This window comes from Morus notabilis, unplaced genomic scaffold (assembly GCF_000414095.1).
Source record: "Morus notabilis unplaced genomic scaffold, ASM41409v2 Scaffold416, whole genome shotgun sequence".
Classification (NCBI taxonomy): domain Eukaryota; kingdom Viridiplantae; phylum Streptophyta; class Magnoliopsida; order Rosales; family Moraceae; genus Morus; species Morus notabilis.
In genome coordinates, this window is record NW_010368049.1 from 1 (window position 1) to 55,494 (window position 55,494).

The following is a 55,494-nucleotide window of genomic DNA, read 5'->3' on the forward strand; positions in this document are numbered from 1 at the left end:
AAAGAGTGTTGAGGTTCAGATCGGGACGCTTGTCACTGCGCAAGCAGCACGTGACGAGGAATTGTTGTCGGGATGACTGATGGGAAAGAGAAGGTAAAAACGCACGTGCTTTTGAAGTTTGATTGACTTGGTGGATCCTTGTTTTTCCAAGGGCGCGCGTGAGACGCGTGTAGGAGGCAGGGAAGGTGAAAGTAACTTCTAGAATCTGGTGTCTCCTCTCAGTCCTCCCCCAGCCCACGATATTTATGAAACAAACAGCTCCATCTGATTTGTCATCTCCTACTGTTTGCTTTGAAGTTTACAAACTTTAAACTGGTCAAATCCTGTGGGCTGTCGTTTTTGCTTTTGTTTTCGACCAAGAAGGCTGTCGTTTACTGGTATTGATTAGAAGGAAAGCGACCGTGCCAATTCCAATTCTCGCCCTTTGAATCCCTCATTCGCAAAGAACCACGCCTCAATTTAAAAAAATAAAATTATTTATTTTATTTTTGCTAGAACAGGACCACGCACGCCTCAATAAACTTTTTCTAATTCGACATTAACTTGCTAATCTCCGTCTTTTCACAGATTCGAGTTAAGAATTCGAGTTTTGTTACAGTAAAAAATTTTTAAAAATAGTTATATTTAATTTTTTTGTTACAGTAAAAAATTCTCGCACAATATCATATCTCAACTCAAATTAAAAATTCAAATTAGAAAACTGAACGGATTCTAAGTTGCTATTAAACGTGATACAATTTATTATTATTCTTTGTATCAAATTTTATTGGCGGCTTCTATTCACACGCTCTATTTAATCAATTATATACATCTTTTTAAAATAAATTATATGGTTAGAGAAAAAACCTTTGTACGAAACGACCAAAAACAATAACTATAATAAACGTAATTATGTAATTAAATTTATTGGCTTTGATCTACGCTTCACAAGGGCTCCACCGCTGCTTCTTGGCACATGAGCTGCATCTTATGTATAATTAATCCTCTCTATCATCTTTTTAGAACTTGTTTAGTTCACTGATTCAAATTTTTAATTTGAATTGATATGTGACTTTATATGAGAGCTTCTTACTATAGCAAAAAAGTTAGATGTGACTGTTTCTGAGAGCCTTTTACTGTAACAAAACTCGAATCGGTGAAATGAACGAAACATTAATCTTATTCTTTCTAACTGTTTGGCTCTATGGTTATTACAACTTCAAAACTCGATAGCACTTGTGTAATGGCTTGATTCAGTAACAATTAAGATTCCAAGCTAGTTAGGAGCTTTTTAAAAAGAAAAATACTATAACAAAAAGTTTAAATTACAATTTAAATTAAATATATATATATGTGTGTGTTAACAGCATCTCAAACCAATCTTATCCCAAATACTCTAAAGATGTCTACTTATAAGGCCCTAGCTAAGAGCCCACTTCTTCTTACAATCATCCACTTTTGGAAGGAAAAATTTTATAAATTGCTCTTGAATTTTATTACTTATTTCAATATACCCCTAAATATTAAAATGTGTATGTTGTGCTTCTTAAATTTTATCACTTTTGTCAACATGCCTCATGTGGTTAACTCTGTTATAAACATCCCCTGAACTTCATCATTTGTATCAATATATCCCATGAACTTTAAAAATCTGTTGTGCCTTTTGAATTATAATATGTCTCCAATTTTTCCCCTTTCATCTTGATTCTATCATCTTTTAAATGAAAATTTTGACATGACTATTAAATTACTAATTATCTATGATATTTGAGGTTTATTGAATATATTTCCCTCTAAAAATGTTAGTTAGGCACTAATTCAAAAAAAAAAAAAAGTTGATTATAGGTAATAAAAAGAGAAAAAAAATGAGGAGCACACTGTGTAATGTAATGAATTTTTTTAGTTTTTTCATAATATTTAACCTAAATAGAAGTGCACGACATAAGATATGTTTATGCTTTATACATATATAGCATTTCTAAATATAAATATGTTCATGTCATTTATTTTATTGTATTTAAAAAAAAAAAAACTTCAACACAAACCTTAAGAAACCTATTAACTTAACAATTTTAAAGAAAAAATCTTAGAAACGTTTATGCTTTATACATATATAGTATTTTTAAATTTAAATACACTCAAGTCATTATTTTATTGTACTTTAAAAAAAATCAACACAAACATTAGAAAACTCATTAACTTAACAAACTTTAAAAAAAAAATCTTAAGAAAAAAAAGCAGGTAATATAAATTCAAGAAAAAATCTATTATCTACATTAAGAAACTTGTTAATTTAATAAACCTATTCCAATGAAAAAGAAAAAAAATTAAGAAATTAAAAAACCTATTTGCTCCTTGCCTTTTTCCCTTTTTATTACATCTAATTAACTAATATTCTGAGAATTGATACCTAACTAACATTCTTAGATGGAATGGTATTTAATAAACCCCAAATATCATAGTTAATTAGTAATTTAATAGTAATATCAACAGTTCTGTTCAAAAAAACTGATAGATTCAAGATGGAGGGGGAAAAGCTGGAGACATATCATAGTTCAGAGGACACAATAGGTACATTTTAAAGTTTAAGGATTATATTGACACAAGTGATAAAGTTCAGATGGAGTTTATAAGGATTTCCGTTAAAAAACTTAACATAGTTAATTACAGAGAACATGTTGACACAAGTGATGAAGTTCAGAGAGCATAACATGTACATTTTAAAGTCAATTGGTTAATGATTTCAAATGACCCAAAAAAATAATTTTTTAAAGCATATTGATATAAGTGGTAAAGTTAAGGAAGAATTTATAAAATTTATCTTTTTTAGAAGTACTCGGAGACAATAATTACGAAATAAAGAAATAAAAACAATGACTAAATGCTTATCTCACGCATGTGATGTGAAGTAAAATCGCAAAACAAATAAGCAAGGGTGAAAATATTAGTATAAGTGGAAATATCAATTCTCTAGTCTAACGAAAATTTCGGAGAAAATATCGATATAAGTGGAAATCTCAAAGAAAAATACGGAAATTACAAAAATTTGCATTAGAACATATTTCTAATACTTTATGATAGTATAAACATTAAAAATTACATAAATAAATAAGTTTTTGATTAAAAAAATCATCCATGTTAAAATTTTCAATACCAAAAGGAAATTTTATGAGACTCAAACGTAATCAAAATCTAATATTGATTCAAACAATATTGGTGTCATGACATATTATTTAAATAATGTTGAATATAGTTATGAACATGTCGCATATAAGTTTATTGTTTTTTCCCACTACATTTCTATAAATGAGAAATAGAGAGTGTTTTTCTTTTCACAACTCAAATCACAACTTAACTTTTTATGTGAGATGAAACACTCTAGCAAAAAAGTTGAAGTTGGATTTTTGTGAAAAAAAACACTGTAGCAATAGAGTTTGAGTTGTAAAAAGAACAAATTTAAAATTTTGTGAAAGAAAATATTATAATAAAAAAAAGAGCTGTGAAAAAAAAGCTTAAGAATTATCTCAATTGTTTGCCTCAGATGGTAATAGTATGCTCGAATGAGGATAATTGAAAATTTCATTTTCATTAAAGATTTTAAAATCATGATTATATGAATAACAAGCGTAAAAAGACCCATTAAAGAAGCTATTATAATTGAATCCCAAATTCTTCCATTATAAATTTATAAAAAGATTATCTTTATACGATATTAGCACTCTTGATATTCCTCGCTCAATGTACTATATACACTCACAGATGAATAGCTTTTTGCTTCATTCTCATGCTAATTTTTCCTCTTTTTGAAGAAAAAACTAAAAATACGAAACTATCAGGTCTATTACCTGAGGATAAAGATTATAGAGGTAAATATGATATTCAAAAAAGGGAAAAATAATTAAATGGCTGAAATTTTTTTGAATGAAAATTTTATAAATTTATTTAAAAATTTTACCTAAATTACACTATATGCTTTACCGATTAAGGATGAGCAGCATTTTATATGTGAGTGTGGGTACCCACATATATCCACCCTGAATAGATTGGGTATATGAGTTGTTAAATAGGAATGAAGGCGAGTATGAGGATTTATATTGTCCTCCAAAAAAGAGGCGGGGCGCATATGCATATATTTTTAAATTTTTTTTATACAAATATGTTATATATTATAATAGTACTTAAAAAATAAGGGATAAAAAAAGTATTTTACTAGTTTACCATCTTAAAAATACTAATAATTCCTAAATTTTTATTATAAATGGTAACTTTGTTTAACATAAGATCTTTAAGAGATAAACAAGTTAGAATAATATTGTCTTTATCGTTTTTTATTTATTATTTAGGTTTTGGATGGAGCTTTTAGAATTTAGTTTTATATATTTTGAGATTTGATTAGTTATTTTTAGAGCTTTAATTTTTTTTTGAAACCTTAGTTTATTTTCATGAGACATTAATGTTATGTTGAATTTTATATTTAATTTGATGTAATTTATTTAAGTGTTAATAGTATCGCAATATTTTTTATGAGAAAATGAGTAAGGTATAGAGAAAGCCTCTCTCGCAGGGATTTTCCAACTCAACCCAGATTCCGAAAACGCAAGGTATGAGGACAAAAGTGAAAACGAAGGCGGAGGTGGAAGATGTATAGTCGACCTCGTTCTGCCTGATGGTCATCCCTATTACCTCTATTGATATTTATACCGATATTTTCTCGATATTTTGTTGAAATCGTTTTTAGTGAAAAAAAATTGATACCGCAAAAATTTTAAATTTTCAATTGAAAATCTGGACGAAATCCTCAAAGATAAGGACTTGGGTCAAAACGACCAAATAAACAATAGAAAATTGCATTCTTCATATCACACTGCCTTTTTGATAATACTCTAATGTTTGTGACCTAGATATCAAAAAGGTACTATTTAATGGAGTATTTATCTCTTTTTTCAAATAACAACCAAGTAATTATCCTCTTCCAATTCCAAACGACCAGACTCCACTTGATGGGCTTGGGCTTGGGCTTGGTGGCTTCCACATGACAAGCCTGCACACTTGACACTTCCGCTGCTAGGGACACAAACGCCCTTTGCTAATGAGTTACGATACATGTGTTTCAAGGGTTCATCCGAATTATAGTTCTTAATTTTTTATAGTATTTTTTTAAAAAAAAATTTAAATTTTAAAAATTAGAATCATAAATCATGATTCTAAATTTATAAACCAATCGTCTCATTAATATTTGAAAAAGTTTCATGTTTACCATGGTTTTTTTTATATGTCTATTATTTGTGTCATTTTAAATAATTGATGTGTCGTTATACTTTTTGTTTTCTTTTAATTAATTGAATGACACTTATTAATTTTTAAGTATTATGACATAAATAATATTTTTTACCATCTATAATGATTTTTTTCCCTTAATAATTTTTGTCAATTACTTATCATCTAACTAACGACTGAGAATAATTTGAGTGCATTGAACCATATACATTATATATAATTTATATTATATTATATATATATATATATTAGGGTTTTGGCACATTTCCCTCTAACGTTGTCAGTAAATTGCCTCGTGAACTTTTAATTTTGATAAATTATCCCCTCAACTTATAAAATTGTTACAATGTGTCCCATTTTACTAAATTCATTAAATTTAAGGGATTAAAAGTTAAAAATTTGTGTTGCATTTAAATAGTGATGTTGAAATTTTTCGTTGAACATACCATTTCGACACTAATTTAACACAATTATTGTCACAATAAGGTATACTGAACACAAAGGGGTGATTTTTGTTTTTGCCTTTAAAACCTGTTATGTTTAGTTTTGTGCCTCTAAAATTTTCAACTTTTGGTGCATATCCTTGACTTTAATGAAAATTTCTGATTGTCCAAAAATACCCTTTCAAAAGAGAGCAAAAAAAACAAAAACAAAAAAAACAAAAAAGGGAATTAGGGGGAAGTCTCTCGTTCACGTTCACGTTCAAACTTGCTCATATGGTGGTGGTTCTCTTCTATTTTCACCTATTAATTCAGAGAGATTACTACCGGGTTTTGATCAACTAAACAGCCTAAAGTTGTGAAAATTTCTCCATTTTATTGATTTTAGGGAGATTCTACACCCAAAATCAAATCTTCAAGTCAGGAATTTTAAGTTATGTCAATATTTAATTTAACTTATTGTCTTACCTTAAATTATTGTTTAAAATATGGGTTTTTTGTGTTTTGTCATTCCCAGTATTACACCTAGAAAAATTAGACAATTTTCTTTATTTTGATATTAAATTAACAATTTTTAAGATTCAAAACCGGAGGTTGAAGATGAACCAGAGATCTCTATTGTATTCAGTAGAAATCTCCACCGCGCAGTAGAGGTTCACTATTGGTTGAGCAGTAGAGCTTCTACTGAAAACAACAGTAGAGCTCAAATGACAGTAGAGTTTCATTGTGAATCACAAAATAGAACTTTAGATGTTTGTTTTTATTTTTGATCTTTGGGGTTTATTTCTTGTTAGATTATTCATATTCAAAGAAAATTGAATTGTATAGATTAAACAGTAAAATGTTTTTAAAGATTTTGAAATTTTGATGGTAAATCTTTATTTATTTAGGCATGCTTTGAGAGCTTATGCTTATTGGTAAAGGTTTGACAATTTTGTTAGCAATGTGAATCACAAGTTATCAATGGTGAATGTCCTATAATTTTCATTAATTGAATTTTCTTTTAAATGGTTTAAACTCATTTTTAAACTCGCTACTTTATCTTATATCAATTGTCTCTCTCACTATGTAACGCATTTTTTTATTTTTTTCTTTAGGAAATGACTCAGATAACAATCACGATTTGTTACGGTGGAAAGTAGAAGAAAGAGAAAGGCTCACACCAATAGCTTAATGAGAATAATAATAAAGCATGTTGCTATTGTTATAGAAGAATAAACTTGAAAGATAAACTCTACTGCATGGTAGAGATGCTCTACCTCTGCCAAGCAGTAGATACCCATTAAACTCAACTCTATTGACCAGTCGAGATACTCTATTGACTAGTCAATAGAGTATATGATCTCTACAATATAGAGCTTTACTACTCAATTCTACCGTCTAATATACGATCTCTACTGTACAATAGAGAGCTTTAATACTCAAATTTACCGAACAATAGAGTACGTCTACTACACAGTCGAGTCCGTTATAAATTTAATTAATAAGGTATTTTAATTCATTTAAAAACATTTTGCATCTTAATTACTAGTACTTACATTTAAAATAAAAAAGTTATTTACTTTGTTTACCAAGTTAGAACTTTCAAAGTTTCACCTTAGTTGTTAGTGTCTTTATGGATAACTTTGATTAACATAGCTTAACAATGACCCCCTTAAGTTGTAACGCATTAAGTTAGTTTTTTTTTTAAAATGTAATTTCATCAATTTAGTGCAAATGATTAATGCGACTGTCACGACCCCAAGGATAAGGCTGTGATTATTGGGGTCTAATTTAAAATTTAACTTAATTAAACTGGTTTGTTTAATAAAAATCATAAAAATAAATACATAAATATCAATATAGTTTGCTCCGGAGATTCTCTTTTACAAATAATATTTAAAACAGTCCATAAAATTCAAGGAAAATAGTACAATTCTGGGACAATGTCGACCAATACAGTTTATATACAAAAATACAGTACATCTCAGAATTAAAACTGTAAATTCGAAACAAACGTACCGCTTCGAATCTCGCGCCTTCAATCCATTGACATCTACTTATCACGTTGTAAATATAAACCGTTAACTTTGGAGGGGGTTTAAAACATTGAAAACATAATAATAAAAGTGAGTGGAAGGCCCAGTAGGATATAATTTTATAAAACATTGTAAATAAAGATACTCAGGGTCCAAAGACATACACCTAGAACCGATCATCTTTTTTTTTGAACAAAAAAAGAAATCCTCACATAGTAGTGGTAAAATATCTCTATAATGAAATATGCAGAGCCATAACACCACTGAGCAAGAAGTGGATCTGTACGGGTTTCGGGACCTGCCCCCAAGGATATGATTCTCATATCCCAATCTCTGTGGCCATCATGCGTTTCTTAAAATATTACATTTTAAGAAATGATACTCTTTAAAATCCTATTTCCCAAATCATTGGAAACTCAATAGCATTATTCATGCTATTTCCTTTAAAATCATTTTTTTTCTTTAAACATGTTTTATTCCGAAAACATTTTCATTGACCAAAGTCATTTAAAATAAGGCTAACAAGGATATGGATAAGAATATCCTACCTCTTGGCAATTTAATCTACAGATAACTTCATGTTGCCCAACCGTCAATTCTTGAAGCTCCACGGATCGCTCTGAACCTCGACGAATCCATTTGATTCGTCTCGATCTACGTGCACAGTACGGGTAGACTTTTCAATGGAGTGGAATTGGCACAAACGGAGGTCACCATTGTGTTCAACACGTTGAAATGAGTTAGGATATGGTCTCAAATCTTCGATCGGACGTTGAGAACCTAAAGAACTGTGACTCGCCGGAATCCGGCCACCGGCGGTGGCGGCGGGGGTTGTCGGAGCACATTTTCGCAGCGGACTTAGGTCATCCCCCCTTAAATCGACCATTCTAAGTTCAATGGTGTAGTCAATTCACCAAATTTGGCATCTATCTACTCCGATCAAACCCAAAAACATCGGCAAAATCTGACGACTTGGTTCTCGATTCTCCGGCAATGGAACCTCAAAATTGGCTGAGGGCTTTTGTTACCCACTTCTTTCTGAGTGTTTTGACACCAAAATCATGGAGATCTAATGGTGGGCTCATCGGAACCACCCTCCACCCAAACGGCGGCGGCAGCGAGCTCTGATCTCCGGCAAACGGCGGCGGATTCGGGCAGCTGAGGGTTGCTTCTTGCTCTACGTCGTCCTTTGAGTTCAATGGCACTAGCGGTGTAAAAAACGGAGGCCAGAATAGTGCACAACAGAGAGGGGGCGCGGCGGCCGAAATGGGCGGCTCCTGCGACGGTGCTCAGGCAAGAATCGACGGGTGAGATGTCATGGGTTTTGTTCGTCTCGTCAAGCTGAGTGGATAGGGACCGGAATCACTCTGATCGGAGGTTGGACGACAAAGTTATGACGGCAAGAAGTTCCGGTAGTTTTCAGACATTTCACCGGCGATTGCGGTTGTTTCCGACGGAGATGGAAGTCGTGCGGCATGTCAACGACTTTAGCTCGTCGAGAGCTTTCCGATGGTGTGGGCGGTGTCGCAAAATGACACCGGAATCTCATCGGTAGTAGAAGGCCGACATGGAGACAGAGAGAGAGAGAGAGTAAACGTGGGAGAGAGTAGGAGAGAGAAAGGAGAAAAAAGAAAGAAAATGGGAAAAAAAGAAAATGGGTTTGAGCTTTCTGTACAAATTTAATAATTAGACTTCAAAGTCCAGTTTGAATAGAGTATAGGATAACCAATTATTCATGTTTTGAAAAATTAGTTACCAACACTTAAAACTGTTCGAGGGACAGCCGTGTCAATTTTAAAACAATCATTTTTAAAGGAGAATGGTCCTTTACATGATAATTATAATTGAGAATCTTTCACTAATCTCATATTAGTACACTAATCACCGGATTTGATTAATTAATCACAATTAATTTAACCGGATGTTACAATCCTACCCCCTTAAAGAAATTCCGTCCTCAGAATTGGAACAAATCATGGGTACCGGTTAAACTTGCGAAGACAACAACAATGCATTGTAAGGAAATGAATGGCATTAACGATTTCATCACTTTGCGACTCCTCATGATTTCTTGTATGATAACGGCTTCTCGTCCATCAACAGGGTGAATCCTCATCTCTATACATATATCTAAACTTTCAACATCTAACGAGAATGGTTATAGAATTATTGAACAATAATCATCACGACCATGATTCTTGCACAGTACTTAAAAGGTTTTAGATTCTCAACATCTAGCCAAGGACCTTAAACTAAGTACTTAGGGAGGTTCTCCACTTAATCAGATTCGAATTATCTAAAAGAATTATCCAATTCACTCAGTTCTTTAATTTCACATTTAGACTGATCTGACGCCCGTCACAGAAATACGTGTAAACCGTATTTCGTGTCTCCAAAGGGTAAAAAACCGGTTCCTAATGAAAATAGACATTCAGGGCTTTCCAACGAGCTATCACATGCCCTATTTCAAATATTCTAAGCCTTTCAAACACATCTTGCAAGAAATTGAAATTTTAAAACTTCAACATTTCAAGGCATTTTGAAAAGTTTCTAAGCGAAACTTTAACTATGCACATCTCGGCTTACAAAACTCCAAACAGAGTAATTCCAAGTGCTACACATCACTAATGATGCACACTAAATGGTAGCCTAAGTGTTTTAAGTGCAGTGATCTCAGTTCTAGAAGTTGGGGTTCAAATTCACACTTTTTGCGTTATGTTAAGAACGCAATTTTGACTTTTCTAACAGAAATAATCATAAAAATTTCCACATAGATCTAAAGGGTGTTATTCCAGTTTCTAAATAGAGTAGATACCTAGAGCTTCGAAACAAGCTATCATATGCCCAAATCTGAGCTCTATAAGTACCTCAAAAATAGTTTTTAAGAAATTAAAATTATGTTTTTTTTTTTTTCTGATTTTGACAGCTTTTGAGAAGTTTTTTGCATGAAACTTTCAATGCGCATAACTCGGGTTACAAAACTCTAAATGACGTGATTCAAACTCTCACATATCACTAATAACATGTTCTAAATGGTAGCAATGGTGGTTTGGTGCAGCTATACTATTTTAAAAAGTAAGGGTCTTAGTTTTTTATTTTATTAATTCTTAGAAAAGAACAGCTTTGACGAATGTTACGAAAATAATCATAAAATATTCTACACAGCCTCAAAAATTACAAAATCAACGTCTAATTGAGATAGACATGTAGGACTTTCTAAAACGCTATCATTATACCATACATCAAAACCGATCATCATTTTTTTTTAAAAGAAAATACTCATATAATAGTGGTAAAATATTTGTATAATGAAAATATGCAGACCCATAACATCACTAAGCAAGAAGTGGATATGTACGAGTTTCGGGATCTGCCCCCAAGGATATGATTCCCATATACCAATCTCTGTGGCCACCATGCGTTGTATCATTTCTTAAAATATTTCATTTTAAACATTTATTATTTTTCTTTAAACATGTTTTATTCCCAAAACATTTTCATTGGTCAAAATAATTTAAAATAAGGCTAACAAGGATATGGATAAGAATATCATACCTCTTGACAATTTAATTTACGGATAACTTCACGTTGCCCAACCGTCAATTCTTGAAGCTCCACGGCTCGTTCTGAATCTCAACGAATCCGTTTGAATTGCCTCGATATGCCTGCACGGTATCGGTAAACTTTTTAATGAAGTGGAATTGGCGCAACCGGAAGTCACCGTTGTGTTTAGCACGTCAAAACGACTCAGGATATGGTCTCAAATCTTCGATCGGACGCCAAGAACCTAAAGAACTGAGACTCGCCGGAATCCGGTCACCGGCGGCGGCGAGGGTTGGCGGAGCACATTTCCGCGGCGGACTTGGGTCCGTCCGCCCCTAAATCGACCATTCTAAGTTCAATGGTGCAGTTAATTTCATCAAATTCGGTCTCTATCTACTCCGATCAAACCCAAAAACGTCGGCAAAATCCGGCGACTTGGTTCTCGATTCTCCGTCAATGGAACCTCAAAATTGGCTGAGGGCTTTTGTTACCCACTTTCTTCTGAGTGTTTTGACACTAAAATCATGACGATCTAATGGTTGGATCATCGGAACCACCCTCCACCCAAACGGCGGCGGCAGCGAGCCCCGATCTCCGGCAAACGGAGGCGGATTCGGCCGGCTGAGGGTTGCTTCTTCCTCTACGTCGTCCTCTGAGTCCAATGGCACCGGTGGTGTCAAGAACGGAGGCCGGAATAATGCACAACGGAGAGGAGGCACGGCGGGCACAATGGGCGGCTCCTGCGACGGCGGTCGGGCGAGAATCGATGGGTGAGACGACATGGGTTTTGTTCGTCTCGCCGAGCTGAGTCCATAGGGATCGGAATCACTCCGATCGGAGGTCGGACGGCAAAGTTATGACGGCAAGAATTTCTGGTAGTTTTCGGACATTTCGCCGGCAATTGCGGCTGTTTCCGGCGGAGATGGAGGTTGTGCGGCATGTCAACAAGTCCATCTTGTCGAGAGCTTTTCGATGGTGTGGGCGGTGTCGTGAAACGACACCAGAATCTCATCGGTGGGAGGTGGCCGGCGTGGAGAGAGAGAGTAGGAGAGAAAAAGGAAAAAAAGGAAAAAAAAAGAAAGAAAAAAGTTAAAAAAAAAGGAAAATGGGTTTGAGCTTTATGTATAAATTTGATAATTAGACTTTAAAGTTTAATTTAAATAGAGTCTATGATGATCTATTATTCATATTTTGAAAAATTAATTACTAACACTTAAAACTGTTCAAGAGACAACCGTGTTAATTTCAAAACAATCATTTTTAAAAAAGAATGGTCTTTTACATGATACTTATAACTGAGAATCTTTCACTAATATCAGATTAATTAACACTAATCACTAAATTTGATTAATTAATCACAATTAATTTAACTGGATGCTACATCGACCAATTAATTAGCAATATTATGCAAGAAAAATTAAATTTAACTAAGTTTTTTAACTAAAAAAAGCAAGTGAAAATTCACTCTACTGTCCAGTCGAGATACTCTACTGACAGTAGAGAGAGTTTTACTATTCAAATATACCGAACAATATAGTACGTCTACTGCACAGTCGAGCTCATAATAAATTTAATTAATAAGGTATTTTAATTCATTGAAAAACTTTTGCACCTTGATTACTAGTGCTTACATTTAAAATAACAAAGTTATTTACTTCGTTTACCAAGTTAGAATTTTCAAAATTTCACCTTAGTTGTTGGTGTGTTGATGGATAACTTTGATTAAAATAGCTTACTAAAGTAGGGAGAAACAATGAGCCCCTAAGTAGTGGCGCATTAAGTTGGGTTTTTTTTTAAATGTAATTTCATCAATTTGGTGTGAATGATCAATGCGACCAATTAATTAGCAATATTATGCAAGAAAAATTATACTTAATCAAGTATTTTAACTATAAAAAAAATAAGTAAAAATCTACTCTACTGTCTAGTCGAGATACTCTACAGAGTAGTAGAGCACTTTACTACTTGAATCTACTAAACAGCAGAGTACGTCTACCGCACAGTCGAGCCCATTATAAATTTAATTAATAATGTATTTTAATTCATTCAAAAATATTTTGCACCTAAATTACTAGTGCTTACATTTAAAACAAAAAAGTTATTTATTTCATTTACCAAGTTAGAATTTTTGAAGTTTCATCTTAGTTTTTAGTGTCTTGATGGATAACTTTGATTAACATAGGCCTTGTTCATTTCGCTCATTTGAGTTGATAACTTGAGCTAAAAAGTGGCTTCATGTGAGAGAAAACATTATAATAACAAAAGTTAAATTTAATTTTTTGTGAGAAAAAACATTATAGCAAAAATTTGAGTCGTAATTTGAACTAACGAAGAGCTTACTAAAGTGAGGAGAAACAATGACCCCCATAAGTAGTAGCGCATTAAGTTTGTTTTTTTTTTTTTAAAGTAATTTTATCAATTTGGTGCGAATGATCAATGCGACTAATTAATTAGCAATATTATGCAAGAAAATTAAATTTAACCAATTTTTTAACTAAAAAAACAAGTGAAAATCCACTATATTGTGTCGAGATACTCTACCGAGTAGTAGATAGCTTTACTACTCAAATTACTGAATAGTTAAGTATGTCTACCGCACAGTCGAGCTCATTATAAATTTAATTAATAAGGTATTTTAATTTATTAAAAAGCATTTTGCACCTTAATTACTAGTGCTTATATTTAAAATTATATTTAATCAAGGTTTTCAATAAAAATTCCGTTTAATGGTTTTTAAATATAAACATTGAAGTGAAAATGGAGTCTGTGCAGTAAAGGCTTTCCACCAAGCAGTATAGACTTGTTTACATCCTCTGCGCATGCTAGTCAGAAATTCATAATAACTAATCAACATTGCTCATAAAGAATTCACATAATTTATATCCTCAAAACTGTTTATATCCTCAAAATATAAATATTTCTTAAGGGTCCCAATCATTAAAAAAAAAATGTCAATGGCCATTTTTTGTCTGAAGCAGAGTCCAATTCGATATATTTGATTGCATATATTGCACAGTCTTCACTGTTTAACATTTACTTAGTAATTGCAATAACCAATAAATAGTGAATATTTATCTTGTTATTTTAAAACTATAAACTTAAGAGACGTTTGGTTAATAGATTAGAATCATGAGATTAGAACCATTTTTGATTCATGTGTATTTTTTGTGAGAGAAAACACTGTAACGAACCATAAACTATGATTCAAATTATGGTTTGAATCCTCCAACCAAACGTCTCCTTACATGTTGTTCTGAGGCACGCCTTGAGCTCGGGAAACATGTTATCGCCATCATGGTGCAAAGCGGTTCCATATCATCTAAAATGACGGGTGCGTTTAGAACTCGTTCTAAAATAATTTTATTTTTTGTATGAAAATAAAAATAAAATCGTTTTTAATTTCAGACAGAAATTATTTTTAAAAATACGTTTGGTAGTTTTATCAAGAGATTGTTTTCAGTATAAGAAAATCTATTAATGTCTTTCTCTCTCTTTACTCGAGAGATGATAAAACGGAAACAAAAAATGAAAATGACTAAAAGTCATTTTTTATTTTTCTCACATTTAATACTAAACTAAAAAATCATTCTCATTTTCATTTTTTGTCTTTAATTGTGCCAAACACCGTTTCTCTCCCATTTTCATTTTTCTCTCTCGAAAAACATAAAAAACAAAAACAAAAATAAAAACAACTCCAAACACAACCGACAACTTCTTGATTGAAAAGTGCCTCTTCCTCAGTTTGAATAGGGCCTCATCAATATTCTGTGATCATAGAACAAAGAAGATACTATTAATTTTCAAATAAAAATATCAAAGAAATTAGGGATGTGTTTGGAATTAATCTCGTTTTTATTTTTCACAATTTTTGAGAAAGAAAAAATGAACACGTTTCTAAAAAGGCGTTTGACACAATAAAGATAAAAAAGGGAAATGAAAACGATTGTTTGGTTTAGTGTAAAATGAGAGAGAAATGAAAAACGACTTTTAGTCGTTTTTCATTTTTTGTTTTCGTTTTCTCATCTTTTGAGCAGAGAGAGAAACAGAGACATTAATGAGTTTTTTTACACTGAAAATAATCTCTTGATAAAACTACCAAACACGTTTTTAAGAATAATTTCTGTTTGTGATTAAAAACGTTTTTATTTTCATACATAAAATAAAATCATATTAGAACGAGTTCTAAACGCACCTTAATTTTGTGTAACTTTAATATGTTTACATACCTCACAAGTCAACCATGTACCAGTCTGCGCGATTTCCTTGAAGAAGCGATGATCCGTCTCATTAAACGACACTGAATCGGATTATTGTCGTATAGATTGCTCATGAATTCTACGAAGGATGCTTTCTTGCCATCGGTAGGGAACAAAGTAGAGCTCGTTGAAAAACGGTAGAGAACAATTTAGACATGCTTATTTATTAGAGCAGATTTCTATATGAAAAAAATACCTCTCTCGCCACCTCCCCTTCTTCCTCCGGCCGTTGTTGCCACCATGTTTCCTCCATTGAGAATTGATGCTCCCATCGGTAGCGTTTCATCATGCCTCGAAAGAGCGTCGGATGTTGCCTTATTAGACTCACTTGTTCAGCTTGTTTAAGCTTCCTCCCTCTCGTCCGTGGCATTTAGTTGAAAAGAACATCCTTTTTCTCCATTAAAACTAACAAATTTTAATAGCACAAACAAGCGAATCTGAGCAAATTTTTTGTTTATACATACAAAGCATGTGTAAATATCATTCACAGACTTAATAAAAAAAAATTCAAGATAATCAAATTAATACCAATGCCTTTTCCTCTATAGAATTGATCACAACCAGCATGACATACATACATATATAAACTGATTAGAAATATGTGCTACTTAATCATTCTTCGTCTTTTGTTTTGTTTTTTGTTTTTTGTTTTTTGTGTCTTTCCACATTTTTGCAACATCAAGATGTTGTTGTTTCTTTCTCCAAACTTTCTTTTTTCTTCAAACTTTCTGTTAGAATTTCCTACATTCCCAGGCTGATTTATTTTTCTTTAATATGTGAACCTTTTTGAGATAGTCCCTGAAAGCCATCTGTAAAGCTATGATTTTCTGGACTCAAATTATGGAGTTCGTATAAACTCGAAAGCTGTGGAACTTTTACACTCGGACATAATAAATATGTTCTTTTATACATGCTTACTTTGCATGATCATGAGTATTAATGTTTGAACTAATGAAGTAAAGCAAATGTTTGTTTGCCTCTCTCTCTCTTCTTCTCCTCTTTTTTTTTTTTATTTTTTTATAAATATATGGTTTGTTTTGGTATCATAACTGTGCAGTAGTTTTTCAAGTGTTTTGAAAAGGAGAGGGAAATGGGAAGGGCAAGGCACACAAGAGAAGATGACAATGACCGTGAAAAGTTGAATGTGGGGCAAAGAACTACATGCCTCCAGATCCAGCGACTCCGCCGCAAGCCCTTCTCAACGCCGCGCAATTGCCACAAGTCTCCACTACCCCTTGCGATCCTCACCGGCCTGCCAGCCCTCTCTCAAATAGTTGCCTCACGAGCTCGCTGACCCTTGACAAATCCAGCCTAACTGCGATCCGAGATTCGCCGCCAAAGGCACTTTTGCTGATCTTCATTGGCTATTAAGAAAATGTTTGATTGGTGTATTCGTGTCACGATTTAAATTATAATTTGTGATTTGTTACAGTATTTTTTCTCATAAAAAATACACGTAAATAAAAAATAATTTTAAATTATGATTCTAAATTCATGAACTAAATGTCTACTAAATATTACCTTAACTGATCACGTGAATTTATATTTATACATAAAAATTTTAAAAAAACTATTACATGCTAAATTCTATCAGCAAATTCAGGTGCTACAGGTAACAAATTAAAGACTAAGAGGACGTTTGGTTGATGGATTCAGAATCATGATTCAGAATCATTCTCAATTTACGTGTATTTTTATGAGAGAAAATATTGTAGCGAGCCACGAACCATGATTCGAACCATGACACGAATACTTGAACCAAACGCACTCTAAAGTTATAGGAGAGTAAAGTTAGGGGGTACCAATTAAGGGCCCGTTTAGTTTGCTGATTCAAGTTTTTAATTCGAGTTGATATGTGACTTTATGTGAGAGCTTTTTACTGTAACAAAAAAGTTAAATGTGACTATTTATGAAAATTTTTTACTGTAACAAAACTCAAATTTTAACTCGAATTAATGAGATGAACAGAAAGCAAGAAAGAAAGCAAACCAAACGGTGAGGACTCCCTCATCCAATCCCCTCCATAACGGGCCTATCAATTTCTCACCAATCTCAACTTTCAGATAGATCAGCGAAGCGAGATGCACTTATCAGTTATCGACAGAGAACGGGCCCACTTCCCTCATACAAAATCAGAGATCGGAAATGCTCAACCTAAAGATGACCGGATACGATCATCCACACCGAATCGGGTTCCAAAGTCCCGATCCGACTCAGATTTATGCATTACTTAACGGGACCGTCACAAACCGTCACGGCCCATCTCCCCCAAACCTTTCACGGCACTCTGGTTCCGTTAAACCTCCTTGTCTCAGGCTCAGCGTCAAGTCTCAGATCAGACGACGTCCCGTCCCTAACGTCGTCGTTCCGTCCTAACCCTAACGTCCTCTCTCTCTCTAACTCCCCTAATGGCTTCCTGTGACGACGATTTCTCTCTCCTCGGTGACGATTCCTCCTCCAACCACAACCACAACCACAACCACCACCTCGACCAGACCTACACTCCGGCGCCACCTCTCCACCGATTCGCGTCCGGACGGGCGGCGAATGTCCACGCGCCTCCGCCGCCAAATCAGCCGATCCTCAACGCCGCGGCGTCGAGCCCGGAGAAGGTTGGCCCCGGAGAGGATCAGGGAGACGGTGAGGACTACGGAGAGGCGGCGGCGGCGGCGGCTTTCTGTTCGAATCCGTTCGATAATGATGGAGATCAGAACGGCGTTGTAGATGCGCGGAGCGAGAAGAGGAAGGACCATCGCGAAGATCTCAGCGATGGAGGAGGAGGTAGATCTGGATCTCCGTACGGTAGTTACAAGAAATCGAAGCCGTCGTCGGGTTCCGGCGGAGGAGAGTACAGGAAGGATCGGGAGGAATGGAGCGACGCGGCGATCTCGTGCCTACTCGACGCGTACACGGAGAAGTTCACGCAGCTGAATCGGGGGAATCTGAGGGGGAGGGATTGGGAGGAGGTGGCGGCGGTCGTGAGCGAGCGGTGCGAGAGGCAGACGAAGAGCGTGGAGCAGTGCAAGAACAAAGTCGATAATTTGAAGAAGCGGTACAAGTTGGAGAGGCATCGGATGAACAATGGCGGCATATCGGCCAGCCATTGGCCTTGGTTCAAGAAGATGGAGCAGATTGTTGGCAATTCCTTGCCGATAAAGGTCGCTTCCGACGAGGACAAAGGCGCCGGGTCCTCGGGGAATACGCCCCGGCAATCGAAGAGGTTTGTCATCCATTTATGCAGTTTGAAATTGAAATTTTTTGCATTTCTATAAATTTCGAATTGATATTAGCTTTTTGCTATTGTTGCTGTATTCGAAATTACAAGTCTTTACACGAATCAATCTTAATTAAGGTTCATTCTTATTTTTTGTTCTTGGATTGTACTTATTCTTCAGTTCTTGTAATAATACATTGCTACTTGTCAATAAAGATTCTAGCTTTTATAATACCAGGTTGCCATTTAGCTGTTTCAGATTAAAAATCGGCTATAAATTTTCGGCGAACAATGTAACTTGATCAATTTTTGCAAATGAATGGCGACGACTTGAAACACAAATATTTTATTATTTTTGAGATCGAACCAATGTTGAAAACTAGACAAAAGGTAGTAGAGAATATTCATTTTCTTCTTTTTGCTTTTGATGCTTTGTATTTTCTGTGCTCATTATCTTGGTTCTCTTGAACACTGACTGTATAGTTTTTTTTCCCATTTGGTCAGGTTCTGGAAATATGAAACGTTAAGCTATTTTCTTTTTAGTTATTGCAGTGAGTAGGACGAACTACTATTGAATTCTCTCTCACTGTCATTGACTCTTTGGCATCTGTTTGTGTTTTAAGATATGCAACGACAACAGCCAGTTCTGCGGGTCAGATGAATAACATGAAGCCCAAGTCAATAACAGCTCCTAAATGGCGAAGAGTAGTCTTTAAAATTAGTGGAGCTGCTCTTTCTGGTGCCGCCCCAAATAATATTGACTCAAAGGTTTGTTTTTTACAGAAAAGAACAAGCATTAGTGATGATGGTATTTGGCAGATGAGCAATCTTTCATCTTAATGTAAATCTGTTTGTTCTTGTTTGGCAGGTGGTCATGCTCATTGCTCGAGAAGTTGCAATTGCGAGCCGCGTTGGCATGGAGGTACTGATGCCTGCATATTCTTGTTTCCCATGAAGGTTCTTTGCTGGTTTCTTGAACATTAACATAATGAGGTTTTCTTGTTTGATACCTCAGGTGGCTATTGTAGTTGGTGGTCGTAACTTCTTTTGTGGAGACACATGGGTAAATTCAACAGGTTTAGATAGAACAACAGCATATCAAATTGGGTAAGTGCAATTTTTTAGTGTTGTGCAAAGTGTGTTGATTTATAACATACCATCTGTCATCTGATCTGTATTGGATTGCGCGAAGGCCGCTTGAGGTGGAATGGGCATGTCCAACGTAGATCGCTAGAAGCACCAATTCGTGCTTGGGAGGACATTCTTATACCTAATACTAGGAGGGGGAGGGGTAGACCAAGAATTACATGGACTGAAGTAGCTAGGAATGACATTTTAAATCTAGGCTCTCAGGAAAGTCTAATTTCGAACAGAGCTGCGTGGAAAAGTGAAATTCTTATAGCCGACCCCAATTAAGATGGGATTAAGGCTTGTTGTTGTTGTTGTTGTTGTTGTTGTGATGGACCGTTTGTGAACTGCCTGATAAAGTGTACGTGGTCTGAAATTTTTGATTAGTCATGATTGAAAAAAGTTGACACTTTCTCATATGTACCAGTATGATGGCTACTGTGATGAACTCCGTTTTACTCCAGTCAGCAATAGAAAAGATGGGAGTTCAGACTCGTGTCCAAACCGCATTTTCAATGCACGAGGTTGCTGAACCATACAGCAGGCAACGGGCCATTAGACATCTTGAAAAAGGGAGGGTTGTGATATTTGCTGGCATCGGTGCTGGCACCGGGAATCCACTCTTTTCCACTGACACAGCTGCAGCTCTTCGAGCTTTGGAGAGTATGGATCTGCCTTAGCACAATCTATTTCTAATCGTTGTTGTTTAGCTCACACAAGCAGAGTCACACAGATTGATAGACTGCACTCCTTTTCTATGAACTTGACATGGCATTTTTTTTTTGTTTTTTTGAAAATCCTCAGTTCATGCCGAGGCAGTTGTCAAGGGCACAAATGTTGACGGTGTGTATGACTGTACCTCTCAAGACAGCAATTTTACATTTGAGCACATCTCTTTCAGGGACTTGGCTGCCAGAGGTGCTACTTTGATGGATTCTATGGCACTGACGTTCTGTGAAGAAAACAGGATTCCTGGTTGGTATACATGGTACCTTTTTATATTTTATTTATTTGGATTCCTAGGGTACTTCTGTATCAGAAAGAGACATTTTCACTTTGGTTGGTTGCTCATATCATTGTATCACATGGACGCACAGTTTCCTTTTAGTACCTTTTGATTTTCCAATGGATGAAGAAATCTAATTACTAATTTTTTCATCCACAGTCGTTGTGTTCAATCTTCTAGAGCCTGGAAACATCTCGAAAGCATTATGCGGAGAACAAGTTGGTACACTAATTGATCTTACTGGGAGGATTAACTAATAAAACATTCATGGGGGCTCTCTACTTATGTCTTATTTGTTGTTGTAACCTCGGTTGTTTTATTAACTAGCTCCAGATCCTTGATGTATAATTTCCTGCCTGTTGTGTACATAATAAAGGTAGAGTTAGGGTCCTAACATGCCCATTGCTAATTATTGGTCATTCCACCGGTTAGTTGCTGTGTCTAAAATTCTGTATCTTAGCATGGTGGCTATTTTTCTTTTTAGCTTGTAAATGCCCGTAATCTTAATTGGAAGAGAAATAACAGATCAGTGGACAATATTTGGTTGAATTGTTTCAACTATCTTAATTGGAAGAGAAATAACAGATCAGTGGACAATATTTGGTTGAATTGATTCAACTTGTTTTACTTTCTTCTTTTTAGCAAATCCCAGGTCGATGTTGAAGTCTTTACGAGGTTAACATTCAGTTCAGCTCTACAGTTCAGCAGAGATTGATTCAAGTTTTGAGCTAATATTAAGGCCACTAAGCGTGCCAAATCTTTACTTTGAATATGAGTAATAAACAAATACAACTGAACAAAGCTACATTACATAACAGGAAAGCTAATTAAATTTAAAAAAAAAAAAGAAAAAGAAAAAGAACTGTCTTCTTTGTTGATCAGTACTGAGATCATTGATCTCACACCTTTCAACAACAAGAAAACCATAAAATTACAGTTATTACAGACCATAGCTAGACAACCATAGAATCCGAGTAGAGAGAGCCTGCAGCAGCAGCAGCAATTAGCAGCGAGATAATGCAAATGAAAAAAAAAATGACGATGACATAGAAACAACCATGGAACATCGCAGGCAAATAACGTTGGACAATCTCGATCTCAAGGCAGCCCATCTTCGGTGGTGGCTACAGAAGGCGAAAGTGAATTTCTCGACTCATCGTAGTCTTCTCCAAGTGGAGATTGCTCAACCCTTATTTCCTCAATCATCTTAGCAACTTCAGCCATTGTAGGCCTCTTCTCTGGTTGTGGCACAACACAAGCCAACCCCACATGAAGCATCGAAACGAGCTCTTCCTCAATGTTCTTGTACCTCAAAAGCTCTTGATCAAACACTTCCCCTGTCCACTCTTCCTTCACCACAGACCTGACCCACTTGGGAAGGTCCACCGTCTCCTCTTCCTCCTCAAATTTAGGCCTAGTCGGCGAAGGGTACTGCGAGGGAGCTCTACCTGTGAGAACTTCCAATAATAAGACTCCAAAGCTGTAGACATCAGCCTTTTGAGAGAGCCTCTTTACTTCTGACTGTTCAGGAGCTCTGTAACCTCCCAATCTCGCTATGGCATGAACAGGGTTGAGAAGCAGAGACAACCCGAAATCGGAGATACAAGCCACGCCATTCTTGTCAAGTAGAACATTGGAAGCTTTCACATTCCCATGTGGTATTTTGGCCTCGCCATACTCCTCATGAATCCGAGCAAGCCCGCGAGCTGCTCCTAACACCAAGCTGATCCTTGTAGTCCAATCCAGTGGAATTCTCCCCGGACCCCGGTTCCCTAGTTGCACCAAAAACATTGATAACAATCACACACATGCCATATTATATAATAAATAGGGAATTCAGTAATAGAAAAATGATATATTCAATTGGTTTTGCATTAATCTAAGGTTTAAAGATAAAGCCGCATGTTATAAGCCCCACAGTCCCACTCACCTAAATAAAATCTAAGAAAACAAAATTTCGGGAAATTACAAGGTAGCGTAAAAATCCCATGAACCATACTTTATAATCTGAAGTAGATATTTCTTAATCTTTATATTTTATAGGAAAAATTAGAGATATAGCAAAATTTTACTAATTACATTGAAATATAGCAAAAAATTTAGAATATTTTACAAATAGCAAAAATAAAAATCACTAAAATAATTATTGCATGATTTTGTAGTATAGAAATGTGAATATTATTGTAATAATTACTACATAATTTTGTTGTTCTTAAAATATTTTAGAAAAATCTGTTATATTTCAACTCCATTTTTATAAATTTTATACATTTGTCATGCAGTGTAATTTCTTCTACCTTTTTATTGTAAGATTTCACTGGATGAACTTAATTCCGATATGATCTTAAGAGTAAAGACACTAACCACAAAGACCATAACTTTGATGGTTTTGAAGATATATAGAATCAGAGAAATACCATGAAGAAGATGGTGCAAGCTTCCATTGGCGAGATAATCATAGACGAGAAGCTTCTCCTCCTTGGCATAGTAGTAAGCTCTGAGCTTCACAACATTCGGATGCTTCATCTTCCCAATCACATCCATGTACTGCTCGAACTCCTTCCTCGCGCATGGATTCGCGTCCTTCAACCTCTTCACCGCCACCGTGCAGCCGTCGTCGAGCACCGCCCTGTACACCGTCCCTAAGCTCCCCTTTCCCAGCATCTCCGCCGACGCCCTCAGCAAATCCTCTAGCTCGAACTGCTTCTTCCTGTCGAAGAACACCAGCCTGCTCCGATCCGTCCCCGTCGTCCCGTCGCTGTCTCCGCCGCCTCCGCCGTTGGCGTAAACCTTCTTATCGCTTCCGTAGCTGCTTCTCCTTTTTCCAGCCTCGCTTCCGGCCATGGACGAATTCGATCCTCGCTCCGATCTTGCGCAGTAGTGCGCGACCACGAACGAGACGATCACCAACATAGCCACGCAATTCGCGATCACGATCGCGACGATCGCGCCGGCGCTCAATCCTCCCGATCTCCGCGAATGCTTCTTCGATTCCTCGCCGTTCGGTACTGTTTGCGGCAATGAGCTAGGATTTGACGGGACGGTCTGATCGGACGGCGTCGTTCCGGTGAAGGAACAGACCGGCAACGGACTCGAACCGCAGAGGCCTTCGTTTCCGTAGAAGCTCTCCTCTCCGAATCTCCTCAGCATCGGATCCGGCAATTTCCCGTACAGCTCGTTGTTCGTCAAGTTCAGCTCCTTCAAATTGGGGAGTTTCTCGGAAAAGTCGGGAATTTTGCCGGAAAGCATGTTGTCCTGGAGGCGAAGCGTGAGGAGTCTGTGTAATTTCTCGATTTCCGTCGGAATTGAACCGCGGATGTTGTTGTCGGAGAGGTCGAGGCGGAGTAGGCGGCGGAGGGAGGAAATCTCCGGAGGAATCTCGCCGGAGAGGTCGTTTCCGGCTAGGTAAACGAGCTTGAGGTTGACGCAGTTGGAAAGCGGCGAAACGGTGCCGTTGAGGCGGTTGCCGTGGAGGTCCAAGAGCCTGAGCTGCTCGAGAGAGGAGAGAAGGTCGAGCGGTCCACGGAGGTTGAGCGAAGGAAGAGAGAGAGCGACGACCCGGCCGGTCGGGGAGCAGCGAACGCCGGTCCAACCGGCGGCGCAGGCGTCGGGGCCTGTCCAGTTGGAGAGGAGATTGCCATGCGTGTCGGTCTGGAGGCGGAAGTTGATGAGCAAAACGGTGTCGTTTTTGGCCGGAAAAGAAAGGGAGAGATTGGGAAAGAAGAGGAGGAGGAGAAGAAGAAGAAGAAAGGGTGAAAAGGAAGCCATGCGATAGTGATGATGATGAAGATGATAAGAATTGAGACTCATTTGTTCTTTTTTGGAGGGGCTTGGGCGGGAATGGGGTGAATAAGCAATGAGTGTTTTTAAAAAAACTATAACGTCTCTCACTCTTGAGTGTGAAGTGCTTCCCTATTTCATGTTTTTTTTTTCTCATTTTTTTTTTTCATTTTAGATTCGGATTCTATATCTAATTTTTATGTCACGAAGCGTCTAATTAATTGTATTATATTATGTTATTTAAGGAATCTCAATTTTTTAAACTGATCTTTCTATGGTCAAATATGTTCATTACATGATGTGATAAAACAATGTAATTCGCTAGATATTAAATTAAACCAAAAATATAAATCTCTTTTAAGGAGTGGTGAGAAAAAGGTTTAAGTAATGTTTTTTTTTTTTTTTTTTTCTCATTTTTTTTTTTCATTTTAGATTCGGAATCTATATCTAATTTTTATGTCACGAAGCGTCTAATTAATTGTATTATATTATGTTATTTAAGGAATCTCAATTTTTTTAACTGATCTTTCTATGGTCAAATATGTTCATTACATGATGTGATAAAACAATGTAATTCGCTAGATATTAAATTAAACCAACAATATAAATCTCTTTTAAGGAGTGGTGAGAAAAAGGTTTAAGTAATGTTTTTTTTTTTTTTTGGTCAATTGAGAGGAGAGAGAGAAAAGGAATGATTGTGTGTGATGGGTGTTTGTTATTATATTTGAAAGTGCATAATTAAAGTTGGGGATTTGAAAACAGAGGGAGATTAGAGAGGTGGTGTGTGGACTATGGAGCGGTTGTTGCATGAATGATTGCTGTTCTCCACTCCTGTGATATGAAAGTGAGGGGTCCAAAAAAGGAATAATTCTGTGTCGGAAAAAAAAAATTTACTAATTAGACAATAGTTTTAAATAATTATACCATATTAAAATAAATATTAGATTAAAAATCTATAATTAACGAAATTTAGTGAAAATGTGTTCAATCACCATGTTTTTTTAAATCCTATTACAGCATTCTTCCTAAAAGGAAGTTCTGAGAGCTCTCAGTGTTCATTATTTTTACTTTTAGTTTTAAATTCAGCAAAAAAAAAAAAATTTGCCTTTTTTTTTTTCCTGGGACAATTGTGAAATTTGGGTGTCCTACCCTATTCATGTTTTTTTTTTTTTTTTTTTTAAATTTGTTGGAGTTGTGGGGCTATGCAAAATCATGAGCATGGCTTCTGACCAAAAAAAAAAAGGTCAAAAAAAAAAAAAAAAAAGAAAAGAGACGCTGATGGAAAATCTGGCATGATTCTCGACCATCAAAATTCTCAATTGCTCAGAGATCAGGATTACTCAGTCACTTTGACATGCTTTTACGTAAGTGACATAATTCACTTTGGATGGCCAAGAAGCTATTCTTTTTTCCAAAATGACATGAGTGCAAATTAACAGTTTTCTCAGGGCTTCTTACGGTGTCACTCCTGATTGTGACTACTGACAGAGTAAGTTGTTTATTGTTAGATTAATTTTTTTACATTTAAATTTATAATAAGAACAGTTTTACGTGACTCGTTATAAATTTTTACATATTTTATTATTAAAAAATTTAGAGTTTGTTCTTTTAAAATTTAATTTGAGTATAATTTTTGAGTTGAATTTGACTTATAACTTGAGTTGAACTTGTAACTTGAGTTTGTGTTTAGTTGTGTACATTTGAGTTATAGTTTGAAATAATAATCTTTTTGAGTTTGTGTTTGAGTGAGTCAAAATTTGAATTTGTATTTAGATAATATTTTAATAAAAAATCAATGCTAATGAAAAATTTTAATAGGGTATATGGGTCGGGTTTTATTCGTCTTTTCGTTGTCAACGCATAGAAAAAAAAATCATCTCAATCAGAATTAAAACGAAAAAGTTATAGCATTTTTAAAAATAGAAAAAATATTGTTCATTAATTAAAGTTTGAGTTTCTGAACTCGAGTTGAAGAGAAAACTTGAACTCGAGTTTTAGTCCTGAACTCGAATTTGAACTCGAGTTTAAACTCGAGTTTAAACTTAAAAGAACATGAACTCAAATAAAGTTGTAACTCGAGTTACCTTTTTTTGAGTTTTTCACTCAAAAGAACAAGCCCTTAATATAAGAGTTCAAAACTCTATTCTGCAGTCGCACCATTTCATTTTCTCAATGTTGCTTGGAAAATTTTATGAATTGATTTACTGAACATTACAAGGGAGATTTTTTGGTACATCAGACGTATTGATAGGATTTTTTAACTGTTAAATTTACATATTTTTTTAATTTTTACGTGATTTTATGTAAATTTGACGAATAAAAAACCTGATCGATATGTTGGAGTACAAAAAAAAAAGTCTCATCTTACAAATGGTACTAACATTAATACCAATGGTGGTAAGCTCACGAAGTTCAATGGTCTATTTCCAAACGTGTGTTTATTTCGCATTTTGTTTTTGGATTTTTAATAGATTTGTAAATGCAAGTATATATTTAGTTGATAATGTCCTGAAAATGTCAGCATGTGAACATTAATTGAGAAAATCTGTAAAGAAAAACATGGATTAATTGATACTTTAATCATATAAAAATCGATATCCCATAAGAAACACACAAGGAAAAAACAAATTGTATCTTTGTCTTTGTTATGTGGATCATGAACCTATTTTACTGTTATACTTTTTTCTGCATACATATGGTCAACTTCCATTATTTGTTTAAACCCACCAAATGATTATTATAATGTGTACAGATTTTCTTAATGTTATATTAGTCGTCGTTCACTGCTCATCATTTGATTTTTGCTGGTCTAGTTGCGTAGGCCATAACTTGCCTATATATAAACACTAACCTCATAACCTTAAAAGACATTTATAAATACCGAGAATCTGTGGTAGACATTAAAAAAAAAAAAAATTAACACAATTCTTAACCACCGTATCGTCACATTATAATTATATTAAATTAAAAAAATATAATATCTAATAGGTAATTATCTGCTACAAACCCTCCGAAGAATTCTCATTATAATATATGAACAACAATTAGATCCATAAACAGAATCGTCTCAGCTAAAAGAAATATTAGAGAAACTAATTGGCCTACAAAGTTTCAGGGTCCGTTTAATTTGCTGATTCGAGTTAAGATGTGACTTTATGTGAGAATTTTATGTTGTAACAAAAAAGTTAGACGTGACTGTTTCTGAGAACTTTTTACTGTAACAAAACTCGAATTCTAAACTCAAATCGGTGAAATGAACAAGATCTCAATAATCTCTATATGTGGATATTGTTCCTAAGTTCTGAGTGGGTATTTGGTACAAGATTATTTGGAAGTAACGCTTTTCAAATTCAGTGGTGCATATACATACAGTCTCATAAACCAAGAAGCTGATACGCAGGCTTTGGAAAAACCTTTGAAAAGTGAAGCCCCGTACACATACATATGTTTGTATGTGTGTGTGTGTGTGTGTGTGTGTGTGTGTGTGTATATATATATATATGTATAATTGTTGAGCTGTGGGCCATTACAATTAACAAAGCCACATGCGTGTTGCTACCAATCCTACCTTATTCCAACTTTAACAAGTCTTTGATTACTTTTACTATTAAACTCAAAACATGATTAGTTATCTTAATCTCATTGGACAAACTTTTCAACGATTTCAGATAAAGTGGGGGGTGCATAATCTTGATTTTGTTTGCCTGCTGTTACTTCTCTTTTCTATGTCATTGAAGAAGAAGGACAAAAATAAATAAATAAATAAATAAATAAATAAAGCTTAGAACTTTGAGTCTATAGAAAGGAAAGTTTCCATGCCATACCTAGAATGATAATGATTAAAGAAAAAAACATGCATGGAATATTAAAAAAAGAAAGACTATATAGCCTACCCAACATGATCTTTTTCCTTCTAAACTGAAATCTATAGCTTTTGTTAATCTTTTTTTTTTTAGCAAAGAACAAAAAAAAAAAAAAAATTAAAACTAAAAAAATCGCGTAGCGTTAGGGGGTAACATAAATGCATAGAGTTATAATGTGTAGGAAAACAAGTGTTAAAATCTCATTGAAGTTTGACTCTAGATATTGGCGATGGCACCAAAAATTCATGTGTTAGATATCACTGCTTTACAGCTACATACAGAGACTATAGTGCCATATATAGGAGCATTTTGTTTTTCCAAGAAACAAAAAAATAAAAATAAATAAATGTGCTGTTTTTATGGGATGAAGTGTTATTCTTCCATGAGAAATTATTAGTACATCGGGTGTACCATGTTATATTATTTATGTAGTATATTCGTCTAATAAGATTGTATCATTTAAACATTTTTATTTATGTCAATTTTTTATTTTTATTTTTCTCTCTCCTAATAGATATTTGCATTGATTATTGAGTCAAAAGCACTTATTATTCTACCTATTTTTTTTATTTTAATGACCTATTAGAGAAGAGAAAAATAAAAACCAACTGTTCAAATGATATAATCTCATTGGATCGGTGTACCACATATATCTAAATAATATAATTTTATTAAACATGTGTATCACATAAGTAATATGACGTGGTATACTGCTGTATTGAATAATCAATCTTCTTCCATTTAGGTTTTGGTTTAAATCTTTGATATAATTTTATTAAACATGTGTATCACATAAATAATATGACGTGGTATACTACTGTATTGAATAATCAATCTTCTTCCATTTAGGTTTTGGTTTAAATCTTTAATGCCACATTTGCCACATCCCAATTCTATGTCATCATCTCTCACCATTTTACATAGTAATGTTGTCTCAAAAAGTAAAGGACATGTTTCAGCTTTCTTTTTTTTTTTTCGGTTGGATTAAAAGTGTATGTTTTGCTTTTTCTCACTGAACAAGAAGAGGTCAGAAGGAGAGATTGAAGGCGTGATTGACGATCTAATTTACTCTCTTCTATCAACAAGTGGACAAAACACTTTGGTACCAGAAGAAAGAAAAAAAGGGTCAAAGCTCAAAAGCCTTGCTTCATAATGGTACAACAGTATGGGGCACTATTTTTTATTTTTTATTTTTATGTATTTGATTTTTCCAAAATTCTGGAATCATTGGGAAAATGAAACAACATGAAGTAATTTTGGATTTAAGAAGCTTCTTCTAGGGGTGAAGTAAAGACAAAACCAAAAGTTGAATATGTATTTTTCCCTTTGGCTGAAATATTAGACATGTGGGTTTTGGTTTTTTATGCGACAGACAACACTATTTAGTGGAATATAACCAATTTGATAAGGAAAGGATATTTGCATAAGAGTTAATTTTTCATTTTCCAAGTGGACCAAATGATATCAACTTGGCGGATTCAAATCACGTATAAGTATATATCATGCCATGCAAAAATAGTAACGGACAAATTAATAGCTTGAACATTTTTAAAACATTTCCATTTATTATGTTAAAGAATAGTGAGCTTTCTTTTGAGGTAGAAAAAAGAATCAAATTAGGCAAGGCACAGATTTTCCTCCGTTCTGGCAAAGCTTCCTCTCCGCTCCCAATGTTTTACAAGCAAACGTGTTAAGAACAACCAAGTCCGATCAAGATCAAATCACTTTGGACATTACCAGCTTAAAGCATTGTTTTTTTTTAATGAGAATTTAACTATAAGATAAGAAAAAGAATACCCTATTAGTAAAACTTTGTTTTGAACCGTCGTATTTAATATAAATGTTGAATTTGTATATTCTTTTATTTGATGGTCAAAAATTGAAGTAATAGACGGTTCTATAGCTTACAAAGCTCTTATTTAAAATACACACATATATCTATATATAAAATGAGAATTTTTAGAGTGCGTTTCTTTTAAGGATTCGTATCATCGTTCGAATTATGATTTGTGTCTCGTTATAGTATTTTTTCTCACAAAAAAAATACACATAAATCGAGAATAATTCTAAATCATAATTTTAAATTCATCACCTAAACGTCATTTTAAATGTGTTGGGGCAATGTAGTCACATCGTTTCTAGTACTCTTGTCCCACAATCCTACTTTTCACGAGAAAGCAAGTGTGTGAATATCTAGGCACCGACATTACTCTCACAGTCTCTCTAGTACTCCAGATGCTTACCAATCACTCGTTTTGGTATTTCCTACATAACTTACCCTTTCCTTCTGTTCTTGTATTGCCAGTACGATTGCCCATCTTGCATTTATAATTTTATAGCATCTGCCTCTGCTACACACACACACACACATATATATTTGGCTGGTTTGCCTCTGCCACATAGTTGTGCATACATAAATATGTTTCATTTTCACTCCAATCTTAGAAGTATGACATCCTTATTTTCAAGCCATCGGTAGACTTTGTAAGTTTTGTGAAAGTAAAATTGCTTTTATCCATAGGTATACCGAGTTACAAACGTTTGGTTGGAGAATTCAAACCATGTGATTCGAACCATTTTCGATTTACGTGAATTTTTTGTGAGAGAAAATACTGTAACGAACCATAAATTATGATTCGAATCAGGGAACGAATCCCTCTACCAAACATATTTGGTTCACACAATCAAATCAGAATCGAAACTATTAGTGAGATATTTTTAAATTCAAATTTTTTGTGAAAGAAAAACACGATAGAAAATCAGAATCATGAGTTTAAATACATTTACCAAACGATCTTTAGACTTCGTTACATGTCATGGATTTTTTCATTTTTTTTTTTTTTTGGTAAAAATCATATTCCCACTTTCATTTATCCTCATTGAGGTTTCTTCCACAATACTAAAAACTGTAGCACATTCACATGACCACCGTTGGGTTACCGTCGTTTCTACCTTCAACGAGGTTAAATAGGGTTAAGTGGCAGATTTCCTAAATTTCTCTCTTTTAATCTACTGTTTTCTCCATGCTCCATGCATGCCTTTTTTTTATAAATCAAGTCACATCATTACAAAAAAGTCGTGCGAATTAGGTTGGGTATAACTTTTGAAGTTTAGTAATTCACCCGTACCCGTGCCATCTTTATGTGTAGATTAGGTTTAAATTTTCCACTTTGTAGGAAAATTAGAGGTGAATTAGAGGAATACCACTTTGTAGAGTGTTGGTATTTGCACATATCATTTTTGTAAGAAAAATTTGAGCCACATTTTCACCTAAAGATGGTATGGTTGAATAATGCAAGGTAGTTTTGGGCCTAATTGACACCAATTTCTATCCAATGTCCATGGACTTGCTCTTCGGCCCAGCTTCAAAATGGGCAATTAATCCCATTAGAGTGATGATAAAGAAGTAGAGCATTAACCTCAATTTTAGAGGTTCCACAACCATGACTTTTCAGCTGAAGGCATGTTTCAGAAGCTGGCCATCTAATAGGTTCCACACCCTGGCAACAATACCACTTGACAAGGTCTCATATGCTTGTTTAGCAGCCACACGACGTGCTTCCAGAACTTCGTCGTCCCTAAAGAGAAGTTCAAGAGCTTGTTCGAGCTCCGATTTTCCGGACACCTGCATGACCATTGACATTAAAAATCTCTACGACATTTTGTCTAGTACTAGGACCAAAAGGTTCTTAATTCGATGCTATGAAGTCATATACTTGTGTGAAAGTACAGCACTTGAAATGTTTAGCAGACCTGAAGAACTGACAGAGGATTTAATCGTTGCATATCCAATATCATATCTGAGAAATGCCCAACATAAGGACCTGAAATCAAACAACATAAAGTCATATATTTGTATTTAAGAGCTCACAACTTAAGCAAATTAAGGTGAGAAGAGAGAATATTTCGGGCACCAGTTAAAACAGCACAGCCAGCTGCGGCAGCTTCTGATATGTTGTGACCGCCAAAACCCGGCAAGAAGGAACCGCCAATTACAGCTATTGGAGTTGTTCTATATAAGTGTCTCAACTCACCTACAAATCAAGTGGAAAAAAGAGAAATTACATTAAGAAAGAGCTGAATTTGTTACAGGACTTGTGCCATATTCAAGCAGGACTTGTCTAATAAGAACTGCTGACCTAATGTATCCACCACATATATATTTGTTCCTGATATAAGTTTATCGCCTCGAGATCTCAGAGCTACACCTTGCCCTTTTTTCTGCAGTTCCTGCACAATTGGAGACAAAAGTAATGAAAAAATAACAGACAGGTACAATCCCATCATGAAACACAGAAACAGTGAGTTTCAGACGCTCAATAAGTTGTGCGTACACAACGTATGAACATTAGAGTTTTCTAGTATCCAATTATAAAAAATGATAAGATACCGATTTCTCATGAATATTCCTAGTCCTGCAGAAAACTGCAGAGAAAGCCAAATTACTTTCCAAATAATGATGATTATAGAATCCGGCAATATATTACTAGACTTTTCAATGTGTAAGTGCGTGGTATGTCACCTACATGAAATGAAATGGAAATTAAGCACAGTTCAAGGCTTGGATGATTCGTTCAAAAGTACAAGAAGAACACGTAAAGGGTTAACAAAAGACGTACTTGAGCAATATCTTGTCCGTGTTGTGGATGTCTAGGCACAATAATTGTAACCAAATGAGGGTGCCCTTGCATGAGCATATTGTGGGCAGCTAGTATAACTGCAAATAAATATCATCCAAAAACTTAAAAAAACTTCCAGACCAAAACAACTACATATTTAAAATCCTAATGGCAAAGAAAACCAAAATGTTAGACAATCGTACGATGATACCAAGTGATCAAAAATATGAGCAGAATAAATTGCAAGCCTCATTGGTGAGGTGACAGTCCCAAATGTTAATGACTACTGTACACGCGTGAAAGTTCTAGCAGGAGCATCTACTATCAAACTTTCAGTAATTGAAATTGCAATCTTAGCATACACGAGTCATGATATGATAATGAAACTGAAGGCTAAGTAGCGGGAGTTCACCTTCTTCTTCTCCCTTGTGTATGGAAGAAGCCATCCATACTTGCCTGTGAGCAAGCTGTACCTTCAGAGATTCTATACTTCTCATCTCTCCTTCAGAAATGTCAGATTCTTCAACCGCTGAACTCAAAAAGAACGATTAAGATGGCTAATATATTCCTTATGAAATCCAGCTTTACGAGTTGCTATTGTGATTACAAATGAATCAAGAAATAAAACAACCGGGGTTGGTTTAATTGGTCCTACAAAGGTATTGCAAGAAAAATAATGTACTTTAACCTCATCATATTTCACAAAGACGTACAAAATTGTAAAATGAAAAACAAAAGATCAAAATTGAGTTATCTATAGACTATACCAAATTTTAAGTCGCCAGAAAAGTGGAAGATAGAAGGTGGGGCAAGCAGTAACTGAAAGTTGATTGCCTGAATATTGCTCTATGAGATAGAAAAATAATCAATAACAATGACGACAAAAGCTAAAGATATAGATTATTCTCAGCCACAAACAACACGTACCAATGGGATAATCAACGAAAATTTTGATAGCATTAATGAAATCAGTGGAAGAAGCCATGGACTTGACCAACGTTTGAAGGATTTAGTAGACACTCGAGCATTTAGCAAGGCCAGCGCAATCTAAAATCACTTGGAACATATAAATATTCCAGAATCCAGTAAACTAAAGTGTGTGCATGCACACATACGCGAAAATACAAGAAGAGCAAATTGTACCCTACCTATCTAAATAATGCAACTAGTGAACAAGCATTTAACAACAAAATGAGAGGAAATAGGCACACAAATAGTAGAGTTATCAAATAAATGGAGAAACTTACACCCTTCCTTGAAGCATCCATGATGAGATTTGGCCACAATTCGCTTTCCATCATCACGATTGCATTTGGCTTCCAATAGCCCAGAAAAGCATCCATAGTGGCCGGGGTATCAAGAGGCGCGAACTGGTCCAACAGTACACATAACAAGAAAATCAAAAATTCATACGCATAATAAGAAAATAAAAAATTCATACACATAATAAGAAAATCAAAAATTCATCTTTTGTACAGACATAACAAGTGCACATCTTTTGGACAATTAGCTTATTAACATCTTTAGTGCAATACCAAATTAGTGAGCTAATGCCAAATTTTAATATTTGAGTAGGAAAATTACTCTCCAATATGTCAAATTTCATTGAATCATTAAAACATTAGCACTTTAAATTATATTTTAAATTAATTATATTATAATTTATATTAATTTAAATTATATTTAAATTATATTTCATTGAATCATGAGTGAAATTTGCTAGTATCGAAGTACCTGATATATGACTCCATTTGGAAGACGATTCTTTATTACTTCACTGCACAAAGGAGGAACAGAATACTTCAAGAAACCAATATATATATATATAATTATAACAGTTGAAACAAACGATATCGTTTTTACAATGCGGAAGTAGTTGTAGTTGTCATCAAGATATTCAAATCAGGCCTTCTCCGAATACATTCTTTGATCACTGGAATCGCAGTCAGTCCTTCACCTACATTGAATTTTAGCACCAATTAACAAATTAATCGCTCAAAACACAAAAGATTAAATTAATAAAGTCGCAGGCTTTTTTCAGCTTCCTAACCCTTTTTCCTCCACTTTCTCAGGATCCAAACATGAGAAGAAGAAAAAAAAATAAAGCGGAGATTCAGGAAAACCTAGAGAGACGGCGTGGAACCAGACGAGTGGGCCAGGGGGACGAGGTAGGGAAGCGCGGCCGAGACGCTCCGGCCACCGGAGCGGGTGCTCGAGGCCTCGGTGTTGTCGCCATCGGAGGTGAAGGTATAGCAATGGCGATAAACTGTAAGTCAGTGCTCTGTAAATGGTGTAGACCAACTTCCCTTTCGTTGCCGCCATTTTTTTTTTCTGTGTTTTTAATTCCAGCTTTACATTACATGAGTTGTTGACTCTTTGCTATGGCGCGTGGTTTTGGAGACGATGACAGAACGGTGGGCCTGATACGGATTATTGGGCCTTCGTGGAAGTTTCGCCCGTAGGCCCTCTGTAATTGGGCTAATAAAGAGGTAGCTTCTTTGAGTTGAGTTACCAACAAAAGAGATAGAAGTAATTACACATAAGTTGAATGGTTCCGGTGGTTTAAACTACGGTGATTCTAGTTTTAATTTTAAAATTAAAATTAAAATTTATAATTTTAAAATTAAAATTAAAATTAAAATTTATGATTTTAAATTTAAATTATAGTTTTAAAATTAAAATTAAAATTAGGAGTTTGAACCACCCAAAATTAAGAGGGGTGGTTTTAGATTAAGAGGTGATTCATGATTTAAAACATCACATTAGGGTTTAAATTTTAAATCAGAACCATCCTAACCAAACACTAATTTTGAATGAGTCAAATCAGAACTACTTTTTACTTTTTATAAACTAACACTAGTTCCGAACCAGAATCATGGTTCTGAGTTCAGAATCCTTACACCAAACAACACAGAAATTTAGCAAAGTTCTTAGAATATTCTAAATATAGCAAAAATGGCACAATAATTATCATAATGATATCATATTTTATACTATATAATGATGTGGTCATTATTTTAATGACACAAAAATAATATAAAATTTTGTTATTCTTGTAATGTTTCAAAATTTTTACTAAATTTAGACTTTGATATCAAAATTTTGCTATATGTGTCAATCACCTGAAAAGATAACTACAAAGATAAATACTTCAAATCACAATTTAAACTTTTTACTGCAATAGTGTTTTTCTTAAAAATTCAAATTTAATTTAGTAGTTTATCTCATGAGTTGAATTTTCAACTCAAGTTCTCAACTCAAACAAGCGAAAAGAACGTGACCTACATTGTAAAATTTCATAAGAAGAAAGAGCTAAATAGTATTTTTCTAAAAATATTCATGCTAAATAGCATATTTACAGTAATGATTTATTTATGAAGCATATTTATGGTAAATTTACTTTATAAATTTGCTTTATAAATGTATCATTTTACTGTAAATATGCTATTTGCAATAAATATTTTAAAATATGTATCAACCATGGCTAGAGAGAGCTCAACATAACAATGGGAGGCATCGTAAAGTACAAGAGAAAATTCATCACCAGTGAATAGTAGTGTGGAACTGGTCACATAATAACAACCAGTTAAAGAAGAAAATTGGTTGCATTAATTTGAGTGATAGTTGGTCGTTATGCGACCTTATTAGAGATTATGAATGTGTTCTTTTCACAATTTAAATCACAACTTAAACTTTTTTACGTCAGAAAAAAATACTGTAGTAAAAAAAGAAAGAAAGATTGGCCGCATTAGTTTGAGTAACAGTTGGTCGTTATGCGACCTTATCAGGGATTATATGCCTCAATTTGGTCACTATATTTCCAGTTAGACTTTATCAAATTTCTTCAACCCAGCCCTAGAGAGAAGATCTCGTCTCTGTCACAGTCCCAAGATGTCCGAGGCACTTGAAGTAATCGCCAATTAATGCGCAGCAACGACTATACTTGGTTTCCTAACATTGACGAAGGACGTGAGATGGACCACAATATTGAAGAGTTTTCAGCAGCGAAAGAGTTCTATAAGGGAGTTCGAGTGGGTATTCTCATATATTTAATTAAAGTTCAACAACTATATGGATGTAGATCTTATTTTGCCCTAATCCTTTATGTCCTTTATTTTACTTTAATTTACATTTTTACGTGTTTGATCTTTTCTAATCAGCTTTCGAAGAGTTTGAGGGTGTATTCTCATATATTCAATTAAAGACCATCTAGGGTTATGGTATAGTGGTAATGATGCTTTTTTTAGATCTCTTTTAGCTATTTATTCAGGGTTCATTAATTTAGGCTATTTCCACATACTTGATAGTATTAGGGATTGCTGCTATAGTCGTAGGAATTAGGGGATATAAAGTGCACTACCAGATCTATTTTTTTATTAGCAAAAATAAAATAAAATAAAGTTCCACAAGACCTTGCCCTAATCCTTTATATATGTCCATTATTTTACTTTAATTTACCTTTTTACGTGTTTGACCCGTTCTAATCAGGTTTTCGACTTTAGAGCACTAGTTCTACACGAAACACAAATTAATAGAACCAACAAAAACAATTTATTATCACAATCAATAATATTGTACAAAGGAATATATTTAATCAATTAACCCGAATTGTAAGTATACCTCTCGAATGTAATAACATGGTCATGACTTAAACCAAAGGAAAAGACAGGCACAATTTAAATCCAAGGTATTGAAATCTAATCATACATTTATACATTATTCTTGATATCGTACATCCATATAAATTAATGAGAATTTTAAATTCGATAGTACGATTCTCTTTTAAAAGATCATTAAAGTATTGTTAGCGTAATATTATGGACAATGTATGCAAGTCATGGCTGAGCTTAGCATATATATCTGATAAGATTATAGCTAATTAAGATTGCATTTTACTATAAAATTGAAGCCAGCTGCCAAAGGGTGGCGGGGACCAGAGAGCAAGAATGTATACAAATGCTATCAAAAAATCATACCTGCTTATTTGCATTAGAAAAAATTACACATTCTTTTTGACAATATTCATCTAGATATTACAATGATATACCTCTTGACGTGACGTAATTTAATTTTTTTAAAGATGCCATAAATTCCACCTTTAAAATGATTAAAAAAGATAAAAAAGGTAGTTTAATTAACCCACTAAAATTTTTATAAAATGGTATTTATCCTCAAATACAACCAACATATTCTTAAGAAATTCAATTTGTCAAATGCTTTGTTTTAGATTCTTCCTTTTTTTTTTTTAATTTACTCTATCATCTGTTTTCAAAACAACACATATTAGAATTTTTTTTTCTAGCAAAAAAATATTAAAGTGCTTTAAGAAAGACATTGAGGTGTGTTTATATCACTTAAAAATGACAGGAAAAATAAGGAGTTTCCCCCTTTTTTATTTAACTATTTGTTTAATTACAAAATTAAGAATGGTAGTTTATTGATCCCCACCCGATATAGGAAATAAATAAAAGCAATGAGAATGCTAAAGTACCTTACATATTCTTGATAAGTTCACATGTAATAAGGCAGTATCTATAAAATTAAATAAAAAGTACAAAAAATACATTAATAACATTACCATTCATAACTCACTAGTGAATAAATTGGAATGGTTTCTACTCTACTATCTAATACGTAAATAAACATTAAAAGATAAATGTTAGCATCACTGTTTTTATCATTGTCTTGTAACACTCATTGCATTTACTGTTTTAGATGTGGACTCTACTATCTTATTTTCTATTTAAATAATCTATATTATGTTAGTAGAGTCCACATGTCAAACAGAATAGTAAATGCAGAAAGTGACAGAAAGAGTGATGTTAGCATATCTCAACATTAAAAAAAAAAACATATATATTTACTTTTTCACACTTTTTATTTCTTTACTTTCTTTTCTAAACCCATACCATTTTTTCCATTACATCCATACGATGATGGATTGTTTAGTTCGCAAGTATAATTAGAGAAATTACATGGGAAAGGAATATAATATTAGGAAATGTATTTTTATTAATAGTACTTTTGACGTTATTGGAATTTATTTTCATATTAGAAAGTTTATTAATTTTAGTTTTGGGTAACTTATCCAATTATATACTTTACAATGTGTATTTATAGGGCGCCCATTCTATAGCGCTTCTTACTAATAAATTTCACTCCCTTTCCTAGTCCATATTTGACATTTAACATAGGCATCTTATCGAGCTGCGTTAAATCTCTTTATTCTTTTATTCTTTTTCTATCTTCTTATTTAATTATTTATAAAGGTACTAGAGCTTCGTACTCTAATGAGTCTTGATCCTTCATGATTAACGCTTCTTATCTCAGGGCAAGAGCCTCTAAACTCAGCGCCGTCTTCTCTCTCTTGATGCTTGCTATCTTTATGTCAAAGCACTCTCTCCTCTCCTCTCCTCTCCCCAATGAATTTCGTTTCCGTCCTGCGCTCTCAATGATTGTCATCCCTATGCAACTATTTCTATCTCTTTATTTTTATAGGAAAAAAAAAAGTCTTACAAGATTGGATCTCTTACCGGAGCTCCATCTTGTGGGGACATATTAAAGAAAGTATCTTTAATAATAGTTTTGACTTTATTAGTATTTATTTTCATATTAAAAACTTTCTTGATTTTAGTTTTAGGTAATTAATTATGTGCTTTGCAATGTGTATTTTATATGAAGCACATTTCATAATACTTCTTATTAATAAATTCATTCTCTGTTAATGTTGGCACCACTCTAAATTTTTTTTCTTCTTCTATTCTCCTCTTATTTTCTTATTTAATATTTATTACATAATACGTACGCAATCGGTTAATGAAACGACAGATTTAAGTGAATATGCCGGAAGATCTTCACATTTACATGAATGCTCGCTGTGGGTAATGATCAAGTCGCTATCTAAAATTTATGTACTTTATCGTGAATGATTTATGACGTACGAAAAATTCGGTGACATAATGACGGATATATCAGATAAGAAAGGGCGTGCAATTCAACTTTTCTGTTGGCAACATGTAACAAAAACGACACTTGTGTGTAATTCAATTTTTGGTCCCCTCATGATTTTTCGACGCTCACCAAGTTCACGATACAATGAGGAATTCAATTTAAAACTCCAAATTCATTCAAGATGATTTTGACATACACTAAAGTAATATTCACAAGCAGAATGATGGAATAATTGCTATTATACTGACAAATTCGTTCTTTCATTACACGATAAAACGAAGATATAAAATAGGACAATCTATTGTCCTTTTTATTGAATAATAAATTTGATTCTTAATAAAGACTCCTCTACATTATCAAAACAAATAAACAGCCGAACTTAAGTATTATTTGCCTTTATATAAATAACCGTAAATACGAATTAAAACGATAACACTAAGTTAAAAATGAATTACGAGGTTTTAGGTTTAGTTACATTAGTGTTGCTATGGATTGCATGGGCAGTGGTGATAGAACGCCGTCATCGTCGGCCGGAGGAGCTTGGTCGGCTTCCACCAGGTCCTAGGTGGTGGCCAGTGGTAGGCAATATATTTCAATTGGACCGAACACCGCATAAATCGTTCGTCAAACTAGCTCAAACCCACGGTCCCATCATGACACTCTGGCTCGGGTCGATGAGCACCGTGGTGATCTCGTCCCACGAGGTGGCCCGAGAAATGTTCAAGAACCATGACATGGTACTAGCGGGCCGAAAGATCTACGAGGCCATGAAAGGAGAGCAAAGCAATGAGGGATCCCTCATCACGGCCCAATATGGTCCACACTGGCGCATGTTGAGGCGACTTTGCACGACAGAGTTTTTCGTCACGAGCCGCTTGGACGCCATGCAAGGCGTGCGCGCGAGGTGCATTGACCGCATGGTGAACTTTATCGACGACGCGAGCGCGCACGGGACTAGTCCGGTCGATGTGGGACGGTTTTTCTTCTTGATGTCGTTTAATCTCATAGGAAATCTAATGTTTTCCAAGGATCTTCTGGACCCCAAATCGGAGAGAGGGGCCAAATTCTTTTTTCATGCAGGGAAGGTTATGGAGTTGGCCGGCAAGCCTAACGTGGCGGATTTCTTGCCGGTGTTGAGGTGGATTGACCCCCAAGGTATAAGGAGGAAGACACAGTTTCATGTTGAGAGAGCTTTTGAGATTGCCGGAGGGTTTATAAAAGAGAGGACGGAGAGTACGAAGAATGAACAGAAAGTAGTAGAAACCAATGATAAGAAAGACGAGAGAGAGGACTTCTTAGACGTGCTCTTGGAGTTCCGTGGCAATGGTGTGGAGGAGCCTTCTAAGTTTTCCTCTAGAACCATCAACGTCATTGTCTTTGTAAGTCATCTTAACTTCTCTTCGTGTCTATTGTCATCTTTAAATTAGAGGAGATCATATAAAAAACAGTACTTATTTAAAAAGAAAGAAAGAAAAAGAATTAAAGCTCCAAATTTGACATGAATTCATCTATTGTTGCTTGATGCTTGTATGACTATAAATGCAATACAAAAGACAAAAAACAAAAATCTTATTTAAACTAACACTCGTTAATTGTCTCATTTCGGGATAAAATCAACGTTGTACATTTCAATTTTGGTTAAGACCGTTGGCGCGATAGAGATCTGCAAAGGAAATAAATTTATTTGAACTCTAATTTTTTCATAAATAAGAGATGATTTATGAAAAGAATTGAACATAGAAGGAAATTTTTGTAATTAGCTCCTTAGAAATATGTATATATATAATAACATTCATTAGTCAGATTAACAATTCTCTTAAAAGCTTAAGTTATTAAAAAATAGACCAAACAATAATTTTGTAAGACCCGTATTACAAATGTATTTAAACTCGTAATTCTAATTCTGCTATTGGCCGGTTTTCCTCTTACAAATAATTTGCATTTAAAAATTTTACACCAATAGTTTTCTCACAAAACTCCCACTAATAAATCAGAATTACTGACTTAAACGTGTGAAACAAACGGGCCCATAGTACTCTAAGACTTTCTCATATTAGCTTCAAAATGAATATTTAATGTCTGAAACCTATCCCTTCAAAACGCTTGCTATATTAACAGTATTCTAACGTCTAATGGTGTCAAGAGAGTCAAATCCAAAACCGTAACAACACTTGTGTGACTGTCATATATTTTCCACATATATGTATGTATATTATATGTCAGTATGTATATATTTAGCCTATATATTATCTGATATTTCCTATGATCTTTCAGGAGATGTTCACTGCAGGGACTGATACAACCACAAGCACATTGGAGTGGGCAATGGCCGAGCTTCTTCACAACCCCAAAACACTAAACAAAGTCCAATCCGAGCTGAGAAGAACCGTAGGTCCAAACAAGAAGCTTGACGAGAGCGACATCGAAAATCTCCCGTACCTCAAAGCAGTCATCAAAGAAACCCTAAGACTCCACCCTCCTCTACCTTTCTTAGTCCCTCACATGGCCATGGACTCCTGTAAAATGCTCGGCTACTACATCCCGAAGGAGACGCAGATTCTCGTCAACGTTTGGGCGATCGGACGAGACCCGAAAACGTGGGAAAACCCTTTAGAGTTCAAGCCCGAGAGGTTTTTAGGGCCTAATATGGTGGATTTCAAAGGACACAATTTTGAGTTCATACCATTTGGTTCAGGCCGTCGTATGTGCCCTGCGGTTCCTCTTGCCTCTCGGGTGCTTCCTTTGGCTTTGGGTTCACTTTTGTTGTCGTTTGATTGGGTTTTGGCCGAAGGGTTGATGCCGGACGACATGGATATGACTGAGAGGATGGGGATAACGCTTAGAAAAGCTGTCCCTCTCAAGGTTTTACCAATACCTTTCAAAGGACACCATTAATTAATAATCAATCGGTGGAGATAATTAGGTCTACATTATAAATAATTAAAAGATGAATAAGATAATTGATAGTAATTGCAAGAGGCCAAAGAAGTGGGGCTCAAGTTGTTGTAAATAAATATTTATAACTAAATGTATTTGATGTGATTTATATATTCTTCTCTAGTAATATTACCAGTGGAACACTTTGTGTGGCTAATAGTAGTACAAGCTTGGTTTATGATTTAATAACATATATGATTGATTTTCTTTCGCCTTCTCAAATAAAAAAAAAAAAAACAGAGAACAGTGATGCAAATAATTTGGACTGTTTTACTGTTTATATTGTATATAAAAGATCTGGTTAAAGTTTCTAATTATAAATTAGTATTACTTAGTTTGTTGGGTGATGAATGCACTTAATTATCTGCATAAAATTCTATATCCTATGCTATCTTGAAAGAAAAAAAAATCTGTGTTGTGTATTGATCAAAATACATCTTCCGCTGAGTTTCATTAGAAGAGTAAGATTATTTTAATTAGCGTGAAAAGAAACTTTGGTAAGTGACTAAAGTGTACCCTATAACTAGCTTCTACTAGAACATACTTTCACAAAGATATGGTAAAATATGGAGATCAAAAAAGAATTTAACCCTTAATACAGGTATTAATATTGTTGCTAATAAAGCGCTTTAGTTAGTCTCACAGGTACACATAACTTTTAAATACGAAACAGATAACAGAACAGATAGCAAGAACCAACAAATAGTAATTCATAATCTACGTGTTAGTGCATTTTATATTGGCTTATTTTTGGCAAATTAGTTGTAAGATTGGTTGGCATTTTAATTTGGTAGACCTCTTAAGAAAAGTCTTGTTGTCATGTTTATGGACTACAAATCAAAGGATTTGATTGCTGAAAATGAAGAGTGGACTTTTGGGGGAATTAATGGCTGGCAAATCTTCAAGCTTGAGGAGAACGTGGTGTGGGGACACAGGGTTGAAAAAATAAAAATCTGGAAAGGCACATGAGCAATTTTGCTATATATACATAAGTGGCATACGTGAGTTTTTGGGCCCCTTAAAAAAAAAATATTGGGTAATCAAAGGATACATTTGGGGCATGGTTTTTATAGAAGAAATATTCAGAAAAAGCCTATGTAAGAGTGAGTCTTTATGTGTTGATTGAAGATCGTCCTTCGGGAGAAGGATTAGAAGCTTTCGGGAGAAAGCACACTGCCAGCCGAAGGGATTTCACCATGCAATTTTGAAGACGAGTGGTGCTCGCTGGACAAGGCCATTAAGGAGATTCGACACGGCGGCGACAACGTCAAGGAGGGGTTCTTTGGGTGTATAAGTCTGATTGGTGTGTGGAATCATTTGAACTTAGTGGATTGTTTATTGTCTGGGCGTGGCCCCGTAGAGTAGGTGTGCGCACCGAACTGCGATATCATTTTTTTTGTGTCTTTTACGTTTCTGCATTAGTTTCCTGCTTTACTGTTTTACTGGTTTAATTTTAGATTTTTTGTCACAAAAAGTGTTACAGTAAAGTGTTGCAACACCACTTGTGACACCAAGATAAAAACGGACCTAACACTACGTGTTAAAAAAAAGAACGGACAATACTAATAATTATTTTAGATTTTGGGAAAAATGCTCAGTGTTTCTCACTTATTGAAACCGAATTTTCATATTGGTATCATTAATGGTGATCTTCAACACATATCATACATTGCCAACTACAGCGCATTCAATGTAAAATAATCTCGAATCCAACGTGGTTTAAATATAAAATAAACGTAAACTTATAATTTAATAAGGTCACTGGATAGATGAAAAACATGCATAACCCAACAATTTCAAACGAGTGGCCCGATCTATTCAACATAAGATTGATATAATCCAAAAACAACATTATCTCGTGGGAGCGTGTAAAACGTAAAACAATCCTTAATCCTACATCTTTTACATATAAAAATAAATATAAACTTATAACGACACTAAATCACCTGACTTGATAGATTAGCGTTTTGAAATGAAAACTTAAGGGGCCTAGCTTGTGATCCTGTTTGAAGATTAGCCAGATTTTAATTTAAGGGACGGATGATTAGGCAAAATTAAGGTTTTGTAGTTTAGCAAATTCCACATTTGAGAGAACTAATTTGTGTAATCTTCTTCTTATAAAACTTTGTGAATCAAAGGGTGAGAGAGGAAGGCTTGTAATCTTATTGATCATTTGTCATAATGAAATCAAGCTGAGAATGCTACAACAAGGATGAAAGCCATTTTTTATCCAAACTCAGTCAATTCTTCTTGTGTTATATTCAAGCCCAAATTAATAAATAAACATAACCAAAGTAACCAAGCTAAACCGTAATTAAAAAAAGGAAATAAATGTTCTCATGAATTGACAAAATAATAGTAAATTATAGTAACTTAATTATAGACCGTTGATGTGAAGAAATAATGTTTAAAATGCCGGTAGATTCTCGTTCCAAGTCCAATTTGCTAGCAACCAATATAAACGGCAAATCAAGCAATTTTTTTAATTCATTCTCTCTTCTTAAAACTAAAGAGAGAAGTACCATCAACAACTAACCTCAATAAAAATGACTTCGGTTGATTCTCTCTTAAAAGTTTGCTGGATACCATGTTACTAGACTACAAAATAAATAGCTACAAATTGTATTGCGGGAGATATATATATACATCCTTTTCAATATATTCAAATAAATAAATAGGTGGGGCTTTGGGAGAGAGTTTCTGGTCATGATCTCATCCTGATTAAAATCTTGGACTTTGGATTCACATCACATTGTCTAGAAGAAACATTCAAAGATGACATTATAACTTCTGATTAAATTGGACTAAATATGAATTACTGCTTAAAACTTCTGTTTAAAACTTCTTATTTACTGCTTTAGGCAGCATTGGGTTAACTAGCTATTACTCTGTTTAAAACTTGTTATTAGTTTGTTGCTATATGACACCTTGATACCCTGTCCACAACCAAAAGAATAATTAGGTTTCATTTAGGATCCGTTTAGTTTGCTGATTTGAATTTTTAATTCGAGTTGAAATGTAATTTTATGTGAGAGATTTTTACTGTAGCAGGTTAGATGTGACTATTTCTGATAGTTTTTTACTGTAACAAAACTCGAATTTTAAACTCGAGTCGGTGAAATGAACAAGACCTTAATTAAACCCGGATGAAAAACAAAGACTGATATGTACTTGTATATGATGAGGTCACTATATATATTTATATATATATATTTATATATATATATATATTATATACATATATGATAAAGTACATATATTTCTTATAATTAGCTCACCCACGTATGTATTATATATCATAAGACACGGTTTTCAAAAACTGAAAAAAGTGCATGCCAAAAAAAAACGTACTCATAAAGAAACAGGCATTAGTTGGGTTCTTATGCAGGCACAAAATATGATTATGGAGTGTTCTTGGGTTATATTCCTTGCGTTCATTGTCATGTCTTTTCTCCTGATCATGCCTCATCTTCGGAAGGGCACTTCCGGTCACCGTCGGCTTCCTCCGGGGCCACCGGGGTGGCCGGTATTCGGCAACACTTTCGATCTCGGACCAATGCCTCACAGGTCCTTAGCCCAGCTGAGACACAAATACGGCGACGTTTTGTGGCTGAAGCTCGGAGCCATCAACACCATGGTGATCCTCTCTTCCAAAGCCGCCGCCGAGTTCTTCAAGAACCACGACCTCTCTTTTGTGGAGCGCACCGTCACCGAAACCAGTCGAGTCTATGGCTACCACAAAGGCTCCGTAGCCCTAGCCAACTACGGCTCATATTGGCGCGTCATGCGGCGGCTTGTCACGGTCGAGATGTTGGTGAATAAGAGGATCAGAGAGACGGCTTTCTTGCGGCGAAAGTGCGTCGACGACATGTTGTTGTGGATCGAAGAGGAAGCGGGGAAGGCTAATTGTGGAGTTCATGTGGCGCGCTTTGTTTTCCTCATGACATTTAACCTTCTTGGAAACCTCATGCTTTCTAAAGACTTGTTTGGGCCGGATTCGGAGGAGGGATCGGAGTTTTTCGTGGCGATGGAGGGGATAATGGAGTGGGGAGGGCACGCAAACATGTCGGATATCTTCCCGTGGCTGCGGCGGCTGGATCCGCAGGGACTGAGGAGGAAGATGGAGAGGGATATGGGGAAGGCCATGAAAATAGCTTCTAAGTTTGTGAAGGAGCGCAAGAACAGTACTGATCAGCAATATGTGGAGAGAGAGAGGAAGAAGGATTTCTTGGACGTGTTACTTGAGTATGAAGGCAATGGGAATGATGAGCCTGCCAAAATTTCTGACGATGAACTCAACATCTTCATACTTGTAAGTAGTTTTTTTATTTATTTTTTATTTATTTTAAGTTAGACGCTACTCCATACTAACAAAAGTAATAATATTAAAAATAAATAAATGAAATTCTATAAAATTTATAGTAATACGAGACCTAAATAAGTTCCGCTTCAACTATTGTGGACATTCGTTATGATCCGCATGTTGTTAACGCCTTTAGTAATAGTTAAGCTCCACAATTTTTTTCGGACGTAATATATGTTAAGCTCCGCAACTTAACAATTTTAACAAGCGCATGTTTGTCATCACCAATTTTTAGGCTATATAACTAGCTCTCAGACCTATTTTAATATTCTCCTGCACTAATTTAATCTGAGTAATATAATTAGTTTAAGCTTAGCTAGCATTAATGCTACGAATGATTATTTACGTACAAGTATTGCTTTAATTATCTTCATAGAATATAGAGTTTCTCGTCGTAGTAGTATATTAATAAAATACGGTCAATAAAGAAAATGTTTAAATGCATCACCAGTGATAAGCACCACATACTAATAAAAGGTAAGTCTCATCTGTAAATTCTACACTGTAAGACTCACATTTTTCTATTAATATAGTGCTTAACACCACCGATACCTAATAGCAATGTTCTATAACACAACTTGCTGATGCAGGAAATATTTTTGGCGGGTTCAGAGACAACAAGCAGCACAATTGAATGGGCACTAACGGAACTAATACGCAGCCCCAAGGCAATGAACAAAGCCAAAACCGAGCTCACCCAAGTGGTGGGCCCAAATGGAAAGGTTGAAGAGAGTGACATAGAAAAACTCCCATACTTACAAGCCGTTATCAAAGAAACCCTAAGACTTCACCCACCAATTCCTTTCCTCGTCCCTCGACGAGCCAAAAACGACACCAATTTCATGGGTTACTTCATACCCAAAAACACACAGGTCTTTGTAAACGCTTGGGCCATTGGAAGAGACCCAGATGTTTGGGCTGACGAGCCCATGTGTTTCAAGCCCGAGAGGTTCATGGTGGGGCCCAATAGTAGTACGGACTACAAAGGGCAACACTTTGAGTTTATACCATTTGGAGCTGGGAGAAGAATGTGTGCGGGTGTACCACTGGCCCATAGAGTTCTTCACCTCGTTTTGGGGTCTTTGCTTCACCATTTTGACTGGGAACTTGATGCTAGTGTTGATGTAGAAACTATGGATATGAAGGATAGATTAGGGATAACAGTTCGGAAGTTTGAGCCATTACTTGCAATACCTACCAAGTGCATTTGAAGTACTACTGAATGAATCGAGGTCATTAATAAGACACGTACGCACCCATTATTATCAGTTGGAATTATTTGATATATATATATATATATATATAGTTTTTAATATATTGTATTGTCTTAGAACTTTAAATAATATAGTAGTTTCAAATATAGTCTAGTGATTTTTTTTCACATATGACTTCATCGCAAAATGTAGAGTTCAAATCCTTCAATTTCTAAATCCGAAAAAGAAAAAACAAAACTTGAGTAATATTAGATGGTATATTGTCAATGATTCGGGTCCTTTTTATTCTTTCATCCTTCTATTCCTCCTGCCAAACGAATCGGCTTATTGATGAGATTTAAATACTGTCCAAATTAAATTCATGATCTTGCTGCGTTTGAAGTAAAGATTCGTGTCATGATTCGGATCATAGTTCGTGACTCGTTACCGTGTTTTCTTTCACAAAAAACACACGTAAACCGAGAATAATTCTGAATCATAATTATCATATGTGCATTATAATACACTTATGATTATTCACTAAGCGATATATTTATCATTATTGTATTGGCACCGTATACCTTGCTGTGTGTATATGTCGTGGCAGATTACCCAAAAAAAAAAAAAAAAATATGCAAGTAGCTAGGGTTGTAAGAAATCACTCCGAATCTGACGAATCCGGCCGAGCCGGCCGACCTTAACCAAAAATCACGAGTTTTTAATTTTTTATTTAATTTTCAGTTTTAATTATGCCCAACCCGCATTGTGCTGGTAGGGGTGCGGAGTGGGGTACCATGAACTCGAGGTACCCCTACTCGGCCGAACATGTTGAAAAAGTAGGTAAAACAAAGTCTAACCTTAATGATAATAAGTTTAAAAATCTTTCGAACAGAATATAAAGGGTTGAGTCTTTAGATAATTCTTGTTGATTCTTAATTCTTGTTCAGGATGAGTCCGTCAAAATTGAGTCTTAGATGAGGTAAGTAACAAAAATAAGTTTAAAAAAGTGGTTTTTTTTATACAAAAAACTCATAGTTTACCCGAGGTAACCCGGCCAACCCGAGGTTACCCGAATAGTATATGGGTATCCTAATTCTACAAGCTGTTGCAGCCCAAATCATTTCCAACCTAAGACCTACAGGCCGCCCCAATTTTTCTTCAAAACTGACCCACCTCGGCCGACTTACAGGCCTACAAGTAGCACATAATAATTAATTGAGGACGTGAATCCCAAGAAGCTAGGGTCAAAGTGATTGATTCCTGTCTTATTCATATGTTATGTAGTATAAGTACTATAGAGTGGACTATGGAGTGGTCTTGGAAGGTTTCCCTTGTAATTTCCCTCATAATTTTCTTGTCACCGGCCATTCTCAACCTCCTCTCTCGCTGGCAAAAGAGCGTCGACACCGGCGGACTCCTTCTGGGCCCACTGGGATGGATGGTCTTCGGCAAGATGTTCGATCTTGGTGCAATGCCTCACCGGTCTTTAGCCGAGATGAGGCACAAATAAGGCAACGTTTTGTGGCTGAGACTCAGTGCCATCAACACTGTTAGGTAATTGCCTTAAATTGGTTTTGGAAAAGTAATTATTTTGTATTTTTTTTTGTTATTGTTTTCTGTTTTTGGGTAAGAGTTATTTTATAGCTCATAGGAGTCTATAACTAAGTGGTTCGTGTAAGGTTTTGTGTGCTTAGAGAGAAGTGCAGAGAAATAGTGTCTCCTTTTGAGAGAAAGAGAGAAAAGTGAGGAGAGAGATAAGCAAATGTTGCAAGGAATTTTGTGTAAAGAGAGAAAGTGAGAAAGGTTGTTGAGTGTATAATTTTGAAACTATTAGTGAATTTTCTCTCCCTCTCTTAAATCTGTCTTATTTACTTTTTTTGTTATTTTTTATTTCAGTTTATTTTTCTACTGCGTGGGTGTAGGGGTGTGTTTTTTCTCAACAACTGGTGTCAGAGATGTGGTGAAGATTAAAAAAAAGGGTCAAAATGATGTCCGGGATAAAGTTTGAGCACATTGAGTAGTTTGACAAAAGAGTTATTTCAGCATCTAACAGAGTATAGTGAAAGATGTTCTGATTCAACAATGACTACTAAAAGCACTGCAAGAAAAGAAGTCATAAAATATGAAAGATGAAGATTCGAAAGAATTAGAAGCGAGAGCGGTAAGCACTATTCGTTTAGGTTTGGCTCCTAAACTGAAATATTGTGTTATGAATTAAACATCTCCTTCTGAGTTATGGAAAAAATTATAAAAAGTTTATATGTCAAATCTCTAACAAATAGACTATATTTGAAGAAGCAATTGTATGAGTTGAAGATTGCTGAGGAAACTGATGTTAGGGATCATATAAATAATTTTAATAAGTGCATAATTTAGTTGTTAAGTGTAAAGGTCAAAATTGATGAGCATGATATAGCGGTAATTTTGTTAGTCTCCCTACCCAAAATATATGAGACTTTGGTGACCACACTGTTAGTTGGAAAGACGACATTGACTATAGATGAGGTGTCAACGCTCTGTTAGAGACTGCAAATATGAAGAAGTCTAGTGTTACGTCTCATACTGAACATGTTTTAGTGGCACAATCAGCTTTGAATATGGGTAGGAGCAAGTCACGAGGGAGATATTATGCTAAGAAAGATGACCATTCCCAATCCCGTCTAAGGAAGAATATTGAGTGCTACTACTGTCATAAGAAGGGGCATATTAGGAAAAACTGTGAAGAACTGACAAAGCACCTTGAAGAAAAGAGAAAGCAAGAAACCCAAGAGACTTTAGATTCTACAAACATTGTTGGTGACAGATATGACAGTGAAGATGCTGTTTATTCTATTATTGCTGATGAAAATATTTCTGACTCTTGGATCTTAAATTCTAGATGCTCATTTCATATGTGTCCACATAAAGAGTGGTTTAATTCTTATAAGCCCTGTGACACTGGTACTCTATTGATGGGTAATGATTTTAGTATTAAAGCAGTTGCAAAAGGTACTATAAATGTGAAGATATTCGACGGAGTTATGAGAAAATTGACAAATGTTAGCCAGGTATGTTCCTCAACTAAGGAGGAGTTTGATTTCTTTGTGGGTTTTGGACATTTTGGGTTGTCAGTATTATAAGGGAGGTTTTAAGCTCGTCAATAGAGGTGATTTGATAGCCATGAGGGTGTAAAAGTGAAAAACTTATATGAGCTTATTGGAACTACAGTTGTAGATAGAGCTATATAGGTGGAGCCAAGCCACGAAGAGTCTTCTTCTGTTGTGAAAGAAGTTGCAGGAGTAAAAGAATGCAATAAGATGATGACATAATGCAAGATGATAAAAATTTATGACCATGAAGATACTTCGAAGAAAAAAAAGAAATTGGTTCCTCGTGTCAAGTTTGATGAAAGTTTGAACTCGACACATGTTTATTCTTGTTGAAGTAGCAAATTGGTTTTGGGAAAGTAATTATTTTATATTTTTTAGGTAAGTCACTGTTTTCTATTTTTGGGCAATTGTTATTTTATGGCTCATAGGAGTTTATAAATAAGTGGTCGTGCAGGGTTTTGTGTGCTTAGAGAGAGAAGTACAGAAAAAGAGTGTCTCCTTTTGAGAGAAAGAGAGAAAAGTGAGGAGAGAGTAGGCAAATGATACAAGGGGTTTTGGGTAGAGAGAGAAAGTGAAAAAGTTTGCAAGAATGGGCCGGCCTGGTCCGGCCCGTTCTTTTTAGGCCCACGCAGGCAGTGGACCGGGCCGGGTTGGCCCACGAATTATGTACGTTGGGCTGGCCCATATACGAATTACCTCGGTCCAAGCCAGCCCACGGGCTAACTTTACGTGGGCCGTGCCGTGAGCTTTGAATAGGCTGGCCCATATTGGCCTATCATAGGTTTAGATGGGCTGGCCCATTCAAGGCCCATCTTGGCTCATCATGGGTTTAGATAAGCCAACCCATCTAAGCATGTAATTTTTAATTTTTTAATTTTTTAATTTTTTAATTTTTTAATTTTTTAATTTTTAAACAAGTTAACAAATATAAAATGTTTGAATAGTCAATGGGAATATGAAAAGATATATTTTATTTACGATTGCCTTATTAAAAACCTTTCTAAGGAAAACCCAGTAGGGCAAAACCTTAGTAAGGAAAAAAGAGTACTATCAGGATAATTATACATAAGATGTTTACAAAATTACTAAAACAAAGAAAAAAACATAAAAAATAGATATTGTTCATAATTACAATGTATTACTCCCAATGGGAGTATCAGAAATGTCTAAATTTTCAAAGTCATCAACCAAATCATCTTGAACTTGTTGGCTTCTTTTACGAGCGTCCTCCCAATCTTTGACGCACATTACTGCCTCCAGAATATCGTCACTTAAGCATGCACGCCGTTCATCAAGTACTCTACCACTGCAACTAAATACTTGTTCACTTGCAACTGTGGACACTGGTATGGTTAGTATATCACGTGCCATTCTAAAGAGCACAGGAAAAGTTCTTGACTGTGATCTCCAAAATGACAAAATATCAAACTTATTGAAATCATGACCACTACCTTGCTCATTGAAAATGAATGTCGCAAAATTTGTTTCCAAATAGTTTTCCAATTCACTACGTGCTGAAGATGTGGATGACGCACCGAAACCAAATCCGGTGTAGCTAATCAGAGTTTCCCATGAAGAACCATGTGGTACAGATTTAGTACTCGCTAAAGGTGTAGGGGGCATTGTTTGGCCTCTTCCATATTTTTCATTATATGCAGTAAATAAAGTGTTAACTTTTACTTGCACATTTTGAATGGTTATAATATCAGAATGCACCTTCAGTTTTTCCCTTATACCCTTAAGTAAATATTCAACACCAGCTAATTTAACTTTTGGATCCAATACAGCGGCTACGCAATACAAAGGTGGAACACGCTCCTAATATTTTTTAAATTTTTGTTCCATGAACTCAACAGATTCCTTAAACATGTCAAAATCTCTATGCATATTGAAGGTTGCAGTAATGCCGTACAATTTATGTAATGCATGAGGAGATGTGGGATAGTACACACCTGAGAGTTGGAGAGTGACTTTATAAAACAACTTCAAGAAATTGTAGAAGCATGAAGCAATTTGCCAATCAATTTCTTGAAGCGGCTCAGTTGGATTCTTTAAGTTGTAATACGCGGTTATGACCTCTTTGTATGGTAGGCATGCGTTCAACATCAAATATATTGAATTCCATCGGTGTCCTACGTCAGTAGGAAGTTTTCTGGGTTTCATGCTTGCCTCTTGCAAAGTTTAGCAAATTCTTCAATTCGAGAGCCAGAACTTGCTATGTAACCCAAGGCTATTCGAATATTTTCTAAATAACCTTGAAAAAATTTCATGCCATATTGAACAGACAAGTTAATAACATGACAAACACATCTTTGGTGAAAAAGTGTTCCACCATGTTATGGTTTCAAAATTATCTTGAAAAGTTTAATCGAAGCAGTATTAGCAGATGTATTGTCAAATGTGATGCTCAAAACCTTTTCTTTGATGCCATAAAAATAAAAAACTTCCATGATGACATCATGAATGGCCTTGGCATCAAGTGGATAAGGCATTGATCGAAAAGCAATGAACCTTTTTTTAAAATACCAATCTTTATCCACATAATGTGCCGTTACACATATATAACTAGTTTTGGTGTGACCTTCCCACAAATTATATGTGCATGCAACAGATGTAGTGAATGAACTAAATTCATTAACTAAATTTTCCCTCATTGAATGAAAAACTTTCATAGTGTCAGCTCTTGTGGTAGTTCTTGAAACACGCCTATATTGTGGATTATAAGCATTTTAAATGTACTCCTCAAAGGCCGGATCATCAGCAAGACTAATTGATTGTTGAGCACTAGTCAAATATCTAGCGTGCCATTCTCTAGCTCTTTGTTGGTCATATGACCAATTGGTAACACTACCATCATAGCTAAATTGAAGTGTTTGTTGATGACAATCAACATAACCTACACCATGCTTAGCTTCGCACATTTTGTGATGCCTCTCTAAGTGACCAGTACTAGAAGTGGATTTACCTGTGTAGTCTTGTTTGCATACTTTGCAAATTGTACGTTCTTCTGTTACATGATTAACGCCCAAAAGTGATATTCACAAGCGGTCAATTGTAGCACAGAAGGGCAGTCGTATCCACAGAGAGATAACAAAATAACAAGAAAGACTAACAGAATAAGAGCGTTAGAGAAAAGTGAATTAAAGAAAAAGAATAGTTTTTGAGATTTTGTTGCAAATAAAATAGAAATGAGAGAATTTGTATGAAGAAAATTCAATAATAAAAACGGTAAGGTGTCGAGAATCCCTAATGTTTCGTTCACCAATCCAAGTTTTGATTCACAATATTAAATAACCGAATAAATTAAATCTATATGTTGACTCCAGAAATATTATTATTACAAGTTATCTAAAATCGACAATATATCAATCTGACAATATTGCAGTAAAAGACAATTTGTAAAATAATTTGAATAACAAAACATTGCATGACAGAATTACATAAGAAAAGCGTGACTGAACTTATATAAAAATTGACACACAATATTTTGAAAAGTAATAGAAAAATAGATGAGATTTAATTCATTCAGATGTTGAACTTTACAGCACAAGGAATCAAAACCCCGAATTGGGTCACTCAACAGAAGTTCATCTCTAACCTCACCAAGAAAACTCTAGCCTAGCTTGCAAAACATTCTCACAAGTTCTAGAGAGAAAATATGAAACTGACAGTAAGACGACAGAAAACTAAATATTAAAAAGCTCCTAAAACCTTAGGCCAACCCCTCTATTTATAGTGTTCAGAGGTTGCCTATCAAATAAGGAAATAAATTGTAAAACTAGAAAATTACAAAAGAAAAAGAAACAAAATAAAATTACACATAAATTAGGAGAAATCA

General features: G+C 34.9%; 5 protein-coding genes across 8 annotated transcripts; 3 read left to right on the forward strand and 2 right to left on the reverse strand.

The window, feature by feature from the left end:
* Positions 1-17,721: 17,721 nt before the first annotated feature.
* LOC21395978 lies at positions 17,722-21,462 on the forward strand. Of its 2 annotated transcripts, none has more exons than XM_024176133.1 (7): positions 17,722-18,733; positions 19,351-19,495; positions 19,596-19,649; positions 19,743-19,834; positions 20,283-20,518; positions 20,757-20,830; positions 21,021-21,102. In XM_024176133.1, the coding sequence occupies exons 1-6, from the start codon at positions 17,922-17,924 to the stop codon at positions 20,783-20,785; spliced, it is 1,368 nt and encodes a 455-aa protein (XP_024031901.1). In that variant the 5' UTR covers positions 17,722-17,921; the 3' UTR covers positions 20,786-20,830; positions 21,021-21,102. The 2 variants fall into 2 exon arrangements, with proteins under 2 accessions (XP_024031901.1, XP_024031900.1); XM_024176132.1 differs by having other exon boundaries at positions 17,725-18,733; positions 20,660-20,830; positions 21,021-21,462.
* Positions 21,463-21,618: 156 nt separating this feature from the next.
* LOC21395979 (leucine-rich repeat receptor-like protein kinase PXC1) lies at positions 21,619-24,782 on the reverse strand. The gene is made up of 2 exons (XM_010114205.2): positions 23,279-24,782; positions 21,619-22,633 (listed from the first exon to the last, which is right to left on the reverse strand). Exons 1-2 carry the CDS (start codon positions 24,669-24,671, stop codon positions 21,960-21,962), a joined length of 2,067 nt encoding a protein of 688 aa, XP_010112507.1. The 5' UTR covers positions 24,672-24,782; the 3' UTR covers positions 21,619-21,959.
* A 6,707-nt stretch (positions 24,783-31,489) lies between these two features.
* LOC21395980 (probable 3-deoxy-D-manno-octulosonic acid transferase, mitochondrial) lies at positions 31,490-35,472 on the reverse strand. Of its 3 annotated transcripts, none has more exons than XM_024176146.1 (12): positions 35,247-35,472; positions 34,987-35,080; positions 34,858-34,900; positions 34,371-34,493; positions 34,051-34,170; positions 33,891-33,957; positions 33,536-33,652; positions 33,124-33,221; positions 32,644-32,734; positions 32,419-32,538; positions 32,258-32,328; positions 31,490-32,129 (listed from the first exon to the last, which is right to left on the reverse strand). In XM_024176146.1, the coding sequence occupies exons 1-12, from the start codon at positions 35,443-35,445 to the stop codon at positions 31,956-31,958; spliced, it is 1,317 nt and encodes a 438-aa protein (XP_024031914.1). In that variant the 5' UTR covers positions 35,446-35,472; the 3' UTR covers positions 31,490-31,955. The 3 variants fall into 3 exon arrangements, with proteins under 3 accessions (XP_024031914.1, XP_024031913.1, XP_010112508.1); XM_024176145.1 differs by having other exon boundaries at positions 33,891-33,969; XM_010114206.2 differs by lacking the exon at positions 34,051-34,170 and having other exon boundaries at positions 33,891-33,969.
* Positions 35,473-40,520: 5,048 nt separating this feature from the next.
* LOC21395981 (cytochrome P450 76A1) lies at positions 40,521-42,969 on the forward strand. The gene is made up of 2 exons (XM_010114207.1): positions 40,521-41,453; positions 42,349-42,969. The coding sequence occupies exons 1-2, from the start codon at positions 40,521-40,523 to the stop codon at positions 42,967-42,969; spliced, it is 1,554 nt and encodes a 517-aa protein (XP_010112509.1).
* A 3,439-nt stretch (positions 42,970-46,408) lies between these two features.
* LOC21395982 (cytochrome P450 76A2) lies at positions 46,409-48,585 on the forward strand. Its single transcript, XM_010114208.2, has 2 exons — positions 46,409-47,323; positions 47,965-48,585. The coding sequence occupies exons 1-2, from the start codon at positions 46,409-46,411 to the stop codon at positions 48,583-48,585; spliced, it is 1,536 nt and encodes a 511-aa protein (XP_010112510.2).
* Positions 48,586-55,494: the final 6,909 nt, after the last annotated feature.

Coding starts and splice junctions, on each gene's coding strand:
- LOC21395978 (XM_024176132.1), top strand. CDS start 17,922: ATGGCTTCCTGTGACGACGATTTCTCTCTCCTCGGTGACGATTCCTCC. Junction 19,496..19,595: donor CAAATAATATTGACTCAAAG/GTTTGTTTTTTA, acceptor CTTGTTTGGCAG/GTGGTCATGCTCATTGCTCG. Junction 19,650..19,742: donor CGAGCCGCGTTGGCATGGAG/GTACTGATGCCT, acceptor TTGATACCTCAG/GTGGCTATTGTAGTTGGTGG.
- LOC21395979 (XM_010114205.2), bottom strand. CDS start 24,671: ATGAGTCTCAATTCTTATCATCTTCATCATCATCACTATCGCATGGCT. Junction 22,634..23,278: donor CTTGCACCATCTTCTTCATG/GTATTTCTCTGA, acceptor TGGTGCAACTAG/GGAACCGGGGTCCGGGGAGA.
- LOC21395980 (XM_024176145.1), bottom strand. CDS start 35,445: ATGGCGGCAACGAAAGGGAAGTTGGTCTACACCATTTACAGAGCACTG. Junction 35,081..35,246: donor GTTCCACGCCGTCTCTCTAG/GTTTTCCTGAAT, acceptor AATTCAATGTAG/GTGAAGGACTGACTGCGATT. Junction 32,735..33,123: donor ACGGACAAGATATTGCTCAA/GTACGTCTTTTG, acceptor CCAATTGTGCAG/GAACTGCAGAAAAAAGGGCA.
- LOC21395981 (XM_010114207.1), top strand. CDS start 40,521: ATGAATTACGAGGTTTTAGGTTTAGTTACATTAGTGTTGCTATGGATT. Junction 41,454..42,348: donor CCATCAACGTCATTGTCTTT/GTAAGTCATCTT, acceptor ATGATCTTTCAG/GAGATGTTCACTGCAGGGAC.
- LOC21395982 (XM_010114208.2), top strand. CDS start 46,409: ATGATTATGGAGTGTTCTTGGGTTATATTCCTTGCGTTCATTGTCATG. Junction 47,324..47,964: donor AACTCAACATCTTCATACTT/GTAAGTAGTTTT, acceptor TTGCTGATGCAG/GAAATATTTTTGGCGGGTTC.